Source organism: Nicotiana tomentosiformis, chromosome 6 (assembly GCF_000390325.3).
Source record: "Nicotiana tomentosiformis chromosome 6, ASM39032v3, whole genome shotgun sequence".
Lineage (NCBI taxonomy): Eukaryota > Viridiplantae > Streptophyta > Magnoliopsida > Solanales > Solanaceae > Nicotiana > Nicotiana tomentosiformis.
The window spans coordinates 75,909,350-75,981,438 of record NC_090817.1 but is presented as its reverse complement, the minus strand read 5'-3'; the positions used below and the strand labels follow the sequence as shown (position 1 = coordinate 75,981,438).

Here is a 72,089-nt window from a genome sequence, read left to right as displayed (position 1 = left end):
GGACAAGATTCAGACACTGATCGACACCAAAGTTATACAAGAAAAAGAGGCTTTGTCAAATGTCTGTAATAAACCTCTTCCTGATCATATGGGCGAGGGGGTGAATGTGATAGAAACGGATGAAGAATAGGATCAGGAGGGATCCATCAGACTTATTGGAGAGGGGGATGCTCCTAAAATATCTCCTATCACCCTTTCGCTGATTGTGGTGCAAACCCAGGCACCGTTTGAGGTCGAGGTAGTTATGCCTTTTACTGTGATGGTAGCTCCAACAGCGTCTTATAAGTCTGATGTCATCCCGTGGGATTATGTGGCAGAGGCAGGAAAAAAAGGAAAAGCCAAGATGGAAGAGACAAGTGTTGCACAAGAAATGACCAGAACTAGCAGAGTTTATACACCTAAGAATCTTAGAGGAACAAGCAAAGAGACCACATCTAAGCCGTATGTTGTGGAGACAGGCACTGATGATCTTTAGAGGAAGGTACAAGCGAGGGAATACTCTGTTGTTGATCACCTGAACAAGACTCTCCCCCCCCCCCAGATACCCATTTTATCGTTGTTGCAATATTCAAAAGCACAAGAGAATGCCTTGATGAAGGTATTAAGTGAAGCTTGTGTGCCATCGGTATCACTAGTGGGGAGATGGCCAATATGGTAGGACAGATACTAGAGAGCGACAAGATTACTTTCCATGAAGATGAGCTACCGCCAGAGGGGTTGAGTCACAACAAATCATTGCACATAACTGTGCAATATGAAGACGAGTTCATTGCTAGGGTTCTGATAGATGGGGGTTTGAGTCTGAATATATGCCCGTTGACCACTTTGAAAAGACTTGGTAAAGGCATGCATGAGATACGGATGGGAAGCATGAATGTGAAGGAATTTGATGGGTCTTAGAGAGCCATTATTGGAGAAATAAATCTTGATTAACAGATGGGCCCAACCTGGTTCGATGTCAAATTCCAAGTGCTAGACATATCTGCCACCTAAAACTTATTATTGGGACGGCCATGGATACACACATCTGGGGCAATCGCTTCTAGTGGAATCATCAAGAGGTGATTATTCATGGATATGGAGGCAACCCTATCTACACCAACCAGACTGTGCCGGTTATCGAGAACAGGAGGAAATTGGGAGGAGAAACATATCACCGCATTGAGCGGGTAAACACAATTGAGAAGGGTCGATGGTGGAGCAATAAAATAGAAAGCATACTGATGTGGTTGGGGTATGAACCATGCAAGGGTCTCAGACGAAATCTTCAATGGATCACAGAACCGGTACGGCCACAATATCATGGCACAACCTTCGGTCTCGGGTATGAGTATATCGTGCAAGAATATCAGGATTGGATACTGCCGTGGCGTGCCGCTTACTATCCATTGGAACAACCAGTACCACCACTACTCCAGCCATTCTGCCAGACTGATATAATTTGGGGATCCGAGGAAGATAAGATTTTGGCCGGCACGAGGAAGTTATTCCTGGACGAGGAAGACATAGACTACAGTGCAATCATAGAGGAGGTTGAGGAGGAAGACCCTACCATTCAGACAGTGGGAGAAGGAGTTGTTCTCAAGATCTAGACTGCTGCACCATCCCGGGCTCGCCGAGTACTTGGGTAGCCTTGGCAGAATTAGCATGATTTATTTATTTATTTAAAAAAATTATTTTTGGGCATTTAAGACATTTTTTAGTATTTTGTTTTAAAATAATTACTTGAGACATCGAGTCGTACTTGTTGACAATTTTAAGTTTTACTAATGCATTATTGCGTTCATTTATTTATTATTATTATTCTACACTCTTTTTCAGTGTATACATATGATGAACCTACGAATGTGACATGTAATGAGACAATGCAACATAAGAAAATTGATTCGGAAGATTTGGAATATGATATAATACATAAGGAAATTATCAAAGAAGTAAAGAATTTTGAGAACAAACCAAAGTCCAATTTGGAAGAAACTGAGGCAGTTAACTTAGAAGATTCTGAAACAGTCGAGGAAACTCGCATAAGCATTCATCTATCACCATCAGAGAAGGACGAGTACATCAGGTTTCTAAAAGAATATGAGGATATTTTTGCATAGTCCTACGATGACATGACTGGGTTAAGCACATCCATAGTAGCTCACAAACCACCTACCAACCCCATGTGTCCACCGGTAAAACAGAAGCTCAGGAGACTTAATCCAGATATGAATCTGAAGATAAAGGAAGAGGTTACCAAGCAAATCAAAGCCAAGGTCCTTCCAGTGGTCGAGTACCCAACCTTGCTAGTCAACATTGTGCCGGTTCCAAAGAAGGATGGAAGTTAGAGTGTGTATTGACTATCGACATCTGAACAGAGCAAGCCCTAAAGATGATTTCACATTGAAGAACATACATATACTAATCGACAACTGTGGCAAGTATGAACTCCAATCCTTTGTGGATTGCTTCGCAAGATACCACCAGATCTGGATAGACGAAGAGGAAGCCGAAAAAATAGCCTTAATCACGCCATGGGGGATATATTATAACAAAATAATGCCATTCAGTTTGAAGAACGCTGGGGATACCTACATGAGGGCCATGACGACTCTTTTCCACGACACGATACACAAGGAAATAGAGGTGTACACGGACGATGTTATCATCAAATCTAAGAGAAGTTCAGATCACATAGCAGACTTGAGGAAGTTTTTCGACCGGCTTCGAAAGTACAATATGAAGTTGAATCCGGCAAAATGTGCTTTCGGAGTCCCTGCTGGGAAGTTGCTAGCCTTCATCGTCAGTCGTCATGGTATTGAGCTAGACCCATCAAAAATCAAAGCTATTCAGGACTTGCCACCGCCAAAGAACAAGAAGGATGTGATAGGTTTTGTAGGATGCCTCAATTACATCAGCCGTTTTATAGCACAGTCAATAGTGATATGTGATCCGATCATCAAAAAAGCTGATAAAAGATGTTGCGATGAGCTGTACCGAAGAATGTCAAAAGGCTTTTGATAAAATCCAAAAGTACTTGTCTAAGCTGCCCGTGTTGGTCCTGCCAGAGCCAGGAAGACCTTTGATGTTGTATATGTCCATGTTGGATGGATATTTTGGTCGCGTCCTGGGGCAACATGATGAAACCGGAAGGAAAGAGCAAGCGATATATTATCTGAGTAAGAAGTTCACACCTTACGAAGCTCGGTACTCTTTGCTGGAATGCACTTGTTGTTCCTTGACATGAATAGCCCAGAAATGGAGGCACTACTTCTGCGCGTAAACTACATATCTCATATCAAGGATGGATCCACTAAAATACATCATTTAGAAAACCATGCCTACAGGTAAGTTAGCAAAGTGACAGATATTGCTAAGTGAGTTCGACATCATCTATGTGACTCAGAAGGCAGTCAAGGGGCAAGCATTGGCCGATAGCTTGGCAGAGAACCCCATAGATATAGAATATGAACCATTGAAGATGTATTTTCCCGATAAGGAAGTGTCGTTTGTAGGTGAAGATATTGCCAAAACATATGATGGTTGGAGGATGGTTTTTGACGGAGCCACAAACTTCAAAGGAATGGGCATCGAAGTTGGTTTGGTATCAGAAACCAGTCAACACTACCAAGTGTCCGCCAAGCTCAGGTTCCCGAGCACCAACAATATGGAAGAATACGAGGCTTGCATATTGGGACTCAGATTGGCCATCGACATGAATATTCAGGAGTTGCTGGTAATCGGGGATTTAGATCTACTGGTACATACAACACTACCTTATCTTTTATGATACAACATCCAGACAAGAATTTCATTGATCCTATCCCAATAGAGATTTGTAAGCAGCCAGTTTATTCTGCTCATGTTGAAGAAGAGTTTGACAGAAAGCCATGGTTTTACGATATCAAGGAGTATTTGGAGAAAAGAGAATACCCAGAAAATGCCACACACACTCAGAAGCACACGCTTCGAAGATTGGCCAACCATTTCTTTCAGAGTGGAGGAATTCTGTATTGAAGAACTCCTAATTTGGGATAGCTGCGATGCGTCGATGCCAAGGAGGAATCTAGGTTTCTTGAAGAAATACACACCGGAACTTGCGGACCTTACATGAATAGGTTCATTCTGGCCAAGAAGATATTAAGGGCAGGGTATTTCTGGATGACTATGAAGACAGATTGCATCAAGTATGTATAGAAGTGTTACCAATGCCAGGTACATATTGATATGATACGAGTGCCACCCAACGAAATCAATGTAACGAATTCACCCTGGCCTTTCTCTTCCTGGGGCATGGATGTCATCAGACCAATTGAACTCGCTGCTTCAAACGGACACAGGTTCATTTTGGTGGCTATATATTACCTTGCAAAATGGGTCGAATCCACTTTCTATAAAGTTATGACTAAGAAGGTCATAGCAGATTTCGTTCGAGATCATATTGTTTGTCGATTCGGAGTACCTGAGTCAATCATTATCGACAACCCCGCCAATCTCAACAGTGATCTGATGAAAGCCATGTGTGAAACATTCAAGATTAAGATCCAGAATTCTACAGCATACAGGTCGTAGATGAATGGAGCCGTGGAAGCCGCCAACAAGAAAATCAAGAAGATATTAAGGAAGATGGTGGACAACTATAAGAAATGGCATGATAAGCTGCCATTCGCTTTGCTCGGGTACCACACCACAATTCGTACATCAACTAGGGCAACCCCCTATCTATTGGTCTATGGTACTGAAGCTGTTATACCTGCCGAGGTAGAGATTCCTTCCCTAAGAATCATACAGGAGGTCGAGCTCAACGATGCGAAATGGATACGGAGCTAGTATGAGTAACTGGCTCTCATTGACGGTAAGAGGATGAACGCAGTGTGTCACGGTCAACTCTACTAGAATAGAATGTCAATGTCTTTCAACAAAAAGGTATGATCGAGGCAATTCACACCGGGGCAATTGGTGTTGAAATGGATGTTTCCACATCAGGACAAAGCAAAAGGAAAATTCTCACCTAACTGGCAAGGCCCTTACATAGTTCACCGAGTACTGATAAGAGGTGCGCTTATACTTGCAGAGATGGATAGAGAAATATGGCGCCAAAACTTATCAATTCGGACGCAGTCAAGAGATATTATATTTGAGATTATGTTTGCACTTTTTTTTATGTAACCTGAACTACGCTTGACCTTATTCCCTTTTAAGAGGGGATACGTAGGTAGCCTTGTGGATTCGATCACATCATAATAAAATCTTCATTCCCATCTACGGTCAGGAACCGGGGCTAGGTTTTGAGTTTTGTCAATCTCATTATGTCATGGATCGCCAAGAAGTGTATTGTCGGAAGTATGCATTTAAACTGGGGCAGAATTTTGAGGAGGATCCTTAAAAATACGAGTTGAGAAGGTTGCAATGTCTCGAAATGTGTCACAGTCTCCGATTACACAAAATTATTTGTTTTATGCATCATCACATATTTGAACAACTGCATTTCTCACAAATGATTTGTCAAAAATGCATATTTTCAAAACTTTCATTTATGTGGTAGCCAGATGCTGCCTAGGGTGACTCAAACACGGCATCAAGGCGAGGAGCAAAGGCAAAATGAAGAATCAAAGGCGCGAACAACCTATTTCCCAAAATCTCACAATGTTTCTTTGGATGCAGGCATAATGGACATAACAAGCACGTCCACGATTATATAACAAGACTGCTATCTTCACACCGACAGAAGCCACCAAGCACAAACGCGTCAAGCTAAGGATCACTTTCCCTCTCACATTTAATTGTCACTTTATTTGCATAGGGCTAAGCACTTCCCTCATCATTGCATAAGGCAAAATGCTGCCTTTCTCTACATAAGACTAAACATTGTTTCCATTACATTGCATCAAGCTAAGCATTTTCTCCATTATCGTATAAGGTTAAACGCTGCCTTTCCTTGCATGAGACTAAGTACTGTCTCCATCACATTGCATGAGGCTAAGCATTGCCTCCATTATCGTATAAGGTTAAACGCTGCCTTTCCTTGCATGAGACTAAGCACTGTCTTCATTACATTGCATGAGGCTAAGCATTGCCTCCATTATTGCATAAGGCTAAACGTCGCCTTCCTTTACATAAGACTAAGAACTATCTCTATTACATTTCATGAGGCTAAGCATTTCCTCCATTATCGCATAATGTTGTAATGACCCGGTCGGTAATTTTGAAAGTATTAGCCCTAAACCCCTATTTATTGCTCCCTCTATTTCATTTTTGGGTTTTGTGACTTACTGGGAGAATTTGTTTTTGGCTTCTGAGTAAAATGGGACACATAGTCCCTGAAAGGGAAGTCTAAGTCATAGGAATGGATCGTAATTCGAATTGGGTGAAGACGACTCTGGAATGGAGTTTCAATGGTTCCAATAGCTCTGTAGGGTAATTTTGGTCTTAGGAGCGTATTCGGATGTTGAATTGGAGGTCCGTAGGTCATTTTAGCGTCAATTGGCGAAAGTTGGAAAATTGGTTTAATTTTGGAAAGTTTGACCGGGAGTGGACTTTTTGATATTGGGGTCGGATTCCGATTCCGGAAGTTGGAGTAGGTCTGTAATGTCAATTATAACTTGTGTGCTAAATTTGAGGTCAATCGTACTTAGAGCAAAGCAGGGATTTTTCTGCCTTCTAGTGCAATCGCACCTGCGGAACTATTCTCGCAGGTGCGGCTGGCGAGGCTCAGAAGCAGATTTGGGGCTTGGCCTGGGGCTGTGTTACAGGTGCATGAAGGATTCTGCATCTGCGAGCCCGCAGGTATGAGCAAGTCTCCACAGATGCGGAGTGAAGGAAGGGCAGCCAGTGTCGCAGAAGAGAAGAAGCGATCGCAAAAGCGAGGCCGCAGAAGCGGACCTCTTATCCGCAGAAGCAATAGAAGTCGCAGAAGCAGGGAGGACCTCGTATCTGCGAGACCGTAGATGCGGTTAAGTTTTCGCAGAAGAGGAATTTATGGCAGAACACTTAAATACAAGGGTTCGCGATTTTGCTTCATTTTAAACATTTTGAGCTCGGATCTTAGCGAGTTTTGAGAGGATGTTCGAGGGATTACTTAAGGTAAGTCTCTTGTACTCATTTTTGATGAATAATCTTGTTTCCCCATTGATTTTCTCACCTAGTTTGTGAGTATTTAAGGTGGAATTTGGGAGTTTGAGGCTAGGAATTTAGAGAGTTTAATTTGGTGATTTGAGTGGCGACTTGGTGTCGAATTTTGGTAAAATTTGTATTGTTGGACTCGTAGTCGAATGGGTGTTCATATTTTGTGACTTTTACCCGATTCCGAGACGTGGGCCCGGGTCGACTTTTTGGGGGCGATTTTCTAATTTCTTGCTAAAGCCATAGTTTCATTATTTAAATTAATTTCTTGTAGTTGTTTTTATGGTATGTAATTGCTTTTGGATAGATTTGGGCCATTCGGAATCGGAAAGTCGAGGGAAAGGCATTCTTATCGACTGATTGAGCGAGATTTGAGGTAAGTGACTTGTCTAACCGTGTGTGGGGAAAATCCCCTTAGGATTTGGTACTATTGTAACAATTTGTGATATGTGAGCGTCATGTACGCGAGGTGACGAGTGCGTACACAGTCTAATTGTGGAAAATTACGGTTCTTGCTGAGTAGACTTCTTTTAAACTCCTTAACTGAGTTGCCTTAGCATATGTAGCTGTCATGGTTAGCCTAGTATCGCATGTCTACGTGTCTTAACCTTTACTTGAAATTCGTGCAACATGCTTAGTTGAATTACCTGTTTCCTTGATTATTGTATTCGGTCTTTAACTATAGGATTCTTTGCCAGAAATTCGTGGTTCTATAATTTATGAGTTGCATATTTACTTTTGGGACTACGAGGCGGTACCTCGGCAGATCCCCCTCGTTGCATATTTACTTTTGGGACTACGAGGCGGTACCTCGGGAGATCCCCTATTGCATATTTACTTTTGGGACTACGAGACGGTACCTCGGGAGATCCCCCTATTGTGTATTTACATTTGGGACTACGCGGTGGTACCTCGGGAGCACCCCTGTTGTTTACCTCTATTTGTTGTGCCGTTACCTTTCTGTAATTTCTCATTGTTCACTTCTCAGTCATTTCATTGTATTATTATATTTTCTGCCTCATTTCCTTTTATTCCAGTAGGGCCCCGACCTAACCTCGTCACTACTCTACCGACGTTAGGCTTGGCACTTACTGGGTATCATTATAGTATACTCATACTACACTTCTGCACATCTTTTTGTTCAGATCCAGGTTCTTCCTACCAAGCCAGACACCGGTGAGCTGGACCATACGTGGAGACCTCAATCTATATCTGCCAGTGTCCGCAAACCTCAGAGTCCCCCTCTATACTTATTATGTTGTTTTCCTTATTCTCTTTAGACTCTGATGTATAGAGACCCTTAGTATTTTCTCTTAGAAGCTTGTGACTTATTTCTACCGGGTTTTGGGAGTTGTAATTATTAAATCGAAGTTTTTATTTATATATCATGTGTTGAGATTGGAGTGTAGTTTATTATTCAGTTATTCCGCAAATGGTTAGGCTTACTTAGTCTTAGAGCCTAGGTGCCATCATGACATCCTACGAAGGGAAATTGGGGTCGTGACAAGTTGGTATCAGAGCACTAGGTTCATCGATGTTATGAGTCACAAGCAGGTTTAGTAGAGTCTCGCGGATCGGTACGGAGACGTCTGTACTTATATTCGGGAGGCTATGGAACTGTTAGGAAAAGTTCACTTTCTTTGATTTCTTATCGTGCGAGATTTTGACTTTGGACTCTAAACTTTTGTCTTTCTATTCTCTCACAGATGGTGAGGACACGTACACCTGGATCAGATGATCAGATACCCACGCCTCTGCTAAAGCTGCAAGAGGCCAGGGCCGGAGTAGAGGCCGAGGGCGTTCACGTGGTGCAGCCAGAGCACTCGCACGAGCTTCTCCATAGGAGCCGCCCGTAGCTCTAGTTGGAGGACAGGCACCTGAGATGCCTGTCACTGCAACAGCCCTCCAGGAGACCCTAGCCCAGTTTCTGAGCATGTTTAGCACCTTGGCTCAAGCAGGATTGATACCACTTGCTCCTGCCACATCTTAGGCTGGGGGAGGAGCACAGACTCCTGTCGCCGGTACCCCAGAGCAGCGGGTTCAGGTCGACCAGGTTCCAAAGATCATACCAATACAGCCGGTAGCTCCAGTTCAGCCCGCGGTTAGGGCAGCAGTTTCTGAGGCGAAGTAGCTCAGGCTCGAGAGGTACAAGAAGTGCCACCCTCCTACTTTCAGTGGCTTGGCTCGGAGGATGCCCAGGGCTTTTTTGAGGAGTGACATCGTATCCTCCGTACTATGGGTGGTGCAGAGACTAGTGGGGTTTCTTTCACTACGTTCGAGCTTAGAGGAGCGGCCTATCAGTGGTGGCACGCATACGAGTTGGATAGTCTGGCTAAGGCAGCCTCACTCACTTGGACGCAGTTCTCAGATATGTTCTTGAGGGAGTATGTTCCCCAAAGTCTCAGAGATGCTTGGCACATAGAGTTTGAGAAGTTACACCAGGGTGCTATGACCGTGTCAGAGTATGCGGTCCAATTCAGTGATATCAACCCTAGCATCATATTGAGCATGGCCCAAGAGTTGGAGATGGATATTGCGTACCAGCAGGTAGTAGGGATTGTTAGGAGGTTAGAGGGTATGCTGACTCGGGATAGAGAGGAGAGAGAATCCAAGAGGTCTCGAGAGTCTGGCACTTATAGTGGTGCTCGTTCCCCAGCTGCATCTCGTCAGGGCAGGGGTTATATGGGTCACCCCGCTCATTCAGCACTTCCAGCCTCCAGCGGTGCTCCGACCTCTACTAGGACCCAGGATCCTTATTATGCACCGCCAGTGTCTAGTGTGCCTCTTGTACGGGGTGCTTTCAGTGGTCAGTCCAGCCGATCAGGCCTGAGCCAGTTGCAGCAGCCACATCCTCCGAGAGCTTGTTTTGAGTGTAGTGACACTCGTCATGTGGTGAGGGATTGCCTCAGACTTAGGAAAGATGTACCTCCATAGATTTCTCAGGCACCGCATGCTCTACCGGGTCCTCAGGCTATGATTACAGCACCAGCTACAACTCCACTTGCACCGCCAGCTAGAGGTGGGGGTCGAGCAGGTAGAGGTCGCCCTAGAGGGGAGGGGAGGCCAGATATTATGCCCTTCCTTCTAGGATGGAGGCAGTTGTATCTGAATCTATCATCACAAGTATTGTTCCAGTCTATCATAGAGATGCAGCAGTCTTATTTGATCCAGGCTCCACTTATTACTATGTATCATCTTATTTTGCTCCGTATTTTGGGTGTATCTCGTGATTCTCTGAGTTCACCTATTTATGTATCTACACCCGTGGGTGATTCTATTATTGTTGACCGTGTGTATCAGTTGTGTTTGATTGTTCTTAGTGGTTTTGAGACCAGAGTCGATTTATTATTGCTCAGTATTGTGGATATAGATGTCATTTTGGGCATAGGCTGGTTGTCGCCCTATCACGCTATCCTTGATTGTCATTCCAAGACGATGACATTGGCTATACCAGGTCTACCGCGGCTTGAGTGGAGAGGTACCTTAGATCGTGTTCCTAGCAGGGTTGTCTCATTTCTTAAAGCTCATCGAATGGTTGAGAAGGGGTGTGATGCATATCTGGCCTATGTGAGGGATATTAGTGTTGATACTCCTACCGTCGAGTCTGTTCCGGTAGTGAGGGACTATTCAGATGTATTCCTGGCAGATCTTTCGGGCATGCCGCCCGATAGGGATATTGACTTTGGCATTGATTTGTTACCGGGCACTCAGCCCATTTCTATTCCACCTTATCGGATGGCCCCAGTAGAGTTGAAAGAATTAAAGGAACAGTTGCAAGAGTTGCTCGATAAGGGCTTTATTCGGCTCAGTGTGTCGCCTTGGGGTGCTCATGTCTTGTTTGTGATGAAGAATGATGGTTCTATGTGAATGTGTATCGATTATCGCCAGTTGAACAGGGTTACAATGAAGAACATGTATCCAATGCCATGTATTGATGACCTATTTGATCCGCTTCAGGGTGCCAGAGTGTTCTCTAAGATCGACTTGCGTTCAGGCTATCATGAGTTGAAGATTCGGGAGCCAGATATTCTGACGTCTGCTTTCAGAACTCGGTACGGTCATTACGAGTTCGTTGTGATGTCTTTTGGGCTGACCAATGCCCCAGCAGCTTTATGCACTTGATGAACAGTGCATTTCAATCCTATATTGACTCTTTCATCATTGTGTTTATTGACAACATTCTGGTGTACTCCCGGAGTCGGGAGGATCATGAGCAGCACCTGAGGACTATGCTTCAAACCTTGAGAGAGGAAGTTATATGCAAAAAATTTGAAGTGTGAATTCTGGCTAGATTCAGTGGCATTTTTTGGTCATGTAGTATCGAGTGAGGGGATCAAGGTAGACCCGAAGAGGATTGAAGTAGTGTAGAGTTGGCCCAGACCATCCTCAGCTACGGAGATTCGGAGTTTTCTTGCCTTGGCGGGGTATTACCGTCGATTTGTAGAGGGTTTCTTGTCTATTGCAGCACCTATGACCAGATTGACCCAAAAGGGTGCTCCGTTCAGGTGGACCAAGGAGTGTGAGGAGAGCTTTCAAAAGCTCAAGACTGCTTTGACTACAGCCCCAATGTTAGTGTTGCCTACTGGATAGGGGTTCAATACGGTGTATTGTGACGCATCGCGCAATGGTCTCGGCACGGTGTTGATGCAGGATGGTAGGGTGATTGCCTATGCGTCTAGACAACAGAAGGTTCATAAGAAGAACTATCATTTCCACGACCTCGAGTTAGCAGCTATTGTTCATGCCTTGAAGATCTGGTGGTACTATTTGTATGTTGTCCCTTGTGAGGTTTTCACCTATAACCGGAGTCTACAGTATCTGTTTAAATAGAAGGATATTAACTTGAGGCAGCGGAGATGGTTGGAGTTTCTTAAGGATTATGACATCACCATTCTCTATCATCCCGGGAAGGCCAATGTGGTGGTCGATGCCTTGAGTCGCAAGGCAAAGAGTTTGGGCAGTTTAGCATATCTACAAGTTTTAGAGAAGCCTTTAGCCTTGGACGTTCAAGCCTTGGCCAACCAGTTTGTCAGACTAGATATTTCCGAGCCGAGTTGAGTTTTGGCTTGTGTGGTTTCTTAATCTTCACTTTATGATCGTATCAGAGAGCGTCAGTATGATGAACCCCATCTGCTTGTCCTTTAGGACACGGTTCAGCACGGCGATGCCAAGGAAGTCACTATTAGGGATGATGGTGTATTACGAATACAGGGCAGGCTATGTATGCCTAATGTAGATGGTTTGCATGAATTGATTCTCCAGGAGGCTTACAGTTTGCAGTACTCCATTAATCCAGGTGTCGCAAAGATGTATCAAGACTTAAGGCAACACTATTGGTGGAGGCGGATGAAGAAGGACATAGTGGAATATGTAGCTCATTGCTTAAATTGTCAGCAGGTGAAGTATGAGCATCAGCGACCAGGTGGATTGCTTCAGAATCTAGAGATTCTAGAGTGGAAATGCGAGCGGATCACTATGGATTTTGTTGTTAGGCTCCCGCAGACTCAGAGGAAGTTCGATGCAGTTTGGGTGATTGTGGATAGATTGACCAAGTCAGCTCATTACATTCATGTGGTTACTACTTATTCTTCAGAGAAACTGGCTCAGGTTTACATTCGCGAGATTTTCACGCTTCATGGCGTGCCGGTATCTATCATCTCTGACCGAGGTAAATAGTTTACATCACGGTTATGGAGAGCCGTACAGCATTTCACCCTCAGACGGACAGGCAGTCCGAGCGCACTATTCAGATATTGGAGGATATGCTTTGTGCGTGTGTGATGGACTTTGGGGTGCTTGGGATCAGTTCTTGCCACTTGCGGAGTTTGTCTACAATAACAGTTATCAGTCGAGCATTCAGATGGCACCGTATAAGGATTTGTATGGTAGACGGTGCCAATCTCTGGTGGTTCAGGATGCTTTGGAAAAGGTTAAATTGATCCAGGATCGACTTCGTACAGCCTAGTCCAAGAAAAAGAGTTATACGGATTGGAAGGTTTGCTACGTTGTATTCATGGTTGGGGGCGGGTCTTGCTCCAGGTTTCGCCCTTGAAGGGTGTTATGAGGTTCGGAAAGAAGGGCAAGTTGAGCCCTAGGTATATCGGGCCTTTTGAGATTCTTGAGACGGTTGGAGAGGTTGCTTACAGACTTGCACTACCACCTAGTCTCTATGTAGTTCATCTAGTGTTCCATGTTTCCATGCTCCGAAAGTATCACGACGATATGTCTCATGTGTTAGACTTCAGCTCAGTCCAGTTGGACAAGGATCTATCCTATGTTGAGGAGTCGGTGGCCATTTTGGACTAGCAGGTTCGAAAGTTGAGGTCAATGAAGCTTTTGTGAAGGTTACTTAGGATACCGAGCATGATATGCGCAGCCGTTATCCTCATCTTTTCACCACTCAAGGTATGTCTCTATACACATTCGAGGACAAACGTTTGTTTTAAAAGGGGGAGGATGTAACGACCCAGCCGATTATTTTGAGAGTATTAGCCCTGAACCCCAATTTATTTCTCCCTCTATTTCATTTTTGGGTTTTGTGACTTACCGGGAGAATTTATTTTTGGCTTCTGAGTAAAATAGGACACATACTCCCTAAAAGGGAAATCTAAGTCGTAGGAATGGACCGTAATTCGAATTGGGTGAAGACGACTCTGGAATGGAGTTTCGACGATTCCAATAGCTTCGTAGGGTGATTTTGGTCTTAGGAACGTATTCGGATGTTGAATTGGAGGTACGTAGGTCAATTTAGCGTCAATTGGCGAAAATTGAAAATTTTGGTTTAATTTTTAGAATGTTTGACCGGGAGTAGACTTTTTGATATCGGGGTCGGATTCCGATTCCGGAAGTTGGAGTAGGTCTGTAATGTCAATTATGACTTGTGTGCAAAATTTGAGGTCAATCGGACTTAGAACAAAGCTGGGATTTTTCTGCCTTCTGGTGCAATCGCACCTGCGGAACTATTCTCGCAGGTGCGCTGCCGCAAGTGTGGATGGCAAGGCACAGAAGTGGATTTGGGGCCTGGCCTGGGGCTGTGTCTCAGGTGTGTGAAGGCTTCCGTATCTGCGAGCGAGGCTCCGCAGATGCGAAGTGAAGGAAGGGGAGCCAGTGTCATAGAAGCAAAGAAGCGATCGCAAAAGCGAGGCCGCAGAAGCGGACCTCTTATCCGCAGAAGCGATAGAAGCCGCAGAAATAGGGAGGACCTCGCATCTGCGAGACCGCAGATGCGGTTAAGTTTCCGCAAAAGCGAAAGTTCTGGTAGAACACTTAAATACAAGGGTTAGCGATTTTGCTTCATTTTAAAAAATTTGAGCTCGGGTCTTGGCGATTTTTGAGAGCATTTTCGAGGGATTACTTAAGGTAAGTCTCTTTTACTCAGTTTTGATCAATAATCTTGTTTCCCCATTGATTTTCCCACCTATTTTATGTGTATTTAAGGTGGAATTTGGGAGTTTGAGGCTAGGGATTTGGAGAGTTTAATTTGGGGATTTGAGTGGCGATTTGGTGTCGGATTTTGGTAAAATTAGTATGGTTGGACTCGTAGTCGAATGGGTGTTCATATTTTGTGACTTTTACCCGATTTCGAGACGTGGGCCCGGGTCGACGTTTTGGGGGCGATTTTCTAATTTCTTGCTAAAGTCATAGTTTCATTAATTAAATTAATTTCTTGTATTTGTTTTTATAGTATGTAATTGCTTTTGGCTAGATTTAGGCCATTCGGAGTCAGAAAGTTGAGGGAAAGGCATTCTTATCGACTAATTGAGTGAGATTTGATGTAAGTGACTTGTCTAACTGTGTGTAGGGGAAATCCCCTTAGGATATGGTACCGTTGTAACAATTTGTGATATGTGAGCGCCGTGTACGCGAGGTGACGAGTGCGTACATGGGCTAATTGTGGAAAATTCTGGTTCTTGCTGAGTAGACTTCTTTTAAATTCCTTAACCGAGTTGCCTTAGCATGTGTAGCTGTCATGTTTAGCCTAGTATCGCATGTCTACGTGTCTTAACCTTTACTTGAAATTCATGCAACATGCTTAGTTGAATTACCTGTTTCCTTGATTATTATATTCGGTCTTTAACTGTAGGATTCTTTGCCGTATATTCATGGTTCAATAATTTATGAGTTGCATATTTACTTTTGGGACTACGAGGCGGTACCTCGGGAGATCCCCCTCTATTGTGTATTTACTTTTGGGACTACAAGGTGTTACCTCAGGAGATCCCTAGCGTCTGCAGACCTCGGAGTCCCCCTCTATCCTTATTATGTTATTTTCCTTATTCTCTTTAGACGCTGATGTATAGAGACACTTAGTATTTTCTCTTAGAAGCTTGTGACTTATTTCTACCGGGTTTTGGGAGTTGTAACTATTAAATCGCAGTTTTTATTTATATATCATGTGTTGAGACTGGAGTTCAGTTTATTATTCAGTTATTCCGCAAATTGTTAGGCTTACCTAGTCTTAGAGACTAGGTGCCATCACGACATCTTACGGAAGGAAATTGGGGTCGTGACAAAGGTTAAACGTTGCCTTTCCTTGCATGAGACTAAGCATTGTCTCCATTACATTGCATGAGGCTAAGTATTGCCTCCATTATTGCATAAAGCTAAACGCTGCCTTTCTTTGTATGAGACTAAGCACTGTCTCTGTTATATTTGCATAAGGCTAAGAACTGCCTCCACTATTGCATAAGGCTAAACGTTGCCTTTCTCTGCATAGGGCTAAGCATTGCCCTCATTACATACAAGGCTAAATGCTACCTTGTCTCGTTCTCGTATACAAATAAGCATCACATATTCCCTCTATCAAACGATCGATATCACCACATCTTTGCATTTTATGGGCTGAACATCGCCACGTTGTTCGAAGGCGTCATAGTCTAAAGGCATCATCCTCATAGCCCGAAGGCATCATGTCATGGCCTGAGAATCTCTCGAAACTGCATATCATTATTCAAAGGCGTCATAGTCCAAAGGCACCATCCTCATGGCCCGAGGACACCATTTCATGGCCTGCGAATCCCGTATCATACGCTTCATGGCCCAGGACGTCATGGTCTAAGAACATCATCATTATCGTCCAAAGATAGCTCTCATGATCCGAAGGGAATTTGCATCATGTTTAAATTTCCACAATAACCCTATATATTTGCGTGCATCGTGTTTTATGTTTTGCAGGGAGGTAACCGTTCTACAAACGGGAGCAATTCTCGCTCCGGTTTCCGTTCAAAATGTTCACATCCCTTGATTATCTCATACGTAACCAATGACCGGTAATTGATTACTCTTTATTCCGTAACCGCTCAAATACTTGCCTTGTACATCTATAACGTTCAAATTTGCATTCATAACTTCCACCCAAAATTTTCTGTTACTCACAACACTATCCTATCCAAAAGATCTTTTTTTCGAAACACATGACCACTCTTATAACAACTCCATCGATTTCGTTCATCGTTGGATCCACAACTACACACGACATGATTTCCGTAACTCCAGGGAAATGTAGGCAACTCAGGAACCAGGGTTTGACCCCCATTTTTTCAAAAACACATCATCCTCACTCATTTCGGACAAAATTGGTCATAATTTTCTTTACCCGACAACTCTTTCATCATTCCCGTGTAAAGAGGGGCAGTTGTTCATACCAAATTTTATCCTCATATTTTATAAAATATTATATACACTTTCAAAATATCATTTTGCATTATTACCCAATTTCCAAGAGCCATATAAGTATTTCCTATAATTTTTCCATAGCTTTTAAAAGCTTTAAAATTGATTTCTTGCATTTATATTGTTCAAATATTTATTAATTGTCTTTTCAAATTATTTTGTGGTGATTTAATCATCAAAATTTATTATTTACTCCCACATTATGTTTTATAACATTTTTACTTCATTTCATATAATTACATTTGTATTTTTGAGCTATTTACATAATTTTACAATAATAGCATATATTATATACATAATTACATTTATTACATTGTTTATGCTAAAATAGCATTCTTATATTTTTATAATGTTAAACTATTATTTTCAATCATTTTACTGCATAGGTAATATTTTTATTATTTATAAATTACTTTTCATAAATTATTTTAAATGAATTTCGTCTAATTAACTTATAGCCCAATATAGGGCTAATTTTCAGATCAAATTAGGCTCAAACACTTAACCCACCTCATTTTACTCTTTAGTAGCCCAAACCAAACAACCCCATTGACTTAACCCGGTCGGAACCCGTTTTCTCGACCCGCCCCGACTTTTTTTAATACAAACCAGCCCTTCTCTTTATGACCCTCACCCCAAACCCTAGAGACTATATTCCCCGCCTAGCCACCTCTGCATTCTCTCATCTCTCCACTCTCACACTAAACCCCCGCCGCCTCATATTTAATCATCCTTCCATTCCAGCTAGACAATGGAATCTCTCTATGATTAATTTTCCTTATTTGTATTATGAATCAGTACATACACAACAATGGTGTTACTTAGTACTTGCCTAAACTTGGCAAGTACCATCTCTCATAATCGGGCTCGTTCAACTTCAATCTCTACGATCTAGACAATATCTCATCCATATACACGGAAAAGAGGTTGATTTCTTAGGACTATCACTTGACTATTGTTAGTACTACTATTCTCTCACTCTCACTCATTCTCTATTATTCTAAGACTTTGATTCTGGCTGGCTGAAAGCCAAGGCCACCGGAATTAGATTGTTTAACCTCTCTCAGTGTGAGCACTACTCGGGGTTCATCTGAGACCCTTGAGAACTCTGACATGCTGAGAATTTTGGAGTTATGCTGCTCTCTTTTGCTATTGACTATTGAAGCACTGCTAAAAAACTTCTTCTTGTTTACTTGTTCGTTAATCTGTAACTGATAAGTACCTTTGGCCCTCGCAATTTTATTATTTTTCGTTTGTGTTCATGCTTTGTATATCTATATCACTGAAACCTTTGTGAATCAATATGCTACTATGTCGTCTCTATTTGTACCCTTGTTTTCTATGAAGTTATTCTTGTGGATCTATACTTTTTTCAGCATCTGAACTTGCCTAAATTCTAGCCCTGATTCTGGCTTTCTTAAGCATGTTTACCCTAGTGTGTTTGTATGCTTAAATCTATTGCTTGTCTTGAGTTTATCTCTTTGCCTTATTCTGGATTCTTGTGATAAACCAATTCATGCCCAGAATGTGTTCTAATTCATGTTGAGTCATTCATGTGTAACGTAATACTTTCCTAGGGTTAATTCCTGATCATGTTATTAGCCAAACATGTTTTTCCTACTACTTGTAACTATAATGTGTGTTCCCTACTTTGTTTAATCTTGTGTTCTTTAATACTGCCTAAGAATTCTAAGATGAAATTGAATATCTAGCCTCTTCTCCTATATGTGGTCAAGCCCTAGTACATGTCAGTCCTGTTAACCTGGATTTGACATATTCTTGTCTACTATGAGTTCTGATGTTATTTAAACCTTTGTGTTATGACTGATAATGTTAAAATTTCTCATGCCCAATTAAGTGAATTGTTACAGACTACGTTCACCAGCATGTTTTTTATAATATTTGTGATTATACTTGCACTAGGCTCTCATGCTAGAAACTTCCATGTGAAAACTGCTATTTCACTTGATCCTGTTAGTCATAGACTACTAGTATGATTATTATGCAAGGATCTCATGTTAAAATCTTTATATGACGGTTGTACTCCACCTTCTTCTTATTTATGAATTCTGCTAGGCTGTCATCTGAAGTTCTTTGAGTTGGTTCTGTTTTGAAACACTATTTGTAGTTGTTTGGTAGTTTATGAATATCTTATCTTGTCACTGTTAATATTGTTTTCTGGAACTACTTGCATGTGCATGTCTTTGATGCCTTTCAACTTAGCATGGCCCTGTCTATTGGCTGAAATTGTAGCTTTTCAGTTATAAATACTAAGTATTTAAGTTATTCCATGAGTAGTTTTGTTGCATGTATGGCTGAATTTGGCATCCATTAGCTTAATTATTGGTATCATTTGGGCCTCGTATGTTGGACCTATAGGGAGAAAGTATTATAAAGTCAAGTTCAATTGTCAACTGTTAGAAATCCTACCTATAGGATACTCTCACTCGCCTAGAAGGCCTGTCTATAAAATCAGCGTCGGTAATTCTGAATTCTCGAACTGTTTCACTGCCTTGTTGCGCAAATCATCTAGAGATCATAACTATAGGGTTTGTGACACCTATACTATGCAAATTCATTAGTCTAAAGCTGCAAAACTTCCCGTACAAGGCTGGAAATCAGAATCATATAGAAACCATGCCTATAGGACATAACGACTTTAATGCGTCTGAAACTGTCTACTGCCTAATCTGCCTACGTGCATTCGTTGTTTAGATATGGAGGCTAACTTGAGCCCTTTATTGTCCTTATGTGAAGTCATATATGTTTTGAATGTGTGCCTAGTTTTATCATTTTGAGTACCCTAAGTGAAGTCTAGAACCACCCAAATAGTAGGTCCAAATCCTCATGGACCATAGGCATGGGACGGGTAGTGCACGCATAGGGCACGGTTTAGAATTGAATTAAAACACTTCAGGTAAACAACTTTAACATAGTAATTGGGTAGCAGGAGATGATAGTCTGTGCCCGCTGAATAATATGAGCAACCCCTACCCTAAGGGAGTTGCAAAGTATTATTTATGTTGCACGGGGTGATCCTTTAGGCTAAAACACATAGGACCACCCTTCTTTATATGTTTATTTTTTGCACTTTGTCGTTGACTTTAGAATAATTAAGTTGTACCTTGTAACCCCTAAAGACTTGTACTAATTATCTATATAGGTTAATTATTGTCTTATACACTTGTTCATAATAGAACCTTTGAATTCCTTGCCTTCCCTCGCTTATGTGATCACATAGGACAGTTATAATCCAATAATCCCACATAGCGTAAACTTCGGCTGGGACCCATAATTGTGAATCTCGAAGAGTGCCTAACACCTTCTCTTTGAGGTAATTTGAGCCCTTACCCGATCTTTGGTGACGCTGACTAGTTAAAACAGTGTTATTTGCAAACAGGTGCCCTAACGCACCTTAAAAATTGTTAGGTGGCGATTCTCCTCTTTTAATACCCATTTGAAAGAGTCGTCACATGTTGAAACCCGCTTTCAATAGAAAAGGGGGCACGACAAGGGTTTGTATAGGGCAGATTTTCCTTCTTCTATTTCGAATTGGAGAAGCTGGTTTCTTCTACTCCGGTCCTGGTCTGCCGAAGTGAACCTCGCTTTGCTGTCCGGGACTTTTATGATTTCTTCTGCTCCGGTCCCGGTCTAGCGAAGTGAACCTCGCTTCGTTGTTCGGGACTTTTTTGGTCAACTCTTTTTTCATCAATTTTTCTCCAATTTGATCCTTTTTCGCATAAGTTTGTTCCTACACATAAGAAATACGTAATGAGCATATTTTCACTTCAAATGCAGTGTGAACTCTCGCAACTCACACAAGAAATAACACACAAACACACTCAAAACATGCATTTTTCACCCTTTATTACCACCCCACGCTTAAACACTTGCTCGTCCTCGAGCGACTTAAAATTAAGCACATAGTCAAGAAACACAATTTAAAACATACTCAAGCATCATACCAACGACAATAGTTTATGTCAACACTTAGAACCCAGAATATGCACTCTTCATACCTTTCCTCAAGTTTTAAACTCATGCCAAGATTGTGACTCTTTCTAACATTCTCGCCTCAAAACTTGACTCCAATGCATTCCACACTATGCCTCGCTCCTTGTGCCAACTCAAAAAATCAAGGTCTCTACCAATCTTTTGCAAATCATGTGCCCTCACCAACAAACCACGGAGAAAGTAGTTCACACACTCAATATAAGTTCAAGTATATTCTAAGGACTCAAATATAGAAAGAATCTGCTCACTCTCACAAAGAAACTCTTATGTCGCCCAAGTTAGTACCATAAGCTTGCCTGTATTGTAAGTATCTACTAATTTAAGCTCGCAAGGTCTAGGATCAAGTAGGACTTTATATGTTATAATGTAGGCTAAGGGACGGGTAGGATATATTTGAAAAAATAGTGACTAACCCTCCTAAGCACTTTAATTACACTATACTTCACTTTCAAACACCTTCTTGTCATGACCACTTCAATGTCTTGCCATGAAACCCTACACATATAGATGCTTACTAGCCCAGACAAAGATATAGGAGGTATTATTCTTTCTTTTTTTCACTCTCCTTAATTCGGTATTTTTGGCTAGTACTTGTTTTTATACACAAGTGCACCTTGTCGGCCTTTCTATGGTTCCACTCAAAAGCTACCCAAACTCTTTCTTTACTCTTCTAGCTAATTAAGTTCTTTCAGAGGTAAAGGCTCAACAAGATTTGATTAAGAACACAAGGGATTCGGCTTGTAATGTGGTTGCCAAAGAAAAGGTCTACATGCTCAAAAGGGTTGACTACGGATAATATTATTACTGGTAGGCAAATAGGCTAAATGGTCAATCAAAAAAAGCCTATATCACTTTCCAAACTTACAAGACTTAATCATTTCGCGTTGACTCACACACGGGGCAAGTTCTAGACTAATAAGGATAGCATAGAGTACACCAAAATCTGACCCCACACAATGCACATGACTTACTCAGGATGGCTCGGACCCAACTCTAGAGTTAAAGAACTAGCACAGTCATCATAAAATTTCAGCACTCAAGAATTAATCACAAGAGTCAAAAAATGAGCCCCGGTATCAAAAGAAAGCCACACATATTTTCAAGGCATGTAATTACAAACACCATGAAAAAAGTACTTAGTTCAAATGCCCCGGATCTAAGCCCCGATATAAAACATGTCAAAAAACATAGATACTCAAGTTCTTCCCCATTCCATTATCAGTTCAAAAGAAAAAAAAGAATTTTTTTTGTATTTTTCTCTGGACTTTAATCCCTCAAGAAAAGTGTCTAGGAAGTCCATCGTCGGGAAAAGTCCAAAACTTATGAAAATTCTATCTAAAAAAATTACTACCCGGTTCAAAGAGTCATCCCTTGGAAAAGAACTGTGGCCATAAGAATAACCAGGAGGGATTATTTCTACCTTAATTTTTTATTTTTTTTATTTTTTTCAACACATATAAAATAATACAACTAAAATAGCATAGAAAATCACTCAAATAGTCTCTTCACCCCATACTTAAAATTATGCATTGTCCCCAATGCACATCCATAAATATAATAGGGTAAAAGAAACTCCCTGGCAGGCCAAAGGCCGAACCATTTGCAGCCCCTGGGGTACTCAGACTTCTCCCAGACTTGGTTCTTTGTGCGGGTATCCCACACTTAGTTCTAACCGTCTCACTTACTTTTGGTTTCTTCCAATAGACTTGCTTCCCATGGTCCTAGAGAAATAAAAAATAACACTACAAAAATAATACAATAATAAATATAAAAAATAAAAAATAAATAAAAGAAAGCAGTAAAGTTGGGTTGCCTCCCAACAAGCGCTTGATTTAACATCGTGGCACGACGCGAATCACTTTTTGCCTTCACCTCGAGCTTATGAATTGAGCCCCAAGTTTTGCTTCAAGCTTATGATTATGCTCCTGGGCGATACAAATTGTTGCGAGCTAAAAATTAAATGATTCTTTATGCACTTTTTGGCTTTCAACCGAGGAGTGTCACTTTGCCTAGACGGCCTTCAAAATTTCAGAATATAGGGCTCATCTACCTATTCCTTTGACTCTTGCATTGGCTCATACAGATCAATTTTCATATCTCCTTCCGAACATAATGTCAAAAAATGCTTGGAGTGAGGACCAATGCGCTCAAACTGAAAATTCAACTTGTCATCGACCTTCTCTTCTTGCCATAAACTAGAATCAATTAAAATTGTATATGTAAGGTCCTCAGTTGACTCCAGCACCACTTCTTCAACATCGACATTATTAAATTCTAGTTGGTTGGTTTGGTCATATTCTACTCTCAACTCCTCCATTATAATGGCAATTTATGCCGCTAATTCATCATCTTCTTGGCTACTATCCACAATGTCAGCTTGTTGTGCTTTACAAGGTTCAACTAGTTGACTCGCTTGAGCCTCCAAATTTTGAATAGTAGCCTCTTGGCTTTGTATTTGCAGTGGTTTCTCATCATATTGTTCCACAAGGCACTTAAACATATCCATGATCTCCTTCAGGTCAGAATTCCCGGGTTCTTTGTTCCTATTAACTTCACGAGAAAAAGTAGAACCATCATCATAAGGAGTTGGGGGAGGATAAGGAAGATCAAAAGTAGAATTACCAACACTGAAACTTTCATAATTCCAAGATGTCATGTTTCTCTAATCAACAAACAAAACAAAAATTCAAATACTTGAAAACAAAATACAAGTTTAAACTTGAAACCTAGAAATATGTATACCTATAACTACATTGTTAGTTCCCCGGCAACGGTGCCAAAATTTGATCACGCCCAACTCTAGTCCTAAAAAGGATAAGCAGTCGTTGCAAATATAATACGGCTTAAGAGTCCGGAGTCGAATCCCACAGAGAACTAAGGTTTAACTACAACTATTTATTATCACTAAGAGGACAAGCTCGAACAACTCCTAACTAATAAATATTAAGATTCTTATGTCTAACTAATTAACTAACAAATTAAAGAAGTGAATTAACAACTAAAGATACTAAGGGTTGGAGACAAGATTAAGGAGTTCTAGAGTTATGATTTTTTCAATTGTCGGAATCATTCCCGCTATGTCTTCTATAATTTCGCCTAATTATTTTCTACCGATCGTGAGTACTTTGGTTGTCGTAATTCTCTCTCGAGCAACTACCACAATTTACTAGATGTATTCTCTCGAACTACACTAGTTGGCACTAATTCACCGCTCATTACGATCGCACCAAGGTTTCATTATCTCTAATCCCGCCTTTAAACCCATCATATTGATCTCTCATATACGTTAGGAATGATATTGTTCAACAACTACCTAAATGCGTACTCTCTCTCGAGCAAGTACACACTAACTAGGCACAGTCAATTTATGGTCATTCAATCAACAACAACAAACACGTAGTTAAACAAGTAGAGAAATTCAACGGATCAATTATATAAAAATATAATAAGAATTCATCCTACAAAAGGTTTTATCAAAATCCTAGATAACAAATTAGCTATTCATAATAATATGCAAAACTACAATACTAGAATTCATAACCAATAATGGAAATAAAGGAAGAAAGAGGGAAAAACGTGAAGTTGAATCATTCTCCTTGCTCTAAGTGTGTTCTTGCCTCCCTAAAGTCTTCTCTCTCCAAAGTAGTGTCTCTCCCTCAAAAGCACATTTTAGAATGTATTTATAGCGACTAGGGTTTGTATGGAGCGAATTTTCCTTCTTCTATTTCGAATTGGAGAAGTTGGTTTCTTCTGCTTCGGTCCCGGTCTGGCGAAGTGAACTTCGCTTCCTTGTCCGGGAATTTTCTATTTTCTTCTGCTCCAGTCCCCGTCTGGTGAAGTGAACCTTGCTTCGTTGTCCGGGACTTTTTTGGCCAGATCATTTTTCACCATTTTTTTCCTATTTGATCCTTTTTCGCATAAGTTTGTTTCTACACATAAGAAACACGCAATGAGTATATTTTCACTTCAAAAGAGGTATGAACTCCCGCTACTCACACAAGAAATAACACACAAACACACTCAAAACTTGCACTTTTCACCCTTTATCAATCGGCGAAGACATCACTGAATGTGAGTTTTCTATTTTCTTGATCAAATTCTATTCACATTATTTAAAATTATTTGCTTTTTATTAATGTAAATTGAATTATTGTTATCTCTTCGGAAACATTTGATAAATTACCATCATTGTTAAACTATTTTTTATATTATAATATAACTTTGTTTGCTTTCAACAGATACAAACAGTATACAAATATATAGATATTATGTTAGGAGTGAGCCAGAACTTCATTGATTTCTTCTCCTTTCCAACGAGAATGAATTGGTTTAGTGTCTTAAATCTTGCTATTTTGTAAGGATATATTTGAAGTCAATTGTTGCTTTTGGGTGATTTTTGTTTAGATAACATAGAATGATTGTTCCTTTTCGTGCATGTTCTTTTCATTTTATTTTATTTTTATTTTTATTTTTGCTTGTTGCTTATTACTTATCGTGTAAATCATGTTGTTTAATTATTGTTTAAGAGTTTGCTCTCGAACACGAAAATAACTTGGTAAAGTTTTGTTTCAACAAGTTTGTGATTATCAAATTTTTATTTTTGAGAAAAAACCCGATTCGGGTAATGTTTTTGTAGACAATTGAATAGACCTCTTTACTAGCTTTAATACGACGTGCATCATTACAAATGAGGTAGGTGTCTTTCTAACTTGATTTTTTTTTACTTCGGCTCAGCTTTTGGAACTTTTTTCTAGATAATTTCTTATTTGATTGTGTAATTGTTATTGCCAAAAAAAAAAAGGCCTCGTCATATACATCTACTTATCTTTACGGTTTAACTTGATACCATGGGTACATTTTAAATCCAAATCTCTTGTCATTATAATCCTCTCATGTATGGTTTTGCTGGTTGAAGTATCTGGAAGATATGCAGGTGCACATTTTCAATAAGTTAATGCATATAGTACAAGGCACAACTTCTTGCAATATTTTACTTTTAGAAGTGTATGTTTAGCTCACCGATGAGTTAGTTATATTAAAGTTAAGTTTTCTTTCAATTCTCTTGCTTCTGAAATAATAACATAACCTTATAACCAACCTTTTTCCCTCAACTACACCCACAAAGGAAATTGCAAAGATTTTTATAAAAGGGGGAGAATACCAAATGAGGTAGTTTGATATTGCAGCTAGGCAATAATGAAAAGAGAACCAAAATAATATAATTAAGTATACACCAAGAATATTGTATTTAAGGAAATAATGTTAGGTGAGTTGCGATGAAGTGGCATGCTTTTATCTCATAAACTAAGGATAAAGTGATTACAAATAATAATATTGAGTTAATGTAATTGTTCATCTTTTCGTATGGAAAAGGTTACTCAATTATTTTGAATTTGAGATTTTGTCACTTATGTAGTTTAAATTTATTTATATTTTCTAAATTTTATAAAAATAATATGGTATACACGTGTCCAGAAATTAGTATCAAATAAAAAGATTAAAGATGTTTACAACAACAATATATTACTTTGGCCTAGTGGTCAAGGCGTATGCCTGCTAAGTAGTTAGGGTTTCCACGCGGAAGTAAGAATCTCTCAGGCGACTTTTTCTTTTCTTTTCTTGCTTTTTCCCTCTGCTTTTTTTTTCATTTTCTTTTTTCCTATTGATGACTGAGAATGTATAGAGAGAAGGAAAATATGTACACATATCCATATTTCGATCTGCTAGTATGTACACATATTATTTGGATCTGCTAGTATGTACACACATTATTTCAGGTAAGTGCGAATATATTGTAATTATATTACTGTCAGTTTTTCGTTCTCAAAAGATTATTTTATTAAGTATAAGGTAGAACGAGACATTAATAAAGATTAAAAGAAACATGGGCTTCAGTTCAAGCTTAATATCAACACTCGTTCGGTTGCCATACAGAAAGATGCGTATAAAGCATACATGATATATTGTACAAATATTTTGAAAATGAGATTTGAACTAGCATAAATACCTCCGGGAGAAACTGTCTAACTAATCAATTTGACTCAAAACTATGATAAATAAACAACTTGAGCCATAGCTTTTTCATGCTCCTGTATGAATCTTCAGTATCCATATCGCTCTATTTAAAATTGTTATCGCCTGGTATTATACAAATTAATCTCTCTAACATCAAAAGTTCCATACATTTTCTACATGCATACAAGTTTGTGACAAGGCTAAGAAACTCCTAATTAAAAAGCGTCATAATTGGCCGTTTACTATGCGAAAAAAGGATTAAACATATCATTCGTTATACTATTGATGAAAAAATATGCTTTCCATTACACAAGTGGCTCAAATATACCCTTCCTCTATTAGAATTGTCCAAGGCGGAAACCTAATTTGATGTGGCACTGACATTTGATGATGTGGATGCCATGTGGAATGCCACCCCACTACCCCAACTAATTTTACCCCTCCCATCCATATAACGACCCGACCGGTCGTTTTGAGCTCTAGCGCGTCGTTCGGCAATTTGAGACTTCGAGTAGTTTCATTTCATGTTTTATGACTTGTACATGTGGTCGGAATTGAATTTCGGGAAGTTCGGAGTTGATTCGGATGAAAAATTCTCAATGGGAGAAGTTTTAAGCTGGAAGAGTTGACCAAGGTTTGACTTTTACGTAAACGACCTCAAAATCAGGATTTGAAGGTCCCAATAGGTTCGTACGATGATTTCGGACATTGGCGTATGTTCGGGTTCCGAGCCTTGTAATATGTTGGTATCATTATTTGTGACTTGTGCGTAAAGTTTGGCGTCATTCCGGAATGTTTAAGTATGATTCGGACGCTTTCGGCGAAGTTTGAAAGTTGAAAGAACAACCTTGATCGTCGATTCGTAGTTTTGATGTTGTTTGTTATGATTTGAGGTCTCGAGCAGGTTCGTGTTATATTTTGGGACTTGTTGATGTGATTGGACCAGATCCTGGGGGCCTCGGGTGATTTTCGGGATGATTTCGGATCATTTCTCCATGTTTTGCTGCTGGTGGTGCTCGTGTCTGGTTTTGTTCTTCGAGAATGCAAAGAAGAATTATTGGCTACTGAGATTTTTGTGTTTCGCGTTCGCGACTGGTGCCTCGCATTCGCGTAAGTTAGGACGGCAATGCTATGCGCTCTCGATGTCAGCTTCGGGTTCGCGATGAAGAAGTTGGCCTCGGGGAGATTGGCCTTCGCGTTCACGATGGAGTGGACGCGTTCACGATAGAGCAGCCTAGTGAAGCATCACGTTCGCGAGACTAATCTCGCATTCGCGAAAAAGAGTTTTGGGTCCAGAGTTGGTTGAGCTTCGCCACGTTCGTGATGAAGGATCGTCTGCCAGTGTATAAGTTTGGCAACCGGGCTTGGGTTCATTTTTATCTCATTTCCTCCATTGGAGCCAATTTTGGGGAGATCTTAAAGGAGCTTTTTCATCATCCGTCATAAAGTAAGGGGTTCTACACATTGTGAGTTAAATACATGAATTATATATGGATTTGAACATAAATATTGGTAAAAATTGTGAGATTTTGAAGAAAAACCTAGAAATTTAATTTTTGGATTTTGACCACGAAATTGGACATGAAATTGGGAATAAGTTATTTATTTGAGTTCGTGGTGTTATGGGTAAAGCTTATCTTTGAAAATTTTTGAAATCCGGGCATGTGGTCTTAAGGGTTGGCTTTGTTGACTTTTAGAGCAGAGTTGGGAATTGTTATAAATTAATTAATTATGGATTAATTTCGGATCTTTTGGCTTTGAATTGAGGAACTAGAGAGGTATTGGAGTCGGGTATTATAATTTCAAAGCGAGGTAAATCTCTTGTCTAACTCTGTGAGTGAAAACTATCCCCTAGGTTATGTATTTGATATGTACTACCTGTTGTGGGGGTTACGTACGCACGAGGTGATGAGAGTCTGTACGTAGCAAGATTCGTCTTATGTCCGTGTAGACGTAGGCCTTTATTATGTCATTACTTGCACTAATTGAACTCAATTTGCTAGTTTAAATTGCTTGAATTAAATAGTAAGAATTTGGTTAAAGATTATGTTAAATCGAGCTTCATTATCTAGAGATCTGGCAGACCGTTAATCATTGATGAGAATTTATGTTCTTTTATGGGCTTATCTTGAAGTTGTAAATACATAATTCGCAAATTCGAAGAGTTTTCCTATTCTTGTGGATCAGGCCGAACGCCTCGGCGATATTTATATATATTATGGGATGCATCCATGGATCGGGTCGTACGACCTCAGTAGTGTATGTACACGACTATATGGATCGGGCCGAACGACCTCGGCATAATTCGTGCATAAAATCGCTAAGAGTCCGAGTACCTACGAAATTACCCTCTTAACTAAATTTGAAAATTACGTAATACTTTCTTTATGACATGAGATCGGACATCTAATTTAAGGTTCCTATTTGTTGAGATAGCATGTGGCCTTGGGGGTATTTTAATTGATAATTGATGTTAACGTATTTTGTTATCTATCGTTCCTTATTCTTTTGATCCTGCTGTATTTCATTCCTATTTATGATTCCCACATTTTATTTATTGCACTACTAGTAAGTGTCGATGTCGACCCATCATCACTACTTCTCCGGGGTTAGACTAGATACTTACTGGATAGGCGTTGATTTACATACTCATGCTACACTTCTGCACTAAATGTGCAGGATCTGACAAGTTCATTCGATGGTCATCTTGACGCGTAAGCGCAGCTACTGAGGAGACTTTATGGTGAGTTGTTCTCTATGCATCGCAGCCCTCAGAGTCTCCATCTTATTTATTTACTTTATCCTGTTTATTTCATATTCCAGATAAATATATTATTATTATTGCACTCTTTAGTGGTTGCGCATGCAATTGTGACACTGGGTTTTGGGATATCCTAGTGGTTGTTTATGGTTCGATTCGATATTGTCATCTTTTACTTTATATCTTATTAATGTTTTAAGTATTCATGATCTTTAAATACATTGAATTCTTTACTTAATAAAACTTATGATTTCAAAAAATAAGAAAATGAATAAATAAGTTGGTAGATCACCCCTGGCTTGCCTAACAGTGACGTTGGATGCCATCACGACCTATAGTGGATTTTGGGTCGTGACAGCTTGGTATCAGAGCTCTAGGTTCACTTGGGTATCACGAGTCATGAGCAAGTCTCGTAGAGTCTTGCGGATCGGTACGGAGATGTATGTACTTATGTTCGAGAGGCTACAAGGTTGTTAGGAGCACTTCCCTTCTTGATTGCTCAACGTGCGATTTGGTTCCATTGAAGCTTATGCCTTTATTTCCTCCCTACTCCTTCTTATATGATGTTGAGCGCTCGTTATCAATTGGGCATCGAGAAGTTGTAGTGGTACTGCAGATGTGGTGCATGATGTTTCTCCCTGCGTATTCGAGCGAGCTATTATCGTAATCTTATGGAAGGGCGTTCAGTTGTTTCAGCCCAATGTCAGTCTTGCCTATAGTTTTGAGGCTATGCACAGTGTGTTATAATGTTCGTGTGTTTTTATCGCAGTATTGGTGTAAATGGTAGAGTGCTTATGTATGTGTTACGAGAGTGAATGGCCCGAAAGGAGAATTTCTTGGTTCATGGTTTAGAGGTTTGGCATTTAATTCCAACGTAGGAAAGGAAATGGGACTATGGATGTTCAGGCTTGGGTTGGCGGAGTAGCGAGACTTGATATCTTCGAGCGTGGTGGAATTCTCATTGTGGTGTGGTGTCGTCGTTCTTGTTAGGGCGCATCAAGGCCCGTCAATTTTATGGTCTTCTTTGATTTGCCTTCGGGACAGGGTGTTGTAAAATGGTGCCTAAGAAGCGGTTATCGGATGGCAGTATATATCAGTTTCAGAGTCAAAAACGGTGTTTCTAATGTTGATGGCTCGAGAAAGATGATCTTCAAGGAGGCTTAGAATTGGTAGCAATTTAATAGTTCATGTGCTACAAAGATGAATTATGATTTGAGGTAGTATTTTGGCAGTGAGGGATGAGGAGGACATGGTGGGAGGTGTCTCGCGGTGGTTGAATTGCTAGCAGGTCAAGTATGAACAACAGAGGCCGAGTAGTTGCTTAAGGAGATGGTTGGCAGAAGTGGGAGTGGCAGAGTAGCGTATGAATTCTGTGGTAGGCTAGCCATATGCCTTGGGGAAGTTTAGAGCGATTTGGGGATCATGGTGGATAGTGATTAGATCTATGAATTGCACTTGGGATGATGGCTTTGTGCTTCAGAAGTTTGAATATGATGAAAGAGTTTGCTTAGGATGTAATATGACTTCGTTGGACCTTCATTTGATGTTGATAGGAATAAATGGGCACTTTCGACTGGTGGGCGAGCGGGGGCTCAGGAGAATTAACTGATTTTGTGATGGCTGTAATCAGGGCAATATCATTGGAAGATATCGATATAGGGTTTCACGGGTGGGCTATCTCCGGTGAGGTGTTAGGAGTTGTGTGATTCCTAGTAAAGGTCCTCTGGAGAACTTTATTTTCTGTCCAACATGAATTATGTACTACGATGTGAGCTGGGATCGCTTGAATAAGATGGTGTAGCGATCAAGAGGTCGAGTTTGTGTTTGGAGATGATAATTCGAGTTATGTCATGCAAGTTTAACAAGAGATTGTGAGGAATTTGGCGGAGCGGTGGTGCAAAATCATGGTAACCAAGGAGGAGAAGTCATTAGGAATTATGGATTCATGCAATTATGGCTTGAAGCTTAAGCGGGGGAGTCCACTATCTACGATTGGGTCACGCGGTTGTGTGCCTTGGAAGTATCGGGTTATCGGTAAATTGGTGGATTAGTAATGATTAAGGAAAAATAACATCAAGGGTATTTCGGGCAGGGAATTTGATGTACATGTGCTACATTCCACCTTATCGGTTCGTGTGCAAATGTTAGGACGACTCAAAATTTATGCTTCTTATGGATGTGATGTACAAGGAAGAGAATTCGTCCGATTGCTTCTTTGGAGGTGTTCATGTGCTGGCAGAGCACCAGTGGTTGGTTATATAATCGGGACCAAGCCAGAGTGGGTGACTCTCATCAATGGTTCTAGTGGGTTCAAAATAAAAATTAAAGTGTGGTGTTTAAGGATTTTGGGTTCGTTATGTGGCTGAAGACTGGGAATTTGCAGCAGAATGTGAAGAATACTTGGGGAATTTCTAAGATTATCATCGGGTCTACGGTGCAGTGTTAGAGAAACAGCATCAGATTCACAGAAGATCTTCCGAAAGGGGTGGTTGGAGATACTATTGAGTGCACAAGGATGGTATGAGATAGCTTATGGGTATTGAGACGATGTGGTCTCGTGATTTGGGTCACTCGGGATGAGTGTTGTTGGACGTTATGTGTTTGAATGGGACTATTATTCCAAAGGCAAGTCAAAGTAAATTGGAAGAAGTTGAGTCATTTAGTAATGGTTCGAATTAGCATGGTTGTGGAAATAATTGGTTCCTTCAGTGCATTAAGCTATGAAGGTGGTTTGTGGTTGTACGTGCGGGATTGACAGCCACCATAATTCGCTTGATTTGGGAGGTATTTGATTCTGATGTCCCTGTTATATGTAAATGGATCCTGGAATCGTTATGGTGACTTATACCACGACTTCAGTTATGTGTCTTTTGCAGTTATGGGTAGTTTCTTGTGTGTTGCGATTCGTCATCAAAAATGAGTTAAGTGAAAGGTTTCTAGCCAATAAAGTGTTTGTTCTACTAGTGGTTCAAAGGTTATGGTGAATTCTTGTACTCTTACGTAGCGGCATGATAGGTGCAGTGAGCGGAATGGAAATTGAAAGTTGAGGATCAAGGTTGCAGTTCGATTTTGATAAGAATGTCACAAGCTCGGAAGAGCGGGGGAGGAATTCAGATGTTCGGAGTAAGCTGGCATTATCTTAATGTCTCCTAAGGACGGTGTTCTGTGGAAGAAGAATTGTGCAATGGTTTGTGGATTCTTAACTGGCATTACAGAGATGGCATGGTCGATAGCCATTGGTGTTCGGATTTTACTACCTCGTGCGAAAGGTTGTGGGAGTGTATCCCACGGGGAGATCATATAAGTGTGATGTGTTAGTCATTTGGTTGTTAGAAATTGACATCAGGTATGAGGACTTTTGTACTATCGACAACGGGAGAGGTTATGACCGAGAGGCGCTCTATTCCTTTGGTTGTGGACTGTGGAAGTCGTTCCGATTTGACGATTGATCGTATGTGTCATCGAGAGGGTCATTGTGGATCTTTGGGTGGTTATTGACCTATTTTGGGATGACTGGAATTGGCTTTGAGGTCTGTGGGTAGGCCTTATGTGGAGGTATACTTTATATCATATCAGATGTGTTTATTCAGCATAGCATTTCTTACAGATGAGTCTTCGGGCGTGGCGGATGATATTCCAGCCTTAGTCCATTTTGGTACCACTCTTTTATGCCATGTGGGTTGTGAGACGGCTTGACTACTCACATATGTGTTATGGTCCGGTGTAGCTTGTGGTGTTATAGGAGCGATATGGTCCTCAATATGCAGGTCATTTATAGCACCTTAGTCGTGCTCGGGTTTCGTAGCGCATGGCGTTATCCGTCTCCCCAGGGTTGTATTTATGCACTTGGCGTGCTTATGGTTGATATTCGGGCATTTTATGGGTTTGAGCATTATGGATTTATGGGTATTTTCCCTATTGACTTTTGATCCTTGGATCGGGTGGCACGCCGCCACGGGTATCATGTTTGGATCGGGTTGCATGCCGCAACGGTATTATGTATGGATGGGGTGGCACGCCGCCACGGGTATCATGTTTGGATCGGGTTGCATGCCGCAACGTTATTATGTATGGATAGGGTGGCACACCATCACAGTTATCATGTGTGGATCGGGTTGCACGCCGCAACAATGAGATATTGAGTGCGGTTCTTTATACTTATTTTGTGTGTCTTGTTTCTCATCTTGGAGTTAAGTTCATAGCATCTGTACGGTTGTTTCTATTCGCTATGCAAGCTGGGTAGTTCCTTGCCAAAGTTCATTCTTCCTTATGGGTCATATTCGAGTTGTAGCTTGTTGGTGCATTGATGGCGTCATATGAGATTTGAGACGGTATTTGAGGTGACTTATTTCCCAAGCAGCTTGTACTGGGTGAGACTAGGTTATTGGATCTGAGATCAATGCGGTCAGATTTATGTAAGGTATATTAAAGAGAAAATGTCACTATTCAATTAAGAATGAGGTAATGGTTCTTGTCAAGTGGAGAAACTTCATGAGTTATTGATTTGATGGGTGGATGTGAGTTCCTGCACATCTCTTTCATCGTTGCAGCATTGTGAGGGTTGAGACCGTGTCTATATGTGTTATGAGGTATACTACGGGCATCTGGTTCGTGAATTTGCAGCTATTATAATCGGAGGATTTTATTATGGACATACGAATTGTGCGGTGCATTGTGTGATCTCAGCATGGGTACATGATCATATTTGGTACAGTGGGTTAAGATTGTTACGGTGTTCGTATGTTAGAATCAGGTCTCGTGGAGAATTTCGGATGTTGGAAAGTGGTTCTAACTTCTAAGGCTTATTGGTTAAGGTAAAAAGGAAGGATCTTCAGTCTGGCTCGAGCTAGTGTGCTCATGTGGGTTGTGGTGGCACGAGTAGGTGCAGGAGGTATTAAATAGTGATTTTGGGCCACTCCGAGACGGTCCTTGACACGTTCGAGGACGAACGTATGTTTAAGTGGGGGAGAATATAACGACCCGATAGGTCGTTTTGAGCTCTAGCACGTCGTTCGGTGATTTGAGGCCTCAAGTAGTGTCACTTCATGTTTTATAACTTGTACGTGTGGTCGGAATTAAATTTCGGGAAGTTCGGAGTTGTTCTGATGGAAAATTCTCAATTCGGAAGCTTTAAGTTGGAAGCATTGACCAAGGTTTGACTATTGAGTAAATGACCTCAAAATCGGGATTTGAAGGTTCCAATAGGTTCATACCATGATTTCGGACTGTGGCGTATGTTCGGGTTGAGTATCGGGTGATCCGGGAGCATTTCGGCACTTATTATTGGAAGTTGGCATTTTGGAAGTTTAAGAATTTTTTAAGTTTGATTTGAAGTGGATTGTGCTATTATCGATGTCTGTTTGGGGTTATGTGCCTTGGAATAGTTTCGTATCATGATTTGTGACTTGTGCGTAAATTTTGGCATCATTCCGGAATGTTTAAATATGATTCAGACGCGTTCAGCGAAGTTTCAAAGTTTGAAAGTTAAAAGAAGGATCTTGATCGTTGATTCATATTTTGATTTTGTTTGGTGTGATTTGAGGCCTCGAGTAGGTTCGTGTTATGTTTTGGGACTTGTTGATGTGATTGGACCAAGTCTCGGGGACCTCGGGTGAGTTTCGGGGTGGTTTCGGATCATTTCTCCATGTTTTGTTGATGCTGGTGCTGGTGTCTGATTTTGTTCTTCGCCAACGCGAAGAAGGATTGTTGGTTGCTGAGATTTTTGTCTTCACTTTCACAACTGGTGCCTCGCGTACGCGTAATTTAGGATGGCAATGCTATGTGTTCGAGATGTCAGCTTCGCATTCGCGATGAAGAAGCTGGCCTGGGAGGGATTGGCCTTCGCGTTCGCGATGGAGTGGAGGTGTTCGCGATAGAGCATCCTGGTGAACCATCGCATTCGCAAAGAAGAGTTTTGGGTCCAGAGTTTGTTGAGCTTCGCGAACGCGAGGGATGTGTCGCGTTCGCGATGAAGGGTTGCCTGGCAGTGTATAAGTTTGGCAATCGGGCTTGGGTTCATTTTTATCTCATTTCCTCCATTAGAGCCGATTTTGGGGCGATCTTAAAGGAGATTTTTCATCATCCATCATAAGGTAAGGGGTTTCTATACATTGTGAGTTAAATACATGATTTACATATGGATTTGAACATAAATATTGGTGAGAATTGTAAGATTTTGAAGAAAAACCTAGAAATTTAATTTTTGAATTTTAACAACAAAATTGGAGATGGAATTGGGAATAAATTATATATTTGAGTTCGTGGTGTTATGGGTAAAGTTTATCTTCAAAAATTTTAGAATCCGGACACGTGGGCCCTAGGGTTGGCTTTGTTGACTTTTCGAGCGAAGTTGGGGATTATTATAAATTAATTAATTATGAGTGTTTGAGCATATTTTCAATGGTTTGTATGTTGTTTGATTAGTTTCAGATCTTTTGGGTTTGAATTAAGTAGCTAGAGAGGCATTGGAGCCGGATATTGGAATTTCGGAGCGAGGTAAGTCTCTTATCTAACTCTGTGAGGGGAAAACTAGCCCCTAGGTGATGTATTTGATATGTTCTACCTATTGGGGGGGCTACGTACGTACGGGGTGACGAGAGTCCGAACGTAGCAAGATTCGTGTTATGTCCGGGTAGACGTAGGCCTTTATTATGTTACTACTCGCACTAATTGAACTCAATTTGCTAGTTTATATTTCTTGAATTAAATAGTAAGAATTTGGTTAAAGATTATGTTAAATCGGGCTTCATTATCTAGAGATTTGGCGGACCGTCCTTTAACGATGTTAACGAATTTTGTTATCTGTTGTTCCTTATTCTTTTGATTCTGCTGTATTTCATTCCTATTTATGATTCCCACATTTTATTTATTGGACTACTAGTAAGTGTCGTTGTCGACCCCTCGTCACAACTTTTTCGGGGTTAGGCTAGATGCTTACTAGGTACGTGTTGATTTACATACTCATACTACACTTCTACACTAAATGTGCAGGATCTAACAAGTTCATTCGATGGTCATTTTGGAGTGCCAGCGCAGCTACTAAGGAGACTTTATGGTGAGCTGCTCTCTATGCTACGCACCGCAACCGTCAGAGTTTCCATCTTTTTTATTTACTTTATGTTGTCTATTTCATAATCCAAATAGATGTATTATTATTATTGCACTCTTTAGCAGATGTTCATGCACTTGTGACATCGGGTTTTGGGATATCCTAGTGGTTGTTTATGGTTCGATTCGATATTGTCATCTTTTACTTTATATCTTATTAATATTTTAAGTATTCATGATCTTTAAATACATTGAATTCTTTACTTAATAAAACTTATGATTTCAAAAAATAAGAAAATGAATAAATAAGTTGGTAGATCACCGATGGCTTGCCTAACGACAACGTTGGGCATCATCACAACCTATAGTGAATTTTGGGTCGTGACAATCCACTTCTTCCCGCACAAACTCCTCCCTTCCCTCAACCATCACCACCACCATAGTGACGTGGAGGTGGTAAAATGCTGGTTCACATGATTTGTTTCCACCGTTACTTCCAAATCCGCTCCATCTTCTCCCAACTGTTGTTGCTTATATATTTGACCTACTGATTTGTTTCGACTCTTTTCTTTTTGGTCATGAAGAAAGTATTGGAAGTAATTTGCAGTTATATATTGAAAAACAAGTATTTAAAATAACTAGCATGACAAAGGACTGAAATGATAACGACTGCACATTTTGATAAGCAACCCATTCTCAGTGATTTCCTATATCTTAAATCCCTTAATTAATGTTATAACCCAGTTTGCACGCGGATTTAAAACTGAGATTGGGGTTCTAAAATATAATTCCTATCCCAAATTAAAACTTCCAACACTGATGAACTTGAAGTAGATAGTGACAGCAGCATTATATGGATTTTAAAAATTAGTGTTGAACTTCAAATTCAATTCATAGTGTCCTATTAATGATGAGGACAAACAAATAAGCTGAAATTATAAATATGGGTTTTGCTAACCTACTAAATAGTTGTAGTAGATAGCATTGTATGCATATTTGGTTTTGCAAAGGCAGAATAGTTTGGGAGGCTCCTGTACTTGTCCAGTTTTGTCATGCCGGTGTTCGTACTTACAAGTTTGTCAACCAAATCCCTATACAAAAAATTGAGCATTTTAAACCCCGCTCATCCTATGTAGTATTTTTTACTGAAGTGCGTGTGTTATACTCGTTTAAGGAGCGTGAAACCTATTAAAAAGCACCAACAGTCATTTTTTGGTTGTCATCTTCTTCCCGATTGTTCATCCTCCATTGTTGAAGAAAAGTGAGCTTTTTTTCTTTGCTTTTTTCTCTCTCTCCAACATTTTCTGTCCTATTCTTTTTCTTTTTCTTTTTCTCTCTTCAATATTTCTATCCAATTCTTTCTCCCCTCCCCTGTATTCTTTGTTTGTTTCTTCCCTCGAATCTGAAACTTTATCATGAATTTAGAATCCTCTCACCAATAGTTTAGATCTCTTTTAAAATTCAATTATATGCACTTTTTGTAGAAGAAAAACCCATCAAACTATTAAAAATACCAACAAACCAAAAAAAGGGTCAACCGAAAAATCTTCAAAAATCACCACACCTCAAAATTAACCCATAAAGGATTTTGAAGCACAAACTATACATCTTTTATCAATTAATACTTTAAAAAGATTAGAGCTTTTTGAGAAAACTTAACCCCCCATTTTAAAAATCAAATAAGGCAAGATTTTTTTTCTAAATCGCTAAAAAAAAAAAAGAAAAATAATGAATTATTCCCCTATTTTCAAGCTGGACAAAAAATGGACCATCGAACCTCTTCTCCATCACCTAACGCCTTCAGCCATGAAAATGGACCACCGAACTTCGTCTCCCACTTTTCGATATGGAAAAAAAATTAATTTTACCTCGATTTTTTTTTTTCATTTTAATTTTATTTCTAAAGGGAAGAATTGGAAGGGGAGAGGAGGAAGAACATGAAGAGAGAGAAGCGAGATGGGTAGGAGGAAGGACGTGAGAGGAGAGAGAGAAATCAACGAGGGAGGGGATTAGGGGATTAATGTTTGAATTTTATTTTATTTTTTATTTTTTTATTTAAATTATTTTTAATCTGCCATGTGACATGACATCTACACATTGTTATTTTTTGACGTGACAACCAACGTGAAGGAGATTGTATTACACGCACTGACAGCCTCCTGTCATAAGCATTTATTATACACTGTTTGAAGAAGTGTAAGTGTTCAATTGGCAAATTATTAAGTTTGGGGATCGGCATAACAAAGTGGCACAAGTATATGTGTCATTTAGGCCATTCTGCCTTTCGCAAAAATACTCTAATCATGTGAGGGCCACCACATTTAAGCTTAAGAGCTTTTTTGTCCTTCCCAAATTCCATAATTTCCCTAAAAAGAAACCCAAATAAATCAAATTTCTCTCCCGTCGCTAACCTCTTTACCTCTTTCTAGCTAGATCTAAGCTCCATCTCTTTCAATGTCAGTTCTATAATCCCAATCTAAATCGTCAAGGAATTTCTATATTCCCCCAATTATTCCTTTTCTTTTCAACTTAATATCGAATTTTTTTAGATCTCCCTGCAAGTTCATCCATGTTTCGGGATTTTAGATATTATACAAGTAAAATTGATGGGAAACGAAGATAGCGGCATCGATACTGGTGGTGGTACCACAACGTTTTAGGGTTGGGTCGCCACAAGCACCGCTCAATTGTACTTGTCTCACAAAGTTCTAGTGTTAAAGATAAGCTCATAGTGAATTTTCAATCATTATAAAGTTTTAGGGTGTGTTTGGTATGACGGAAAATATTTTCTTATTTTTTACTGTTTTATTGCACAAAATAGTTTTGAAAATATTTTCCTACATATTACTTTTTTTTCCTGAAATTGGACAAAAATGACTTCCCAACATTTTCCACAAACTCTACCTACCTTCGCATCTAACCCGCAACCCCCTCCAACTTTAATTTTTTATTATTTTTTTTCGTTTTTGTACGCCACCCCCTCACCCAACCACACACACAAAAAAAATTGTATTTTAAATTTTCTGTTTTTTCGTTTGTCTGAACTACCCAGCCGCAAAAAAAAAATTATATCTTTACTCTCACAAATGTCTTCTTGCCTCCGTTTCCTTACTTGGTTGTGGAATCACATATAAAAAAGTTCTTGTTTCTTCATCTGCTAAGAGGCCTTGTATTGTGTTTTGTTGGTCTACCAAGTGTTGGGAAGACATCATTGGCTTCATCAATTTCTGCTGCTCTAGGCAGAAAGTTTGTACGCATCTCCCTTGGTGGTGTCAAGGATGAGACTGATATTAGATGTCATTGGAGAACTTACATTTCGGACGCCTTATTGATGGGTTAAAGGTGCTGAGTGAACCCTCTCCCTAGCCTGATGTGAAGCAAATGTGAGGAATATTCTCAGAGTTGGTCACGGTGAATTGGAAAGAAAAGAGAGAAATCTTCAGATTCTGCAAAATTTTGGTAAGGCTTTGTTGAAAGTCTTGAAAGAATACAAGACAAAACTTGAGATATAGTATGCTGACAATATACTTTTTGCATAACATTGCTACTATTGGACGTTAATATACTTAAGCGTCCATTATTAGGCTTTACCATTTAGGAACTACGTTTAGTTATACTGAGTAGTTGTGTTCATTGTGATTTGTATATCATGGTTGTCTAACCATTGGACTTAGATTCACATATGTATACATGTTCTTGATTGTCAAAGAATTACCTCTGCCATCTTCATGTTAGTTTCAATGGTAATGGGTAGTTACCATTACTCATAAAATTACCTTCTGATTAATTCACTCACAAAATATGTAGTTGCTGCTTGATCGTTTCCTCAAGCTAAAATTTTGCTAGCTTTAGTTATGTCTTCTAGAACCAATTTAAACCCGGGATTTCATTTGTAATTTTCTTTTGCAGTATATAAATGAGATAGTAGTTCAGAAATGTGAATTCTCCACCGATCATTAGTTGTTTGCCTAATCTAGTAAATAATACTTAAGATTTGCAATGTTAATTATGGTTTGCAACGTAGGAATATGGTTTAAGTTGTGATTGTCTATTAAGACATTAAGTTCTGTTATGTGCTCTCATGAACTATGTCTGATGAACTAAAACTTTTCTTTCCAGAGATTCTCAGGTTGCAACTAATTTTTACCCATGGACTGATTGTCTTGAGTTTTACAAGCTTATGATTGTACAAAGCATGAAACTAAGAAGTTGGAGGGTGCGACTGCTGAAATGTTTGATACTGCGGAAGCTCTACAAGTTTTTATATTTATAGAACTTGTAATTCTTGAAATAGGGAGGAGAGTCTCCTCTATGATTGTGGTCCGTAGAAACTAATAGCTTATTTATGAACTTTGTAAATATTGGAGGTTAGGCCTGAAGTCCCCTCCTCTTGTAATCATCTTAATCATTTTAAGAAATATACAAAAGATTCTTTCAGTTAGCAAAAAGTTTGCTGTCCATAATCAAAAAATGAGTTGTTGCAATTTATGATTTCTACACTACTACCTATTAACAAGTTACAACTCCATAACAATTGGATCACCTCTTGTTGGGAAATTGAGATATTGGAGTTTCAACTGTTTTTTTTTTAGAGGAAATTTTCTTCAGTCATGATCAGTTCCACCACAATTAGGAACATGACAGTATCTTGGTTTGTTAGCAGCTTCAACACCACCAACTAACCTTTTCCCTTTCTTCCTTCCTTTTGTCTGAGATTGTTGGGGATTTTCAATGTGATAATCTTCCTCTGGAGAACTATGTTCTGTAGATTGGCTAATATCAGTATGTTCGGTATCAACAATGATATGTTCATTTTCAGCAAAGACATTGAACAATTTGCAGCACTTATTCTAATTTCCTTTTGGCACAATCAAGACGACCTTTCGTCTTTACTGATTCACGAGTCAAATCTCTAACTATAGATTGAAGACTTTGGAACGCATTATCATCATTACTGAGATTCATCATATGAGAAAACTTTAGTACCAATGAATTTTCTTGCCTCCATCTAGCCAACAAGTACTTCTCTAGCAACATAAAATAGTTATGAGCATTAAGTACTCGAATAGAATGCCTGCACAAAATACTTGAAAATTCAAACTCTTGGAAAGAATATTGAACAATCTCTTCTAGTGGATTCCAATAGACAAAACGTCCACCATGTTGTAGTGGCGCATAATATAAGATCCATGTGAGAATGCACGGGAGAAACATGCTCAACAAATTCTTCGCCATCACGGTTTCTTATACTGACCGATGTACCAGCATGCTCAACAAATTCTTTCAAACTAGTTTTTGCATGTAAAATTCTTTTCAAATATGCATCAATAGATTCTGAGCATCCAGTTATTGTCATACCAGCAAAAAATATCCTTTCAAGTATGGTAATGCCCATGATGCACGATTTGCTTGTAGCAATTTGATATACCAATATAATTCAAGATCAAATTTTGTAATCAATTTATCCCACTGATACTCAAATTCTTCTATGCTACCAATTTCATAAAGCCTATGGAATTCAGATTTAAATTGCAGATACCTTGAACCAAGGACAAAAGAAAACCAAGTAGAGAGCTTGGGTGTAATATGCCATATACAATAGGCATGTTTTGTGAGAGGCAATTCATTAGCGATCGCTTCTATTAAACCAAGAACTTGATCACTTAATATGGTTTGTGAATGTTTTCCATTCATAAGCCATAAAAAACTCTGTAAAATAAATAGACATTAGCAATAAACTAAGAAATATTAAAAATAATAAATTTTGAGAATAAATGATATTCACCTTTAGTGCCCATGAAAAGGAAGAGGCATTCTCATTTCTTAACAGAACGCAACCAAAGAAAATGGTATTTCCATGATTGTTCACGCCAACCCAAACTTCCAGCGGCATCTCATAACGATTTAATCGATAAGTAGTATAAAAAATAACTACATCTCCAAAAAGCCCATAAGCATGAATAAAGTCCCCAAATGCCCAAATGATATTCTCAAGTCTTTGACATGCATCAACTATGAAATCATATTGGAAATCAACATCTTTGTCTTTCAAACTCTTGCAAATTTTTAATATCTCTGAAGCATCATATTCAATATTGGTACAACTTTCTGATTGTATAAAATTCCTGATATCTTTTTCTTTAAAAGGCAATTGGCCTACATCTTCACCATTTTCTAGTTCAAGCACTCTTCGGATTAAACACATTGAACTTCAAGTTTTTACAAGAAGTGTAATCCTTTTTTGATCAATAATATCAAAAATTCGATAAACATGAATAAAGTTCACCTCCTTATCATTTAATAGTTCATGTTGTGGACATTATCAAAATACGTTGCCATCTAATGAGTGACTCCGTCAATGATTTCTTTAGCAACACGCATCTTAGTATTACAATTGCATCTAAAAGATTTTTGATCTCGTTGTCGCTCTTTTTCCACAACCTTATGAGGATGAGGGCTATCGGCTCGATGACAAACATAATCTCTCCTATAAATTCCCATAGGACGTTTTGCACTTCCAAAGTAGCGATGGCGTCTAACTGAGAAACTAATTTGTTTAGCAAAATTTACATAGCAATTATAAGCTTCATCATCACTATTAAACACTTTGCCCTTGTACAAATCACTGTTATCCATGTCAACATTTTTATGTCTAAGTTCTTCATTTGATCTTTCAGTAATTTCTCCATTAATATAGCATTCACTATCACCACATGGACAATGACTTCTTGAGACACCTACTGTAAAATCCATTGAAGTATTATTAAGCACTTGTATTTAAAGCCAACAAAAGTACAAAATTTTATCAATACAGATCGTTTGATTCAAAACAAGGACAAATAAAATGGTGGGCATAAACAAATTGAAAAGAAAAAAATTTACACCATGTTTATGAACAGAAAAAGATGAGACATAGAATATTAAACTCTTACCTTTGTTACAATATTCGTCAAGATATTTGGCGAGAAAAGTTACTGAAACAAAAAAAAAAACCTCTTAGAACTTGGGAAGAACCATGGCCAGAGATGGAAAATAGAATGAAAATATTCCCGCCAGAACAGTTCTAGCGTGGAAGATGCAAGAGATCTGACTTATTTGGGTTTATTTTTTAGGGAAATTGTGGAATTTGGACGAGGACAAAAAAAACCTTAAGCTTAATGTGGTGGCCCTCAAATAATTAGGGCATTTTCGCGAAATCAAATATGCATACAATGCTAACCTACTATAACTATGTAGTAGGTTAGCAAAAAAACTCTCTCTCTCTCTCTCTCTCTCTCTCTCTCTCTCTCTCTCTCTCTCTCTCTCTCTCTCTCTCTCTCTCTCTCTCATATATATATATATATATATATATATATATATATATATATATATATATATATATATTACTTGCTAGCATAAGAATATTAAACTCTTACCTTTGTTACAATATTCGTCAAGATATTTGGCGAGAAAAGTTACCGAAACAAAAAAAAAAAACCTCTTAGAACTTGGGAAGAACCATGGCCAGAGAAGGAAAATAGAATGAAAATATTCCCGCCAGAACAGTTCTAGCGTGGAAGATGCAAGAGATCTGACTTATTTGGGTTTATTTTTTAGGGAAATTGTGAAATTTGGACGAGGACAAAAAAAACCTTAAGCTTAATGTGGTGGCCCTCAAATAATTAGGGCATTTTCGCGAAATCAAATATGCATACAATGCTAACCTACTACAACTATGTAGTAGGTTAGCAAAAACTCTCTCTCTCTCTATATATATATATATATATATATTACTTGCTAGCATAAGAATATTAAACTCTTACCTTTGTTACAATATTCGTCAAGATATTTGGCGAGAAAAGTTACTGAAACAAAAAAAAACCTCTTAGAACTTGGGAAGAACCATGGCCAGAGATGGAAAATAGAATGAAAATATTCCCGCCAAAACAGTTCTAGCGTGGAAGATGCAAGAGATCTGACTTATTTGGGTTTATTTTTTAGGGATATTGTGGAATTTGGACGAGGACAAAAAAAACCTTAAGCTTAATGTGGTGGCCCTCAAATAATTAGGGCATTTTCGCGAAATTAAATATGCACAATGCTAACCTAAACCCCCCCCCCCCCCCCCCTCTCTCTCTATATATATATTACTTGCTAGAGAGTATTTTTTTTAATATTTAAAAATAATTTTATTGCCACTGTGTGCAAAAAGCAGTTGCTGAAGGGGGACTAGGCCTTACCTCCTTGTACATTTGGGAGAGTGAACTAGCAGGTCTTACAATTTGATAAGAAATGCTATGGAATCTAGAGGGATAACCCAAAAATAAGTGGCAATAAAGTTGAAGATTCAAGGTGGCTCATAGGTAAGCATAGTTGGTTTCCTCTTCTTGACTCGAAATGAGGGAAGCTGCCATCTATCCGTGTTCAGCATCCCTTTAATCTGACCAGGTAATGAGCAAAAGTTTGCACAAAAGTACAGGTTCTCCTGACTATGGCTTAGAGAAGCCAATTTGTCCGCAACTTTATTAGCCTCTCTGAAATAGTAGTTGGTGAACATTCCTTGTCTATTAATGAGCTTCCTAATTTCTTGGACTGCCTCTTTGATTCTCCACGGAACCGACCAGCTGCCAGAGATACAATTTTGTAACTGGGAATCAGTTTTACCAATGATCAAGTTATATCTCCTTTCGATGCACCACTTGATCCCAAACAAGAAAGCTCTAGCCTCAGCCCAGTCTTTCGATGCACCACTTGCTAGAGAGTCTTATAAGCATTGACTATTGACATTGTCTTCATCAAAATTTAGACTTTAACAATGGACAAAATTACCATAAGTACTCTCACCCAACTTTGTTACATTCTCCCTAGCTCACATCAACGGACTGATCAAATCCACACTGCCACCATGGTGAAGATGGAGGTGCTCATGGTGGTATTGATGGCGAGTGTGGTGTTGGAGAGGAAGAAAGTGCTAGTGGGAAAAGAAGAGATGGAGGGAAAGGGTAAAATGAGTCTGGGGCGGTGATATGGCATGTCAGGTGGTATCCACTTTATTAAATGTCAGTGTCACATCTGATTGGGTCTCCATATTGGATAGCCATGACGGAGGAAGAGTATATTTGAGTCACTTGTCTAACGGCGAGGATATTTTTGTGCCAGTAGTATAACGGGGTTAAATTTGATCTTTTTTGCACAGTAAAGGAGCAATATGACCCTTTTCCCTTAATTTTATGGACCAACAGTTTAAAACAAAAATAAAAAGGCCATATACAATAGGTTGCCCATGTGGTAGGAGATCGTCGTGCATTAATCGAAGCGAAGAGAAAGGACGACTGTTAATTCAGGTAAATGATCCACCAACCATTTTTTTTTTAAAAACAAAAAAAAAGGTGCCAATTTTATTGTATATAGCTGAAATGAATGCCACCGTCCCACTTTTTTGGAACCTTTGAATTAGGCGATCAGTTTTTATTTGGTTCATACATACATGCAAATGCAGAAACAAGAAAAATGGATATCATGATCTGGGGTTTACTAATTTTTCCACCAAGATCATGATCTATCTCCTCATATCATATACCTTCCATTTTTTTAAATATCACACTTCTTCTTCATTTCTAATCAATAATCTAATTCTAGATGTTCATGAAGTATATTCCTAGTTTTGAATCTTGGGGTATTTTAGTTAAAACCTTATTATATAATTAAAGTAGTAATGACTTCAGGATCATTCAAGTGCTTTGTTGATCAGAAGTTGGGAAAATTTGTACATTTCTTCCTGTATGCTATTCTTGAATGGGTGTTGATCATTACGCTTTTCATTGATGGATTTCTTGCATTTTTTGCCAATGAATTCGCCAAGTTCTTTGAATTAAATATCCCATGCTTGCTTTGCACGAGGATAGATCACGTTCTTGTGCATAGGAACTCAAATTTCTATTACAATGATTCCATCTGTGATGTTCACAAGAAGGACCTTTCTTCCCTTGCGTATTGCTACGTTCACAAGAAGCTATCTGAAATCAAGAATATGTGTGAAGGCTGCCTTTTGTCATTTGCAACCGAGAAAGATGCCGATTGCCATAGGTATTGTTAAATTGACGACTACCTCATCTAAAAGTTTAAACCGTTAGATAAAGGGCATTTTCATTTAATTAGGAGTATTTATTTCTTAACGTACGTGTAAGCCTAATTCTTGTATTATGAACCAAGCACATGGAAATATTTTTCGTACTTGGTAATGGTGATATTTGAACCCAAGACCTCTACTGATATCATGTTAAATTGTGTGATTATCTTATCTAAAATTCGAGACAACACACTTTTGTTTAATAAGCTACGTCGTCTTCAACAGGTACAAGTCACTAGCTGGGATTTTGCACAAGGACATTGATTGCTTTGTAGGGGATGATATGAAAGTTTCAATGAAAACAGGGAAGAAGGAATTAGATGAGATCATCCAAATAGAGAAGGGTATAGTACATAGGTGTTCTTGTTGTGGGGAGCCTCTAAAAATGAGGTCCAAATATGCAAGGAACACATCAATAAATGGAAGGTCTTATTCTCAAGCTCCTGCACCTTCTCCTCGAGCTTCTCCTAGAGCTCCATTATTAGGTGCGTGGAGAAATATTGAGGAAACGCGCCATGTTGAATCGCCTCGCATTCGCTACACAGAGCTCAAGTTCATCCCAGATGATGAAGGCCCCTCAAATGCAGGTAATCCACTAATTGTCCTACCACTTTCTTTTCCTTCAGTTAATTGATTTCTCAACATTCTTTGTGTAACAACAACAACAACAAAAAACCCAGTTAATCCCACAAGTGGGGTCTGGGAAGGATAGTGTGTACGCAGACTTTACCCCTATATTCAAGAAGGCAGAGAGATTGTTTTTTTTTGTGTAACGAAAAGAAACTATTTATAAAGAGGCTTTTAGGTTGGTACTTTGATTTGGTCCAAGATTGTATATTAGTATAAGGATAAGAGTGAGATGCAAAGACTTAAGACAAATTATTAAGTATTGAAATGAAACAGATAGAATAGGAAATTTTCTCTCTACCATGTCTACATCTCGATCCTTCTTGTTACGTGTAAATGCTTAGGTTGTTGGCATGACAATAACGTTGAGTTTTCTTAAATGCATCCCAGGTAAAGAGGATGTGAAAGCTGCTACTATGCCAGTGCTAGCACATTCCGAAATCACACATGAAGCCCCCTGCAAAACCCCAAATTGTACAAGAAACAAATTTTTTGGAATCCCATTGACAGACTCAGCTCAAGAAAGTCCTAGGTTGTCTCGTCACAGGCCCAGAAAGTCATGGCTTAGTGATAAAATTGAAGTCACTTCAGAGGCTAATGACACAAGTAGTGCATTGAACGAATTAGAAGACGACATCTTGCATCGGTTGAAAAAGCAGGTTCATTTGGACCGTAAGTCTCTAGTGGCACTATACATGGAATTAGACGAAGAAAGAAGTGCATCTGCTATTGCAGCGAATAATGCAATGGCTATGATCACTCGTTTGCAAGCCGAGAAAGCAGCTGTTGAAATGGAAGCATTTCAGTATCAGCGAATGATGGAAGAGCAAGCGGAATATGATCAAGAGGCGTTGCAGTTCATGAACGACGAGCTTTTGAAGAAAGAGGAAGAGATGAAGGTGTTAGAAGCTGAACTTGAGACTTATAGGGAAAAATATGGACATATAAAGATAGTAGGTAGTGAAGTTTGTGAAGTTGATGCTGATGAAGATTATCAAGAACTGAAATCTCAGTGTTTATCATCTATTAGTGAGAGATCAGATTGTGCCAGCTTGGATGAAGTAGATCGGCATAGAGTAAACGAGCGTCCATTTCAGTGTTCCGGGGAACATGGAGGGGTCAATGTGGATGATTCACAACTTGATTTTGAGAAACAGAGATCTTATCTTATGGGTTTGTTGACAGATGTTGTAGAGAAAATTAAAACATCTCCTGAAGAAGGATCTCATATGTTGGAACCAAACATGACTGAAGAAAAAGGTACATGAAACTGTATTCTTTTCAAACTGATAGTGCAAAGATATTTTACACTATTAGTATAACTTAACTTGTTATCGCATGTTATCCTCTTTATTTTCCAGGTAATCACTTATTATGTACAGTTGTAGTTATCATTTATGTGACATGATAGTGTAAACATCGATGTAGAGAAGTTAATCTCTTTCATTTGATGTTTCAAAGACTGCATATAAACTAACCATTGTTTTCAAATGCTGGCAGGAAGCGATAATAAGGTGACTCTCACAAGAGAAGTGTCATTAATTGGAGAGAGGTTGAGATCCATTGAAGCAGAAAGCGGCTTCTTAAAACATGCTGCGATGACATTACAGAGCAGTGATGAAGGAAGCAAACTCTTAACTGAGATAGCTCAACATCTGCAGAAGCTAAGACGCTCGGTCAATACATCATCAGCTAATGCAGATGCTGGTATTCAGTCCAAATAAGGTGATTTCTCAATAGTGATTTCCTTTTTTATTTGACTTGATGTATGTATCTTCCTCCCAGAGGTACTACAATTTATTTGAAGCGGACAAATGGGAGGAACTAGCATAGATGGCTATGTATCATATAAAATATTCAGGCCGTGTTCACGAGGTATAAAAAGATTAATGCTCTTCTTAGCCTGCAACTGAACTCTATTGGTACATTGAGGATTCATATAGCCGACCTTAACTCGCTTGGAATATAGGCATTGTTTCTGTTGTTAACTGAACTCTATTGGTAATGTATATTCAATTGTGGAGTTGCTGAAAGATTCAGTTTGCAATGCACGGTTCATGTCCATTTCTTAGTCACTTACACTACGAGAGCAAAAGGCAAAAAGATGAATGCTGCTATTAGTCAGCAGAACCTTAATTACTGGGGGAAAGCAACAGGCCCTATGGCCCTATCCGCTGAGCTTAGAGTTTTCCAAGATGATCCTCACCTAGCTAGAGGATTTCTTAGGGTTGATTTTCGATTTCTCACTTCAGCTCGTCTGCTTTGTTTTTTAAAAGTTGTGAACAATAAGTGTATCCGTTGATTATGGCTTGAAAAATACTCTAGTATATGATAACTATAGCTACACATACCTTGTGTAATTTGGCATATGATTAATTGCACTCTTGTGTCTAAAATTTCTAGGGGTATGAGAGCACACTTAACCAATTTCATTTGCAGGTGAAATTGGCAAGGAACCAGACAACTCTGGTATAATCCAGCAAGCTACTCAACTTAGCTTAGTCCAAGTGGAAAAACCGAGAAGCCATGAATCGTTTCGTTTGGACTTGGCAATTGAGGGAAAAGTAACACTCGTGATGATCGACTTTATGAAGATTTCAGAAGCTACTCTGGTGGAGAATGAAGAACTAATGTTGTTAAACATTATATGTAAACATACAAACATAAATACATACATAGTTTTTCATTTATATTACACACACAAATCTATAGATAATGAAAGACTTTCTCATGGTTGTGATTTTTGATTATTCCATTTAGATTTTTTCGTGTTGAGTGCACTTGGAAATTCTCTCAGTTTCATTGAATTATCAAACAGTTACCAGGTTCAACTTCATAGTGCCAAAAATGCCAAGTGCTATTTCCAGCTATTTTTATTGAATAAACTGACCAATACGATATTGGATACATTAATTTGAACTCCATAACTTTTGCTAAAAAAAAAAATAGAGACAACTTTATTTAGTTATATTATTATAAGAATCAATTGTATTACTTCTGATTTTTAACGTGCTAGTATGTGTGCATTTATACGTAAAAGTCAGTCCTTAATGTTATCTACGTTAAATTTTGTTCCAAGTAACAATTAACTTTACCTTGTTCTGATGAATATTTATCGATGCAACTAACAAGTTAATTAACCAGTAATTCAAATAAATGCATTTTACTATGATCTTTCCTACAATAGAGCCGGATGTGAGCTTATATCTCATATAGTAGACCATCAACTCTCTTATAGTCGGTCAATGCGTTTGACTGGGAAGAGAGTGCTAGTTTAACTGTTATTACTGCTATGCTGCAAGGAAGCTCGAGGGCTCTCCTTTTCCTCCATTGCTGTAGAACACATCTTCTTGCTCAATTTCATATGACTAGCAAGAGGTGTGCTGACTGACTTAGCACTCTTCGTATTGAAGCATTCCACTACACGTTCAATTTACTTCTCCTGAGACAGCCACAACTTTCTACTTATTCGCTCTCGAACAATCTTCATTCCCAGAATTTGTTGTGCTGGGCCCAAGTCCTTCATATCAAATGACTTAGACAAATCTCCCTTCAACTTTGCGATCAGCTCCTTGTCTTTTCCTACAATTAACATGTCATCCACATACAACAACAAAATAATAAAGTTATTGTCAGAAAATCTTTTGAAGTATACACATGGATCAGTATAGGTCTTCATGTAAGTTTGACTTTTCATGAATGAGTCAAACTTTTTGTACCACTTCCTTGGTGTATGCTTCAATCCATAAAGACTCTTATTCAATTTGCACACCATGTGTTTCTTTCCAGCTACTTTAAATCCTTCTGGTTGCTCCATATAAATCTCATATTCCAAATCTCCATGAAGAAATGCAGTTTTCACGTCTAACTGTTCCACTTCAAGATCTAGGCTAGTTGCTACGCACAAAATTGCTCCATTTTGACAACAGGTGAGAAAATTTCATGAAAATCAATACCCTTCTTCTATTCAAAACCTTTTACCATCAATCGAGCTTTGTATTTGACCAACTTACCCTTTCCATCTTTCTTGAGTTTAAAGACCATTTGTATTTGAGTGGTCTTTTACCCTTTGGAAGTTTAACCAGCTTGTACGTGTCATTTTTCTGTAGAGATTACATCTCTTCTTGAATGATTTTCATCCACTGATTCTTTTCTGGATGGAATAACACCTCTTTTTTAAGACTTCTAGCTCCCCCCGTATCACCGATGAGGACATACTCTGTGGAAGGGTACCTGCATGACTCTACCATTGGCCTTTCTGATCTCCTCAAAGGTTGAGGTTATTCTTCTCCCTTAGTGGGGTACTCTACTTGCTCGACATCATCATTAAGTTGCTCCCTTTACTCAATAACCTCACCAGTTTGCTCCCTCTGCTCGGCAACCTCGTCGGTCCTACTTTCTGCACTTGTGGGATCGTTAGAAGTAGAAAGAATGGTAACAAGATTAGGGATTATATCATTCTTGGGCCTCTCTGAATGATCATCTACAGCTCCAACTTCACTTTCTAGGAAGATTACATCTCTACTTCTGATGACCTTTTTCTTTACAAAATCTCACAATCTGTACCCGAACTCTTCATCTCCATATTCGATGAATATGCAGCGAACAAATTTATTATCCAACTTTATTCTATGCTCCTTTGGTACATGTGCAAAAGCTCTACAACCGAACAACTTCAGATGTGAGTAGGACACCTCCTTGTTGGTCCAAACTCTCTTTAGGATGTCAAACTCCAATGGAACTAATGGAATCCTATTGATCAGGTAACAGACTGTCTGAACTGCTTCACCCCAGAATGACTTAGGCAGCTTAGCTGTTCTGAGCATACTTCTCACCTTCTCAACAATGGTGCGGTTCATCCTCTTAGCTACACCATTGTGTTGTGGGGTTCCAGGAATTGTCTTTTCATGTCTGATCCTATGACTTGAACAATACTCTCCAAATTCCCTTGAAGTGTACTCACCTTCATTATTAGTTCGGAGACGCTTTAGATTTTGGCATGTCTCACTTTCCACTAGAGCATGAAACTTCTGAAAACTTAAAATACCTGATCTTTAGTTTTCAAGGTATAAACCCACAATTTTCGTGAAGCATCATCATTAAAAGTAACAAAATATTTATTACCGCCCATCGATTCAATTTTCATTGGACCACAAATATCAGAATATACAAAATCAATTTTATTTAATTTTCTTTCAGACGATGTCTGAAATGAGACTCTATGTTGCTTACCAAATAAACGGTAGTCACAAGGTTTTACCGTTGTACTTTTGGCAAAAGAGATGAATGATTTCCTGGCAATAATCTGCAATACCTTCTCGCTCATATGACCCATTCTTTTGTGCCACAAATCTGCAGAAATCTCATCTTGTGCAACATTCAATTCATTTCAGCATATTTCTGCATTTGTCTTGTACAGCGTGCCATGAGCAACTCCATTTACAATTACCAATGATCCTTTGGTAAGTCTCCACTTTTGATTTTCAAAATAGTTCTTGTATCCATCTCGGTCCAAAGCTATTCCCGAGATTAAGTTCATTCGCAAATCAGGTACATGCCGCACGTCCTTTAGAACTAACGTGCATCCGACATTTGTCTTGATACAAATGTCACCGATCCCCGCAATCTTTGAGTAACTCGTGTTACCCATTCTCACAGTGTCGAAATTACCTGCTACATATCTGTAAAAAAAAATCTCTTACTTGTGTGGCATTGTAAGATGCAGTTGTGTCAACCACTCATTCCGACTTTGTACCTGCCAAGTGCATGCATTCTTCTTCCTCATTTATAAAGATAATAACATTATCATTTTTTTGCACCATGGTGATTATGTTGTCGTCATTCTTCTGGCCACTGCTTTCACCTTTGTCCTTTCTTAGATTCGGGTAATCTCTTTTGAAGTGACCCAGTTGATCGCAATTGTAGCAATTTCTGGCTTTTGATTTGGATCGGTTCTTGGACTTTCCATGACCTTCGGATCTACCATATTGCTCGAACTCCTTTGGTAACTCATGCCTCTACCTTCTGTGACGAGAGCATATTCTTGATTTTCAGGTTTCTTTCTCATCTTTTCATTGAGTAGAAGTGTCGATGTGACGTCCTTCAACTCAATAGTGATTTTGTCGTGCAGGATGATTGTTGCCAAATTATCGTACGAAGATGGCAATGAGTTCAAAAGAAAGATGACTTTATCTTTTTCCTCGATCTTTACTCTGAGGTTGATAAGCTGCGTGATTAATACATTAAACACATTTAAATGTGACAAAAAATTTGTACCTTCACCCATATGTAGGGCATACAATTGCTTCTTAAGGTAAAATTTATTTGTCGGTGCTTTGGACATATATAGGCTTTCCAACCTTGTCCAAATGCCACATGCACTATCTTCATCAATGATGTTATTTTATAACGTCATCTGATAAGTGCAACTTGATTGCACTAGTAGCCTTTTCATCAAAGTCAGCTCAATCCCCTACTTTTATGGTATCAGGTTTCTTGGCATCACTATTTAATACCTTGTGTAATCCTTGTTGGATGAGCAGATCCCTCATCCTTCTTTGCAATGTTGAGAAACCGCTATCTCCGTTGAATTTTACTACCTCGTACTTTACTCCAAACATTTTATTTTTCATCGAGTATAGTACCGACCGTGAACATTATTTTTGTGAACGAGCAAAACCTGTACTCTGATATCAGTTGTTGGGAATAAACTCCCCACATAAATAATATTTACGGTAATAATAATGGAATAATAACATAATACCGAGATACAGTAATCAACAAAAAGAACAACAAGAACACAAAGACTTTAACGTGAAAAACTCTTCTAAATAAGGGAAAAAAATTACGGACCCGAGAGGAGCAAAGTAGTTCACTATAATGGGGAATTTTACACTCCGTAGTTTCAAGTAAATACTCCAAGAACCACTATACACTCAAAAGAAATAACCTCTTTTGAGATTCTCACCTTACTACAATATCTCGCTCACACTCTCTATTTTCCTTACATAGTCTATTTCTCACAATGCCCGAGAAATACTCTCTGCAATTACTGTGTTGCTTCTCTTTCTGTGTGTTATAAAATGAGAAGCAGATAGCTCCCCTTTATAGGAGAAATGGCCGGCTTCTTCAACCAATTAAATTGATTGGCTTTAGCAAGTTGGTGTTGCAATTTGCCAATTTGCAAGAATGCAAATTGTTGCCAAAATCGATTTGGCAAAACCTGTTATGGAATTTGACATTCCTTTTTTTTTTCTTTTTCATTACGGGGATGGACCCCACACCGATGAAGAGTGGAAAACAAAAGGCATTTTCTGGTCAGGGGTAGAGGCAGAGTGCCAACTGCGGAGTCGATTGAACCAAGTAACTTTTGGTTCAAACTGCATTTGTCTTAAAAACTCATTGAATATGGACAATTTATTAATGTAGAATCTAGTAACTTAAAAAGATTAGAATACCGAACCCACAAACTTAAAATTCTGACTCCGCCTCTGTTTTGGTCCTTAGTCCCAGGGTATATTTGTGTGTGTGTGTTGGGGGTTTGGGGGGGAGGGGTTGGGGGAGTGTGCCACGGTGAAAACAGGGAATGCAAGGTCAAATGAATGACTTTTAAAAATAAAATTAGGTACCAACAGAAAAGAGAAGAACAATAGAACAATTGTAGCTTATGAGTTTGGATAAAAAAGTTAAAAGCTTCTAATTTCCATTCTAAATTTAGACATTAATCTCTTTTAATTTTTTTTAAAATAAAATATGTATAATTAGAGACTACACAAAAATACTACTACTATGAATTAAGCTTCTTATAATTAAAAATATATATAAAAATATCATGGCTAAAGAAAAAATTATTTAACTCTTGAACGAGTAAAATTATCCTACAAGTTAGAACGTATAGAGTGAGAAAAAGAAAATACAAAAAAGAAGGTTCATATTCCTTAGAAAAAAAAAGAAAAAAAGAAAAGGACTAAACAAGTTGTGTAACATTCTTAGCAATTAGCATTTGGTAAAACACCAAGACAACGACAAAAATAACATTTGACATATCAAATTTTTTACTACATTTTTCCTTTGAATATTCAAAATCCAGTCATGTGAGGACCAGTACAAAACTATACCAGGATTTACTCTTATTCAAAAAGTTGTTCCCCCTTTCGTCGAGCAGTCATTGTGAAATTTCATCGAACGGCTGGGCTACACATCTCTTCGGAGCTCTCTCCTTCACTGATACCATTCATAACCCCTCAACTGAAGCGCCAAAAAAAACCCTCCAACTATAAATAGGATTTTGGGGCAATTTTGTGGAGCTGAAGTGAAGAGCTATGGAGCTACAGAATACAGTAAAAGAAGCCCTAAATGCACTGTACCATCACCCAGACGACGCCGTCCGAATGCAAGCCGATCGATGGCTACAGGATTTTCAACGTACTATTGATGCTTGGCAGGTTTTGACACAACTTTCCCTAATAATTATTGTTTCGATCTTTCTATTTTCAATCATATGGGCACTCATATTAAGCAAAGTGGGATTTGGGTTTTCCATTTTTGAGTATGAGATGGCTGAGCTGGTAAAAAAAATTCGATTTTTATCTAAGGGATAAGAACAAACCAAATCTTATTATCATTTCTGATTGACCTGAATAGAGGATTCATATAGCCGAATCCAACTAATTTGGGTTTGATGCATAGTTGATTGATTGATTGATTCCTCATTGGCTTGAGTTTTATTTGTATGGTTTTCAATTTGGATTATCAATAGTTGGGTTTCTTTGGGTTGCTGCAAATGTTGGTATATATAAGATACAATAATTTGGAGTTAAATAAATTCTGGCTGGCACAGGAATTATGAGGTGCATTTTCCAGTGGCAAAAACCACTAGGTGATTCCTATCTTCCTAAGCCTTGGTGAACAGATTTACCCGGTACCTGTGCTGGTGGGAGATAGCAGGGAACCCGTTAGAATAGTCGAGGTGTGCGTAGGCTGGCTCGGATGCCACCATCATCCGGAACAAAAAACGTAAATGGGAGGTGCAGTTCCAATGGTGATTGATGGTTGGGTTTTAGGTGGGGTTATTGGTCAGTAAGTAGTCTTTTTGAGCTCAACAACATCTAAGCAAGCGCTTATTCTTGTATATCATTGAGTTTCTGTGCGGCAATACTTTCATCTCTTATTAGGGTATTCAAATTGCAGTTTTTGGGCATACAAGGAGAATTGCATGTTCAATAGAAGGAGAACCTAGGTACAGATTTAATTAGGGGAATTCATGCTTGCTTAAGAAATTATTTAAGAGTGTTTCAAGAGTACTTCAATGGTACTGAATTACTGTCATAATGATTGCAGATTTAATGGAATAATAAAGAAAGTGCAGGGCCATCATTGATATGCATGTGACACTCATCAATATGTCTGTTTCACATGAGATGGCGTATTACAGGACAATAAAAGTTGTCAGCAAATTATGTCCGAGTACTGCCACTTTCTTTTTTAGACAAATGGAGACCATCTGAGTCCAGTCCAATTCGCTTTATGTTTGATTTAAGGAGCATAAATGCAACAACTTATAAGTCTCTATCTCTGACGGTTGACTTAAATGTGCCTTACACTTTTAACCATGTAGAAGAAGCAAATAACTAGCGTATTGTTGCGATTAGTCTGCGTACTAGGAGAAAAGGTATGTTGAGCACATTAAGTGACAAAGGGATGTTGTTCTGTAAATCTCTTTTCAGATGTATTAAAGTGTGTGACCATCTCATCTAAAAGCTTAAGCTGTTAGAGAGAACACACTTTAATTTACTTAATTATCTCTTCAACACGGCCCCTCACGTGCGACTTCATTCATTCTTTTCATTGTCCAAGCACGTGAAAATTCATTTAATGGTGGCGGTGAGACTCAAACCCAGGACCTTTGCCTGCTCTGATACCATATTAAAGTGTGTGACCATCTCATCTAAAAGCTTAAGCTGTTAGAGAGAGCCAACTTTTATTTACTTAATTATCTTTTCAACAAGATGCCTTCCTTTCTGTTCATAAGATTAATTTGTCAATACCTGATGCTGGATGTTTCTTTTACGCTGGCTTGCATAAGAGCAAAAAGGATATAGCTGAGTCATATAGCCGACCCAACTAGTTTTGGATTGGATGTAGTTGATTGATTTGATGTTCATGAAATTGAGGTGCACATGGTTGTTAGCATCTGTTTGTTTTAGCTCTCTCTCTCTCTCTCTCCCCTTTAAGTTAATCCTTGTAACACTTGTGATAATCTGTCTAAAAATATGTCTTTTCCTTTGCACTTCCTTTTCTGTAACCGTAGCATGGCGCTTGTCAATCTACTGAGTTTCTTGTCTTTGATTAGGTGGCTGATAATCTGCTTCATGATGCATCTAGCAATCAAGAAACTTTAATATTCTGTTCTCAAACTCTCAGAAGCAAGGTAACCTTCATATTGAGCGTGTGTGGAAGTCTGTTCACTTATTTTCAGTTTCTCTATGAAGTATTTAGTTATTTACTAGTAAAAGCTACTGAAATGTTCTAATAAATGATATCAGTATCCATCACTGTCAGTATTTCCTAGCAGCAATTTAATAGGGGCATTTCCTATCTGATTGGTAGGTTCAAAGGGATTTTGAGGAACTACCTTCTGAAGCTTTTCGTCCACTGCGGGATTCTCTGAACGTGAGCGAGTTTTTATCATCTCTACATATTTAAAATTTACAACTTGACTTGTAATTTTTTTTTTTTACAACTTGGATGTTTGACTCATTATCTTTAAATTTATCAGTTTTTTTCATATTGCCAGCAGATTGCTTACTTAGATTAACAACCACAAAATTGGAATCAAATATGTAGAGAACTGTTACCTGCATGATGCTAGTAGGTGGGATTAAATTGATTCCTCGCCGACTTTCCTGGAGTATGAAACTGTCTGTTGGCTACTTTTGATGTAAGGCACACGTTAAGTAGTAGCAATATAAGGAAACAGGCCCTAGGGATGAATGCTTGTTATCTGTCTGATCGAAACTGGAAGTGTTTTATTCCTAGGCAGTGGTCTCTCAGACCAGGTATTGTCACGCCCCTTTCATGTTCCTGCACAGAAAAGAAAGTGATTGGGAAATAATATATTGGATTTGCTCCATTATTATAAAAACTAGTTGATGGCTGGCCTTCCAACCATTATAGGGAGGCATGGACCAATATCACCTAATATTAATGTAATTCTGGTTTTTTTGGAACGGGAGTGAAGTATAATTTGCTGCATAATCTCAAATGTAGTTTTCTTTGGTGTTGGTATCGTTAGATTATATCATTCATATACTTTTATTTGATAACTGATAAGTAAACGACATTTCTTTTCGGATTCCCTTTACAGAAGAGGTATACAAAAAAGCTCTCCTTTTTTTTGTTCAAATCTCTCTATCAATTGTGTTGACAACTGAAGATGTCATGTATACTCCGCTTCAAAACTGGCAAAGTCATCTGCAAGTACAATAAATTTTTCTCTCTTTCCCCCCCCCCCCCCCCACAGGTTTTCCACCTAATGACGTGTTGTGTAAAGATCCAATCCTTTTGTTTGATGAAGTAACTACAGTCTCGTTGATGAGAGCATACAAAGGATGCAAAGCAGTATTATTTTGTAAAGCTCCAATCTTCAAGGAATCAAAATCAAAACAATACCATTATCTAAATCAGGAGACTTTCATCTAAATGTACTTGAGAAATACTTTGAATGTTCAATATAGGGAATACTTGTAAACATTATTGATATCCTAAGTTGGGTTGACTTATATTTAAGAAGAGGACTATATTACACCCTCCATTCCAATTTATGTGACGTAGTTTGACTCGATACAGAGGTTAAGAAAGAAATGAAGATTTTTGAAATTTCTGGTCTTAAACATGCCATAACATTTGTGTGGCTATAAGATTTTTCAAACTTGTGATCTTAAACATTGCCATAATATTTGTATGGCTATACAAGCTTCTCATTAAGGGTAAAATGGGAATGTCAAGTTAAATTATTTCGAAATATAGAAATGTATTATTCTTCTCGACACATACTAATAAGGAAACAATGTCACTTAAAATTGTAACAGAGGGAGCAACAAAATATAAATCAAAAGGGAAATAATTTTGGATCCTAAATTTTAACATTCCAATTAATTGGTGGGTGTTTTGGTTAACAGCTCAAATGTGATCTTTTACATGTAACTATGGCTGAGTCCAAGGTTGAGTGAAAACTTTTCTCTAATGCTGTGGTGGCTGAATTGCCCAGCTTGATAAAAGCAAACTGTTGGTAAATAATTTTATCAATCAAACTGTTGTAACTTGTATAAATAGTTACATAAGCTGCCATCAGGTTTTGCTCTATATGTGCATAAACATGCGTATTCTTTTTAAGTAGAAATTTGTATGTGGATTTGTCATATATGTTATATTTTCCTACTGACTATGAGTTTTGGTAATTCTCAAAATGCAGACCTTGTTGAAAACATTTCATAAGGGTCCCCAAAAAGTTAGAACGCAGGTAACCTATTGGAATTTTTGACAAACATAATATGTGATGTTTAATGAAAAGATTCTGTACTAAATGCTTTACTATAGATTAGTCTTGCAGTGGCTGCTTTGGCTGTTCATGTGCCTGCAGATGACTGGGGAGATGGTGGTATTATAAATTGGCTGAGGGACGAAATGAATTCTCATCCCGAGTTTATACCGAGTTTTCTGGAGCTGCTTAGAGTTTTGCCGGAGGTGCTAGTCTCACTGTTTTAATTTAAAGAAAAGTAATATTTGGAGCTTACTATGCTTTTTATTTGTTGAGAAGGACTGGGACATTTTATTTGAATATAAGATAATAAATGTTAGAGGTTGCAAATTTATGTCCTTGTTGTTGCATTTATTGAGGAAAGTTTGCTTCTTTTAATTTAATGTTGAACGATATTGGTAACAATCGTGTCTTCACACAGGAGGTATTTAACTATTGTTGCATTTATTGAGGAAAGTTTGCTTCTTTTAATTTAATGTTGAACGATATTGGTAACAATCGTGTCTTCACACAGGAGGTATTTAACTACAAGATAGCTGCTCGTCCTGATAGGCGACACCAGTTTGAAAAAGAACTTGCTTCTGCAATTGAGACTGCACTTAACATCTTGACTGCTTGTTTGAATATCAATGAACTTAAGGAGCAGGTGAGCTTTACTTTTGCCTTTTGTGCCTCTTGAATGGACTTCGGATATTTTGACAAATTCAAGTTGCTGATTGATAAAATTTCATGATATGAATTTCCAGCTTGATGAATATATAAATAGTTAAGGTTGTTTGGCTTAGAGATTAGTTATGCAGGGATTAGTAATGCGGGTATTGTAAGGTATTGTAGTGCAGGGATTAGTAATACATGGATTATTTCTTGGTTGATGTATTAAGATTTAGTGTACAGTGTAAAATTAAAAATATATGTTTAATTTAAAAAAAAAATTAAAGTTTATGTTCCACTATGAGCATTAGTTTTTTCATTTTAATTGTTTTAATTCACATGTTACCAATACTTGCACTCTTATTCCACATTCTACCCCACATATATAATACATAAATTCCCGCATAACTTAAGTGGGTATTATTTATGAGAAAAGGAAAAGTAGCGATCAATACATTGTTTTAATTTATGCTTTGATTTTATGTGGAGATCAAATATCCTTATCAAACCAACCAAACAACCCCTTAGGGTCTGTTTGGAAAGCCACCCGGTAATTGTAATTGGTGTAATTATTAGTGTAGTAATTACACAAGCTAGTAATTACGATGACCAAGTAATTACTTGGCCAAACTGTGTAATTATACCCAATTACATCCAAATCCAATTCCTAGGTGGCTTTCCAAACATGCTCTTAATGATTCTCTTTCACCAAATGGTAGTTTTGCCGAGCCTAGAGCATGGATTCCATTTCGACTTTCTGTCATCTCCTTTTAATTTATGTGTCTAAATAACTAAGTGACCTCAAGATGGCTTTACATGAAGTTGCAACTGATTTTGGTCTGTGGATTTTGTTAATGAACTAAAGCTATGGGGCTCTTTAGGTGTACCAACAATAGCCTTCATTGCTTTCTGTGTAACATTCTTTCTGCTCTTTCCCTAACTTACCTTTACATTCGTGGTCATGCCAAACTACGTAACATTGAGAAATTTTCTAATCTGTTTGTTGCACTTTAGTTTTTCCTTGAGCTCACTAAGGTTGTTTATTGGGGTGCATAGTGAATATAGAAACATCATAATGGTGCTGAGGATCATTGAGACAACGCCCTGATTTGAGTTGAAAATGGTTAGGCAAAAAGAAAGAGGTAATAGAAGAGAGGTTGAAGCAGGCTACTTGTTAGTTTTAAATAACTATCCTCAAAATTGAGAATACATGGGCATTTATAAACTGAGACTTTTACGTTTATGTCCTGTAACCGTCCTATCGTGAGTTATCTCATTTGAATAGATGTTATTTGTGTAAATGGATTTCTACATCAATTATGCCTTTTTTAGTTATGTAGGATTAGTGGCTAGGTGTACAATTTCTGCTTAAGTAACATTTAAATTTTTGAGGGTAAATTGGAAAATTTTATTAGTCTCAAGCATAGATGTATTGTTTTGCTTACATTCTACTGCAACAACGGCAGATGTAAATGATGTAGGTGCCATGCTTGACTTAGTTCATTAACACAATTTGTAATGTAAATATCCCGGTTGCCCTTATTTTAAAAAAATAAGGCAAATAGCCCAGTTGTGACTTCACTTCCAGCATTCTCTTTTTGCTAGACATATTGAGTAATATTTTGAACCATTACTAAGCGAAAAAGAGATCTCCTATTTATTCATTCTCATGTCACACCAGATGTTCATATGTAACTGCCCTATCCACCGGTGATATTGTCTGCTTTGGGCCTTGGCATGTACGGCTTTAAAAAGCGTTACTAGGGTATGAGATTTGCTTCCTCATATACCTAGCATCTCTCAGTATTTTGCCAATGCGGGATTTCTCTAGGCTGTTGCTTACACCCCCCTCTTAGGGACGGAACGTCATTCCTGAGGTTTGCTCCACCATCATCTCAAAGATGTGGGATTTTCCTAATTCAAACTTCAAAAATTGAACGCTGAGGTTTGCCCCGCCATCGCCCAAGGTTGCACGCCAAGTGGCTTTGATACTATATGCAATAGCCCAACTAGTGATATTGTCCCACTTTGGCCTAGGCTTGTATGGCTTTGGAACACGTAAGTAGGGTATGATCCTTGCTTCATTACTGTGTTACATGGACCCTTCATTGCTTGATGTACTCGTGTACAAGTGTAATATGAGTATGGATACTTCGTGCAGACTCTTCAGAATACAGTAAAATTCGCTAAAAGACCTAGATCGTTCTGTATGCATAGCACACCCCTCTTGGATACCTACCCAAGAAAGAGTCCTTGTAACATAGGTTCTCTACACAAGATATGGGGTCAGAACCTAGGTTGCTGCACATTACCTTGGAACTGACAGCACAGCTGCTAGTTTATATGGATATTTGTCCGATCACCAGATTCTCTTAGCTTCTTCTGTACACACTCTGACCAGCTAATTAGTGGGTGAATTCTTTAGAAAATGAAAAATATTTTAAAGGAAGCTGCATTGCCTACTATTTACTTTTCGTTTTTATTCAAAGTTCTTCAAGGTGAAAAATTGACTCGCAGATAGACTTGTGATTGATTTGGTATCTTTTCCTTTGATTACTAATTGGTTTTCCAATTACATGACAGGTCCTTGAGGCGTTTGCTTCTTGGCTACGGTTAAGGCATAGGTACTATTAGGCTTCTCTGTGTCTCTTGGTATTCAAATGCTGAATCTAGATTTTGCTTTAACACAAAACTGTAATCCTTGTTCGATGCTTCCTGTGAATTTGTTTTGCTCCCAAACTGAAGTTGCTGGTTTGGGGAATTGGATCCTGGATTTCATGGAAAGCTAGCACATGGTGTGCTCTTAACAATTTATTTCTGAAACTTTATGATGTATCTTCTTTGGATGCTGAAGATATGACATTTTTATTGGATATTCTTATGCTGTAATTCATAAGTATTTAACATTGTTCGTCTTCTTAATGATTGAAGCATCTTTAAGAGGTAGCATGCAGAGTGAGTGGGGTATGTACAATTATCAGTTAGAGAGACAAAAAAAGTGTCTACTATATTCAAACAAGTCAATTGCTGAATTATATAAAATCCCGCATCGGATTTACAAGGGCATCCAAGGGGGTTTATTAAGGTTTTGGTTTGGATGTTTTGCTCAAGTGGTATCAAAGTAAGTAGCTCGAGTAGGTAGAGGTTCTAAGCAAGTAGGTAGAGTAGGTAGAGGTCCTTAGTCTGAGTCTCTTTGCTACTGATCTGCACAAAATACTTTCACGTGCTTGGTCTAAGAAAAGGAATATAGTTTGCACACGAGGTGGCAGTTGCAGGCCTAAACAAATCATTTAAAATGGGTGTTTTAAATACCAAAGAAAATAAATAAAACTGTTCTCCCTCTAATAGTTTAAGCTTTTAGATGAGGTGGTTTCCCGTAGCCTTCATCAATAAAAGTGTTCCCCCTCTAATAGTTTAAGTTTTTGGATGAGATGGTTTACGCAGCCTTCATAAAAAAATGAGGTGGTTTACGTAGTTCGAATTAGTAAGCTAATCAGCAAAATGAATCAGCAAGTTTGATTAGCATTCGTAGGATTGCTTAATCATAAGTATGTTAGTCAAACTTGCTGATTCAATTAGGCGTATATTTTTGTGAAGTCATGGTACGTAGTTGTGCTGGACTTTCTGTCAGCATGTTTAGAAGAGGAAGAGGTTGTGGGCTAGTGGATTTAAAATTCTGTCCAGCAAGTAAAAGTTTTGACTGGATTTATCGGTGAAATTGGATTTTTAAAACGCTAGATAGAGATGGTTCCTTCCCACTTTGAAGGCATGTAGGTGAAATCATGGGGATAGGAGTCAACCTTGCTCAGGCTATTGACCTAATCATTGACTAATGGAAGTTTTGGAGACCATTTACCACAAAGATTGGTAGAGACTTAAGTGTACTTTATTGTGAAAAATGTGATGTGGATTACATGGTTGTCCAATACCCATATTACCAATTGATAGTGCTGATCACTCTAGTTTCTGTATATAATCTGTGCAGTAACTAGTGCATTTTCTTTTTGGGAAAATACATAAATTACTCCTTAAACTTGTCTCAAAAACTTACTTATACACTTAAACTTTGCGGATGATTCTTTACCCCTATGCTTGTCTGAAGTGAGTCTAACACCCCCTTGAAAACACATAACCAATCTTGTGACAGGCTGTGTCTTACACGCGCCCCCACGTCAGATGCCATGTAATTTTATCTTCTTTTCACTTACTTTTCGTTTTTTCACTCTTTTTTTACTTCATCTCTCACCCTTCTTCCCTCTCAAGTACCAACACCATCACCGTTTTCACGCTACCAGTCTACCACCAGTTCATTGTCGTTTCTTATGAAGGGAATTTGACCAAATTTTGGCAAACAGTCTAAAGGTTTCAACCAAAAAGGATGAAGCCTAATTTGGACTGTCCAATCAAAAGCTTGTAATTCTGAGTCACAACCAAAGCCATGGCAGCTGCAATGTAACCGATGCGATTTTTGAAGAGCTCCCCAATAATAAGCAGCATAACCCTCTCACTCTCATCCTTTCCTACTTTTCAGGACCTATAACATTTATCTCATCATTTTTTAGTAAAACCCAGCTCACCGAATAAATCAGTGCTGGCAAATACCAAGACTTCTCGGGTTAGTTGCCGGCTATTTATTGGTCGTGAGATTATTTTTGTGGATCAAAAATGGAGATTTGATGGTGATTTTGGGTGGGCTGAAAGCTGGATGGATCTGCACGGGTTGTTTAGATTGGTCAGATTTTGAGTTTTAGGTGGAGGGTTAATGGAGGTGGTGTTAATGGTGGTTTTTTGTGGAGAGGAAGGAGGCATCGTTTTCCCCCCCCCGAATTACAGATTAAGAAAAACAATAATCAATTAAGGGACAGTGACCAATCAAAAAATGACACCTGTATGACTTAGTCATTTTTGAAGTTCCTTTTTTTCTTCTCACGCGTGAGCAGGAAGGTGAGACACCTTCCCTGCCATGTCACCTCTTAGGGGCTACTAGTTCCACTTTGAACGAGAATAAGGGGGTAAAAGAATGATCACAAAGTTTAAGTGTGTAAGTGAGTTTTCGAGACAAGTTTAAGAGGTAATTTATGTATTTTCCCTTTCTTTTTCTTTACTGGATAGTGTTACGTTGAGCATTCTTGGATATCATATTGCAGGTTGCATGTGCTATGTTTAAAAGACAGTCATACTATCATGATAATATCTGTTGTAGAGTTTGTGTAAACTCGAAGCTCGGAAGCACATGAAATCGACTACTATGCAGTTTAGTAGTACCAGTGTTATGCACTTGGAACACAATTTACACAGAGAAATCACAGGACAAGGATTCATGTCTCTAGCTAAATTCCTTAGGTTGTATACTTCTGTCCTATGAAAAGGAAGTCTACTAATCTTACTCTACTTTTTGATGTATTAAAGTGCAATTATTAGATATGCCAGGATTTTCTTGTAATAAGTCTCTTCTCTCCTCTTTTTCTTTTTTCTTTCTATTTCTGCATGTGTTGGATTCTCAATCAATTGCATACTCTTTTAGAACTGAACATTTAATTTGTTCATTCTGTAAATCTAGTGTGCATCAATTTTCTATTTTTTCTGAACATAAAGAACATTGTTGCTTAATACATCACTTCTTCTATTTCAGGGTACCTGCATCTGCCCTTTCTTCACACCCTTTAGTGCTTGCAGCTCTCTCAAGCTTGAGTTCTGAAATATTGTCTGAGGCCTCAGTTAATGGTACTATGAATGTTATGAGTTAATGAACTTTCTTGTTGTAAGTTCATTATGGTGATCTTGTGTTATTAGTGCATCAAACTACTATGCTATCCACTTGTCTTAAGCTGTTCAAGGTAATCTATGGGGGATCAGTACTTCAGTAGTTCCAATTCCCTAAAGTCCCTTCATGAAGCGAGTTGTCGCTATAATGGAAATAAATCTATCCTAAACCTATTCAAATGAAACTTAGATTATAGAAAATCTCAAATTGTTGAAAGAGACTGCAACTGAAGTTCAGAGGTAGTCACTGCTTAGTTGGATTAAGTTTAACCTAGGTCCACTATTTGTGAATCCATTCTTACTGATAAATGGTCTATTTGGCTGTTTCATGTTATAAACGTCAAGTTTTACTGTTGTGCAGTAGATTGATAAGACAAAATATATTGTTTCATCGCCTATTCCCTTGCTCTTTTGTACTTATTAGTGGCTTTCAGTTCTTCTGAATTTTATCGTGATTATGTGCTCGCTACACCATGTTTGATGGAATTCACTTTGTTTTCCCTATACCATTTTTTGCAGTCATTTCTGAATTGATACACTACACAGCAGCAAGAAACTCTGGTGGAGTGTCGTCGCAATTGCCCTTGATTCAAGTAATTGTTCCTCAAGTTATGAATCTGAAACCTCAGCTTAGAGATCCTTCAAAGGTATCCTTGTGCATTGAACATAGAAGTTCTGATTGGTTTATTCTTTTTCTTTTTTCCCAAAATTACAAGAAGTAATATTTAGGCATTTAGAAATTTGTTGACATTTTTTTTGGGAAGCATTCTTGATGAAAAGATGTTAACTGCAGAATATTATATGGTGATCAGAATGAAAACCAACATGTTACTTGTAGTCTTCTTTGTCTTTTGGTGTTAAGAAAATCTAAATACACTACCTTTTAATACCCTGAATCACTGGGTCATTTTAAGGCTGGTATGTACAAATTTCCATTTCTCTCCTTCCGGGGTCCCAATTTGGGGAATTCCCAAAATCTCATTCTAGGCCTTCGTGTTCCCTGTAGAATGCTATTCGTTTCACCGGTTGAAACTAACCTTTCAAAAATTTTGTTAGCTCCCAATATCTGCTATCTTATTCCTCCTATGCACTTGTTTTCTTTATTGTGTAGAATGTTATGAGCGTAACATACTTGCTCTACTGCTGATCGTTGGGCAGTTTACCATTATGCAGAACTGGTTGGTGGGTTCTCTAGTTGCAATTAGTTGAAAGTAAACTTAAATGATATTCTTGGGACTACTTTTTTGTTTTGATAAATCAAGATCATTCATTGACATCGCCCTAAGATGGTGTCAAAAACTATTTACAGACTGAGTGGGTGGCTCAACCACCATCCTGTATTAAGTTATTCCACTCATCTGATATTCTTTCTTTTCACTAAAGAATGTATAACTTTGAATCCAAAAAATACATAATGGTCTTTCATACTACCTTGTTCTCTTGCTGATCCTTTGCGTCCCCCAACTAGTGATTGCCTCTGCCACCGTCATCAGCATCACTCAGGTTACACTGGACATAGAAATTTCCAGGTTCTATAATACAGTTGTAAACCTACAATTTAGCAAGATACCGTTTGTATTTACCATGTAATTCCGTGGTGTTCCCACCTCAGATATTCAAATACTTAGGCATCTCTGTTGGTCAATTAAGCATGTGGAAATGCTTCCTACGGATTAGTATTGCCACACCATCTCACTTCCAGAACTTAACTCTCAAGCCATAACCAACTGGTTATTCTAAATATTTAAGGACAGTATTCTTTCCCTTTAGATCCCCTTCCTTAAATTAACACCATAAGAATTCAATGCTATCCCCGAACACCATCCATTGTCTGCCAATCCATTTGTACGAAGTTCTTGGTAGTTTATGTCCTTGAGCTCTATTTTCACAATCTTCCATCCTGTTCTCCATCCTGATCAATTGGTTTAAGGGGTTTGCATGACACAATAAGTTATGGAGCTTTAAGTAGTTGTTTCGTATTTTCTTTCTCTGTTTATGATTTTCTGTGTGGAAATGGCTGTTTCCTTCAATCATCTGATCATCCTGTTGTTTATTTCGTCACTTCCAGGATGAGGAGGATATTAAAGCCATTGCTCGTTTGTTTGCTGACTTGGGCGATGCATATGTTGAATTGATTGCCACTGGTAGCTATCCTTTCTTTCTTAGTCCCTTCCACATGTAAATTTTCTTTTTCTTGGATTGCCCAAAGAAGATTGGCGTGCATAAAAAATCATATGTGATATTAGTTCTTAGTTATGTATAACCAAACATGACCACCTTATTCAGGTTCTGATGAATCAATGCTGATTGTACATGCATTACTTGAAGTTGCTTCACATCCCGAGTTTGATATTGCTTCTATGACATTTAACTTCTGGCACAATCTTCAGATGATTTTGACAGAAAGGTGAATGCTGTTTGACTTTTCAAATCAGTGTATTTGCTGCAAAATAAATTTTGCATCTAAAATTTTACTTATTCAGGGAGTCGTATACATCTTCCGGCAATGAAACTTCCATTGAGGCAGAGAAAACTCGTAGGTTGCAGGTTTTCAGTTCATCATATGAATCACTCGTCTCCTTGGTGAGTCATTTTGGATTAGGAGCAGACAGTTTGGTTTAGACATACAAAGCTTTATAGGGTTGCTTAATCAAAAGATTTATAGTGTTCATCTTATCATGCATGGCTTCATATCAATCTATTGTTATGTCAGGGGGCAAGAATTAATTTATTTTCTTCAGGGACGTGATTCCAATGGTTTATAATCACCTAGATTTTTTACCCATGCTATACTACTTTTAAGTTTATGTTTGATTGTATTTGTTTGCAGGTTACTTTCAGAGTTCAATATCCTCAAGATTTCTCTGATCTTTCAACGGAGGACCAGAAAGATTTCAAGCAGACAAGATATGGTACCAATTACTCAATAGACCGTTCCCTAAACTTAATCTGGCTTTCTTAAAGATGTTTATCATTAATTGCATTTGCTGAGGCAAAATGTGATTATACAGAGGAGTATCTGATTAATCTACTACTAAATGCTTTGTTAGTTGTTTGTTTCTTGACACATTGAAGCTTGTCTTTTGTAGTTTGTCATTTTGTAGATAGTATATGATACCTTGTCATTTTGTGGAATAAGAATGCGTGTACAAGCAATATCTGGATAAAAGTATCTAAAGATAAAAATACCCTAAAGTAGGAATCCTTGTATAACAATCCCTACATTAAACCTTACATGACCAACCTGTGAACCAAACAGCTCCATAGCGTTATTCGACCACGAGCTTATTCAGTTCTTATTTCGCATAAAAATTAGTCCAATAAACCCTCGAAAAATATGGGCAGCAGTTTTGGAATGAAGTAATTCTAATATCACTGCATTTTATGATTAAATATTCATTTAAATGTACTGTTCATGCATTATATGTGACCACGCACTCTTCCATCCCCCTCATACTAACTCCCAAAGAAATTGATGAAATGTCTAATAAATTAACAATTATTAGCTGGGGTTTGGTTTCGCCATAAATATGACCCAGAAGTCATATTTAGTTGATTGAGTTGGATTTTGGGAGCTTTTGGCAGTTTCTTATTAGGTACCAGAAGACCGCGGCCCTTTTCTATGATAAGATAAGGTAAAATTCATGTATGAAGTACCAAGGAGGTACTCCAAAAGTACAGAGATATACAGCCTATAAGAGAAACATCTCTCAGTTTACAGAGAATAAAAAAAAAAATTTAAGTTTACGGAGAATCCAAAAAACTAGAGTACTGGGCCATATCTTCTACCATACTACTCTTACACCAAAAATATAAATTCTGCGAAGATATGTTTTTAACATAAGAAATATGCTGTTTTTTCCCTTCAAAACATCTTTTATTAGGTACTAAAGGACCCTTCGCCCCTAAATGGAGAGATAGTACCTGTTGCCTCTGTCTCGACAGTGTTATCAAGATTCAGAACTAGCAAAGACTATTTCCTTCATTATCTTGAGCTTTATCGAATTATCTTGCGTATGCCCCTTGCTGGTGTGATCACCATCCAGAAGTTCTCCGTTTTGCTTTATGCCTTGGTTGTTTTAAGGTAGGTGACAGAACTTTTTGGTTTGATTTATTCTTTGGCTATTCACATCTTGTTGGCTTTCTTTTCTTTAGAAAAAGAAGAATGCTTTTTATATTGGAGGACGGTAATGGTATAAGTGCATTTATAAGCTTCTAGTTGACTGGTTTTCTGTCTTGCTCCAGAAAGACATAGCATATTCTCAAGGAGCTAGTCTCTTGGCTCATTGATATGCATCAAGTGTCTAGCTCAATTTGTACCCTCTATGCACCTTGCCAGTTATTTCCTTGATGGCATTTTCTTTATTACCATGCTAGTCTTGAAATTTTGGAAGACCAATCATGAATGTGCAACCGCTATTGTGCTGAGAAAAAATGTAAGCTATTCTCTTTTGCTCCATGCTAACTTACTCTGTGATGCTGCCATGTGCCAGCTGTTGCTGATGTCTTGATTGATGGAGCATTGGTTTTAGGAGGTGAACCTACATTGAAAATTCTCTATATGAAGCTAGTTGAGGTGCGTGCTACTACTGCACTCCTGGAGAAATCATTCACTTTCTCAAATTAATGTACCAAAATCATTTGATTAATGTAAGCCACCAAAAAAATTGTGACAAAATTTTAGAGGATCCTTCTCGTAGAGTCAAGACTAGGTTAATGCCGTTAACTTTGAAGTTTTCCTTTGGGGTTGTGGACGTGTTGACTACGTTATAGCTTTGCTACATTAGCGAAATCGACTTATTTGTATTATTCTGGATATTGTACAAAAAGAAATTTACTAAAAGGCGATATCTACTTGTGGAGAGATTTCTTCAAGTTGAGGCTTGCCAAAGGATTGAGTCAGTTGTAGTGGTAATTATAATGCTGCTGCCTAAGTTTGTGGTATGGGCTGTATTATAGGTGGTGGTAATCGTGGCTTCCTTGTGTTGCCTCTCAACTTATTCTAAACAAAATTTAGTGTATAAAAACAATTCATATTGACTCTTTTCTCTCACATAAGTACAAAATTTCTACACAGCTGGTATATTTGAATTAGACAAATAACAACCAATTTACAATAGAACAGTTGAGCAATCAATTATGCCCACATAAAGTTACGTCGTGAAAGTCCTTATAAAAGAAAAATTATGTTGCGATAGTCTATAACTTAGCATATCAAATGTTCTTCCTGCAAGTAAAACTTGAAAGCTTTAAGTCCTAGGATGTAGCATTGATCATTCTACTCATTTGGAATTGTTATTTGATTTCTCCAAAGTTAAAAGTTCTCTTAGATGCATTGTACATGCAGTTAGGTTTAAATTTTTGATACAAAGATCTCTTGCAATTATTCTGTACAAAAAGTCCTTGTTATCAATCTTCGGCCGTAGAATTGCATTTTTTTTTAGATGTTAACTTTTGATGATTTTACAGGCTATCAATCACTGTGGAAAAGATCAGCATTCTGATTGGCGCCCTGCAGAGGCTGCCTTATATTGTATACGAGCTATATCAGATTATGTATCTGATACTGAAGCTGAAGTGATGCCACAGGTTTGAATGTTAATTGAGCGTTATGTCCATGCAAATTTGTTCTACTTAAGACATTTTGTGTTAAATTGTTTCTTTACTACTTTATTAACTTGCAGATTATGTCTTTGCTTCCTAAGTTACCTCATCAACCCCAACTACTTCAGACAGGTAATTAATTGTTTCCATCCAAGTGAGAGGTTTCTTGAATCTCACATATTGGT

General features: G+C 38.4%; 2 protein-coding genes and 1 long non-coding RNA gene across 6 annotated transcripts in view; all 3 read left to right on the top strand.

Annotated features, from left to right (window-relative positions):
- The first annotated feature begins 39,932 nt into the window (after positions 1-39,932).
- Positions 39,933-41,099, top strand: LOC138893342 (uncharacterized). Its single transcript, XR_011408688.1, has 2 exons — positions 39,933-40,072; positions 40,733-41,099. It is a non-coding gene; the product is annotated as an uncharacterized lncRNA (long non-coding RNA).
- Positions 41,100-46,002: 4,903 nt separating this feature from the next.
- LOC104108954 (probable myosin-binding protein 5) lies at positions 46,003-50,090 on the top strand. The gene is made up of 5 exons (XM_009618118.4): positions 46,003-46,678; positions 46,947-47,308; positions 47,739-48,608; positions 48,849-49,073; positions 49,788-50,090. Exons 1-4 carry the CDS (start codon positions 46,308-46,310, stop codon positions 49,070-49,072), a joined length of 1,827 nt encoding a protein of 608 aa, XP_009616413.1. The 5' UTR covers positions 46,003-46,307; the 3' UTR covers position 49,073; positions 49,788-50,090.
- A 5,345-nt stretch (positions 50,091-55,435) lies between these two features.
- LOC104108930 (transportin MOS14) overlaps positions 55,436-72,089 on the top strand; it is a 20,970-nt gene continuing 4,316 nt past the window's right edge. The window contains exons 1-16 of one of the 4 annotated variants that reach the window (XM_009618087.4): positions 55,436-55,792; positions 57,700-57,777; positions 57,957-58,019; positions 59,821-59,868; positions 59,946-60,092; positions 60,401-60,532; positions 63,121-63,161; positions 66,170-66,261; positions 66,820-66,947; positions 68,369-68,444; positions 68,587-68,707; positions 68,784-68,883; positions 69,131-69,212; positions 70,794-70,876; positions 71,770-71,889; positions 71,985-72,036. In XM_009618087.4, the coding sequence (XP_009616382.1) occupies positions 55,670-55,792; positions 57,700-57,777; positions 57,957-58,019; positions 59,821-59,868; positions 59,946-60,092; positions 60,401-60,532; positions 63,121-63,161; positions 66,170-66,261; positions 66,820-66,947; positions 68,369-68,444; positions 68,587-68,707; positions 68,784-68,883; positions 69,131-69,212; positions 70,794-70,876; positions 71,770-71,889; positions 71,985-72,036 (1,486 nt within the window). In that variant the 5' untranslated portion in view covers positions 55,436-55,669. Of the gene's footprint in view, positions 55,793-57,699; positions 57,778-57,956; positions 58,020-58,146; positions 58,406-59,820; positions 59,869-59,945; positions 60,093-60,400; positions 60,533-63,120; positions 63,162-65,724; positions 65,881-66,169; positions 66,262-66,819; positions 66,948-68,368; positions 68,445-68,586; positions 68,708-68,783; positions 68,884-69,130; positions 69,213-70,793; positions 70,877-71,769; positions 71,890-71,984; positions 72,037-72,089 lie in introns of those variants that run through there. The other 3 variants (XM_009618101.4, XM_009618094.4, XM_070177490.1) reach the window with 3 other exon arrangements.

Excerpts from the sequence above, each read along its gene's own strand:
- LOC104108954 (XM_009618118.4), top strand. The coding sequence starts at position 46,308 with ATGACTTCAGGATCATTCAAGTGCTTTGTTGATCAGAAGTTGGGAAAA. Across the intron at positions 46,679-46,946 it reads AAAGATGCCGATTGCCATAG|GTACAAGTCACTAGCTGGGA; the intron begins GTATTGTTAAAT and ends CGTCTTCAACAG. Across the intron at positions 48,609-48,848 it reads AAACATGACTGAAGAAAAAG|GAAGCGATAATAAGGTGACT; the intron begins GTACATGAAACT and ends AAATGCTGGCAG.